The sequence below is a fragment of the Lithobates pipiens genome, unplaced genomic scaffold (assembly GCF_037356315.1).
Source record: "Lithobates pipiens isolate NorthernLeopardFrog02 unplaced genomic scaffold, aLitPip1_a1.2 Scaffold_117, whole genome shotgun sequence".
Classification (NCBI taxonomy): domain Eukaryota; kingdom Metazoa; phylum Chordata; class Amphibia; order Anura; family Ranidae; genus Lithobates; species Lithobates pipiens.
The window spans coordinates 368,377-440,465 of NW_027507704.1; the positions used below are offsets into that span (position 1 = coordinate 368,377).

The 72,089-nt window shown below is 51.0% G+C and overlaps 1 protein-coding gene across 1 annotated transcript; it reads right to left on the minus strand.

Moving 5' to 3' along the window:
• Positions 1–14,526: 14,526 nt before the first annotated feature.
• LOC143973800 (rho-related GTP-binding protein RhoG-like) lies at positions 14,527–57,519 on the minus strand. The gene is made up of 2 exons (XM_077474657.1): positions 57,082–57,519; positions 14,527–19,692 (listed from the first exon to the last, which is right to left on the minus strand). Exon 2 carries the CDS (start codon positions 19,662–19,664, stop codon positions 19,089–19,091), a length of 576 nt encoding a protein of 191 aa, XP_077330783.1. The 5' UTR covers positions 19,665–19,692; positions 57,082–57,519; the 3' UTR covers positions 14,527–19,088.
• Positions 57,520–72,089: the final 14,570 nt, after the last annotated feature.

The window sequence follows — 72,089 nt, forward strand, 5'->3', positions numbered from 1 at the left end:
GTTATGCTCAGAGACTCCGCGCCCTCTTGTACCACAAATTTATCACACCACAGTTTGTATTTCTCTCCACAAGAGGGCAGTGGCGCACAAGGTTTGCTGGGGCCTCGCCCTTGCACACCATCACACATTTGGAGTTCCGGCCAAATTTCTTTTTTTATTAAAGTCAGCAACTACAAATACTGCAGCTGCTGACTTATAAAATAAGGACACCTACCTGTCCAGGGTGCCCGCGATGTCACCCGAAGCTGATCAGTCCCTCGGCTCCCGGGTGGAGGCACTGCCATCTTCGGTAAGGGAATCAGGAAGTGAAGCCTTGCACCTTCACAGCCTGGTTCCCTACTGCGCATGCGCGAGTCGCGCTGCGCGATCCCACTGGTCCCTGCTGTTTTCTAGGATGACCTGTGTGTCTCCCAGAAGACATCGGGGGGGGGGGGAACGGTGGAGGCGCCGGACATGGCATAGATCACAGTGGTTACTGTGGCTATCTATGCCTAGAAGTGGGAGCAAATACCTGGATTAGACAGGTATCCCCTCCCCCCTGAAAGGTGCCAAATGTGACACCGGAGGATTCCGAAAAGTGGAAGTTCCATTTTTTGGGTGGAACTCCGCTTTAAGCACTTGTTCACCTACCTAAGATTTCATGGCAGACCGTCTCGGGTCGGGTCGTTGTGCTTCGTGCCTCGCACTGACTCCAACCCCCCTCCCCCCTGCTGAAAAAAGCGGGGGGGGGGGGGGGGCAGGAGCCTTGGAAGTTTCATGCATATTTATGTTTCTCACTATTGATCTATCACTCTGGTCCCCTTTCCAGGCCTCTACCCTCACCAGGGTGTTTAACTCTCTTCTTCTTTGCCTTTTTTTCCTCTACCTTCTGTGCTCCAACCGGGAATTGTAAAAGTTCGGCCTCCAGAGGAACGATCGATCAGCAAAGTCCAGTCTGGCAAGGTAAGCGATCCCAACTCCACCAAGCGCCATGGCTGTTCGGCCCATCTCTAGTTATGAGTCGAACTTGATACTTGACAAGGATGCCCATTATCTCCCATTCTATTTGTGATACCCATTAAAACCCTGGCGATAGCGATCCGCCACCACCCCAACGTCTTGGGAATAGAAAGCGGGGGGAAAAGCCATAAGTGTGCTCTATTTGCGCATGATCTCCTGCTGTTTATCACGTCCCCCCCATACCTCAATACCAAATCTTCTGTCCCTATTAAACCGATTTGGTAAAATTTCTGGCCAGTTAGTCAATCGGGATAAATCAGAGGCGCTGAATGTCAACCTACCAACCTCAACGCTCCAGAGTATCAAATCCCAATTCCCCTTCTCTTGCCGACAGTCATCCCTTTCTTATTTGGGTATTAAACTGACTCTGATATAACCTCGCTATACAAAACTAATACAAAACTAACTACCCGCCCTCGTTCGCCCGCTTATTAGAAGACGTGAAGACGTGGTCCTGTCATGGATGGGTAGAATCGCATCGGTCAAAATGACAGTCCTCCCACGGCTACTGTATTACTTTCGAACTCTGCCAATCCAAGTCCCCGTCGCTGCCATACGCCGCTTCCAATCCAAAATCCATCATTACATCTGGGGTTTTAAAGGTCCTAGAATAGCCCGGGCAAGGATGCATGCCCCCAAAGACGAGGGGGTGTGGGGGTGCCCGAGTTTCGAAAGTATTATATAGCCACACAGCCCAATTACTCCAGCTGCACAGCCGTCATTATTGCCCTGAGTGGGTTCCGCTGGAGGCTCAGGCATGTGCTCCACTAGCGATGGACCTTATCCTTTTGGACTTCCCCCCAAAGCACCGCAAAGGTATTTTGAGCCCAACACTCTCTCGTTCCTTAACCACTACAATACAAGGGGGGCATTTTCGCTCCCCTTCCTTCCCAGCCCAATTTTTCAGCTTTCATCGCTCTCGCAATTTCAATGACAATTGCGCGGTCCTGCAGCGCTGTACCCAAATTAAATTTTGATCATTTTGTTCACACAAATAGAGCTTTATTTTGGTGGTATTTATTCACGACTCCGTTTTTAATTTTTTGCGATATAAGCGAAATTTGGAAAAAAAAACAATATTTTCTTTTTTCTATTTTAAAAGAAATCCAATAAAATCAAATTTTGTCATAAATTTAAGCCAAAATGTATTCTGCTACATGTTGTTGGTAAAAAAAAAATCCGTTAAAGCGGGAGTCCACCGGGACTCCGTGTTTTTTTTTTTTTTTTTTTTAAAAAGCCAGCAGCTACAAATACTGCAGCTGCTGACTTTTAAAATCGTGACACTTACCTGTCCAGCGCGCCCGCGATGTCGGCACCCGAAGCCGATCTCTAGGTCGTCTGTCGGGTCCTGCCGCCGCCATCTTGGGTATGGGAATCAGGAAATGGAGCCTTTCGGCTTCATTTCCCGGGTTCCCTACTGCGCATGCGCGAATCGCGCTGCGCAATAAGGACGCTCCCCGCTGCCTCTGGGATCTGTGTGTTTCCCAGCAGGCAGCGGGGCACTTGCGGAAAGGGGCGGGCACTTGCGGAAAGGGGCGTAAGTTACGCCCCTTTCCGCAGAGAGCTATCCCGGAAGTGGGTGCAGTTACCTGGATTATCCAGGTAACTGCACCCCCCTCCCCCCTGAAAGGTGCCAATTGTGGCACCGGAGGGGGGAGGGTTCCGATGAGCGGAAGGTCCACTTTAGGGTGGACCTCCGCTTTAAGTGTATAATAATTGGTTTGTGTGATCACGGAGATATGTACGCAAATGATCATGTACATATGTGTGCAGATAATCATTGGGACATGTGATTTTAGTGGGACATATGTGGGGGACATGTGTTTTTATTATTTGGGGACATGTGTGTTTTGGGGACATGTGTGTTTTGGGGACATATGTGGGGACTGTGTTTATACTGTGTGGTGTGTTGTGTGTATAACACTAGACTGGTGATCAGTGAGTAAAAAGCTGTAAAAAGCAGCCCATACTCACTGATCATCAGCCGGGTGCAGCGATCCGCTCTCCTCTCCTCAGCGACGACTTCCATGTGAGGAGAGGAGAGCCGGACAGCTGTGATTGGACACAGCCGTCATGTGATCAGGAGGGCCAATCACAGAGCCCTCCTGCCGATCCGAGATGCGCCCTGTTCCGGGTGACACGAGCGCATCGGGATCGCGCCGCTGCGCGGGCACGCACGCGCGCGATCCCCCTCCTTCTGAAGGACGTTCCTGAACGTCCAGTCAGAAGGAGGCGGCTCCCACCCGGCCGTATATATATGTACATTGGCCGGGTGGGAAGTAGTTAAACATTTGGGAAATTTGGGCTGTAAAACATGGCCTCTAAGGTCCGCACACACTCCAGTGGCCCCGCTCTTCGGCAATCCCCGGTTCCCCCCCCAGGCAGACAACCAATCAGGTTTAGCTGGTGGGTAAACAAGAGATTATTCTGGATAGGCAACTATGTCTAGATCAGAAAAAAAGAAAATAAGCTGCGCTGAGTGCCCTGTATAATGTGTAACTATAGATAATGTGACAATAAACACAATTCTATTCTACCCCCAACCAATGGGGAAAATATAAACCAAAATGCATAAACAAATGGTGTAATATTCTTTCTGTCCTACCCTTAGGTGGGCAGAACACAACCTCGGTGATGAATAATGCAAATAACGTGATTTAGTTAATTCGATTGATAAAACACCCCGCGAAACACAAAAAAGTCTCTATAAAAAAATAGAAATTGATGAACAGAGAAACAGTCGTGCTGTAATAGATTAACCGAAATCCTCCATAGATGAACCGCGTTCAATCCACCACCATATATCTGAATTCACTTCTTACCAGAAAATCATGACCCCCCCACTACAGAGGGTCACAATCAGCATATAGGTGTGTAATCGTCCCCCACTCCAAAGGAATCCTTATCGATCGCCTCGCACCACCGCTTCCATGTACAAAAGGCTGGATACGTTTTCACAGAATACCTCTCATACGTTTGGAAGGCTCAAGATATGCCCCATGAAAGAGAGATAAACCTCCAGTAGTGAAAAACCTTTTATTGTTAAAATCCAAAAATATAAAATAACACTGTACAATGTGAATGGAATTTCTGAGCCTTACGTCCTTTGCACCGGCCGGACGCACACACGGACAAACCCGTCCTTCCTGGACACCGAACGCGAGGTAACGTTGGCGTGTGGCTCAGCCCTACGCGTTTCGCAAACAAAATTGCGTCATCCAGGGGCACGAGCGGCACACTACATCACCTCCTTTTATAATGCCACTACCCCTCCAAGCCTCGCTCTGGGCGCTCGGCTGTTCCCGCCAAAACCAGGCCTCATTTTCATTAGTAAACAAATACACAGGTCCTCCTTTTCACTAGAAAAAGGGGGGGGGGGTATTGCGGTGTTGGATCGCGATTGTGGATGATAGTAACACCTATACCATTTTGAATAGGGATCCTATCTTGAATTATAAAAAAAACTCTTGAAAAGATTGTGGATCGGGGTTTCCGGAGGGGAATTTTGAATGAAAAAGAGAAACTCTTTCTGGTACCACGTGCCCCGCGCACGCCGGTGATGTACTACCTTCCTAAATTACATAAAAGTGTGATTTGCCCCCCCCCCCCCCCCCGGGGCGTCCGATTGTAAGTGGTATAGATTCGGTTACGTCCCGGGTGGGGAAATATATAGATCACTTTCTGCAGCCGTTGGTCCGGACTATGCCGTCCTATATTAAGGACACGAAACAGGTTATTAACATGTTGTCTAACATGGCCCCCAAGAGAGGCCTATGGATGGTCACTGCTGATGCCACCGCTCTATACACCATCATCCCACATCATTTGGGTTTAGGGGCAGTCAGGCTTTACCTTGAAAGAGGATCAGGCCTGGAGCCCTTACAGATTGATTTTTATTATGGAGCTTTTTAGAATACGCAGCCAATCACAACTATTTCTGGTTTGATCACCAATTCTATCGCCAGGACAGGGGGGTGGCTATGGGGGGGCTAAGTATGCCCCCAGCCTTGCCAACCTGTTCATGGCCAAGTGGGAGGAGGATATCATTGATGCTCCCAGGAGGCCTGAGGTGGCCTTGTGGGCACGCTATATCGATGACGTCCTCCTCCTGTGGGATGGGGTAGAATCAGAATTACACACATTTATGGCCACCCTCAACATGAACAATAGAGGCATCAAATTCAATTTTGAGGCTAGCCAAAAAGAGATTTGTTTTTTAGATTTGAATATTAAGGTAGAAAACGAACGTTTTGTGACCTCTACTTTTTTTTTTAAAACAACTGATCATAACTCGTACATCCCCCCCTAGACAGCTGCCACTATGAACCTTGGTGAGGGCGGTACCCCAGGGACAGTTTACACGTCTAAGAAGGAACTGTACTGAATTAGAGACTTTTGAGGAACAGGCAGCTGTCCTCTCAAATAGATTTTTGGAGAAGGGGTACAGTAGGGATTTTTTGTCCAAGGCTCTTCAAAGTGCCCGTGAAAAGGATAGGGTGGAGTTGCTGGGTGACAAAAAATTGGAGGATAGAGAGGCACAAAATAAGATTCCATTTATCACGACTTTTTTTCGGTGCAGCATCGTAGCATTAAGCACCTAATACAAAAGCACTGGCATTTACTAACGAGTGACCCAATTCTCGGTGCCATCCTACCGGAGAAACCACAGGCAGTGTTCAAGGGAGCATCCTCTTTGGGTAATCGTGTTGCACCAAGTGTACACGATCCCCCGAGTACTAATAGGTGTTTTTTTTTCCGAATCTTAAAGGATACTATAAATGTAAAAACTGCCAAGTTTGTACCCTAAATAGGTGTAAGGACAGGAAGATTACCAATTTCGTTTCGACTAGTACATCAAGGTCTTACGAGGTCGAACCCTTCATCACCTGTTCATCTGAGGGAGTGGTATATTTGATACAGTGCCCTTGTGGCCTCCAATATGTCGGGAGGACCAAAAGGGCGCTGAAGGTGAGACTTAAAGAACACATAGGGAACATAAGGAGAGGCTTTGATAAGCATCCAGTGAGGGAGTGGTATATTTGATACAGTGCCCTTGTGGCCTCCAATATGTCGGGAGGACCAAAGGGGCGCTGAAGGTGAGACTTAAAGAACACATAGGGAACATAAGGAGAGGCTTTGATAAGCATCCAGTGAGGGAGTGGTATATTTGATACAGTGCCCTTGTGGCCTCCAATATGTCGGGAGGACCAAAGGGGCGCTGAAGGTGAGACTTAAAGAACACATAGGGAACATATGGAGAGGCTTTGATAAGCATCCAGTGTCGCGTCACTTTGACCAAATGCACAATAGGGACCCCTCCAATACTTTATATATGGGCATTGACAAGTATAGGCCCCATTGGAGGGGTGGGTCATTGGTCAGGGAGATTTCGAGACAGGAGATGGCGTGGATATACAAACTTAGAACTTATGTCCTGTATGGCCTCAATGTGGATACGGATGTTAACGCATTCATTAACAATGCTTGAGTGCATTTATATGCCGTATAGGATTTATTTTTTATTTTTTTCGTAATCTTCCTTCCTTTGGGATAATTGATATAGCTATCTGAGGTATATTTGTATTGTACATTGAAGGCTCTAGAAGGGTCTTGGTCTATGCTAAATGTATTTATTATATGCTTTTGTGAGCCCTCCCTGACGACCTGTGCTCTGGGCCAATGTTTTTTTCTTTTTTGGGACACTATGGGGACAAAGAGGGATGGTGTCAGAGAGTTGCCAGTAGCGGACGTGTCACTGGGCGCGCTGTGGGGCGTCGGTGTGTGCTGGTGCGTGCTGGTGCGCGTCGGTGCACATTGGCACCAATCGGCCTACTTAAGTGTTCCCCCGCGGTGTGCTCGGTGCTGTCCGATCTGCAGCTTCCTGTGCCCTGTTACCTATGACTTTGCTTGTGTTCCTGACCTCCTGTTTACCCGGCTCGTCCCTTGGATTATCCTGTCTGCTGCCTGCCTTTGACCTCGGCCTGTCTCTGACCTCGCATCTGCCCGCTCCTTTGTACCATGCTGCCCGCCTGTTGCCAACCCTGCTTGTGATCCGGACTTCAACTTGCTCATCCCTATTCTGCACCGTCTGCCTGCTGTCATCTGTGCCTGTGGCTGGACCTGCTCACCATCTCCTGTTTGCATCTGCTCCTGCATCCAACTGTGAGAGTCTGTCTACCTGTCCGAACCCAGCCGTTGGATCTCTTCTCCAGCATCTAACCCGCCAGGCTCTCATACCCGTCTGCGCTCCCGTGCCACCTGTCCATCCTACCAGGGGCCGTGAACCAGACCCGTAAGGGAGACCTTCCCCTGCTATCTCGGGCTCACCTGTCAGGTACGTGGGTCTGACAGTTAGTGGGGGTTATACCCCTATGGTTGTTTTTGAGAGGGGGTTCACGCCTCCATATCAATTTAAGGCTATGGGTGATTGAAGGCGACTATTTAAAATTTCTCAATTTTTTTCTTTATCTGAGTTAATATATAATCAAGGATTAGTGAATAGAAAGAAGTATATGCCTTTGGACATGATCGAACTAATTCAATTGCGGAAGGTAGAAAGGTTGCTTTGATCCCATTTTTTGGAGTGGGTATATTACGGAGTTATGTATATGAATTTCCAGCTTAGCTTTGGTCCTGTCTTCACCCTTTAAGGGGATTTATTTTATGTATACGTTAATTATGTATACAATGTGGCCCATTTGTTGTTTGATTTTAGAGGGGTGGGATACTGACACTTACTCCTTTTGCATTTTATTTATCCGTATTTTAATTTATTTTTGTCTGTTTATCATGGGCTGCCCCATATGGGACGTGGACAAGGGAATCTTTGTGTTGATTGGGTGCATTGAGAAGGTGCGTCTATGGATGGGAGTGAGGCCCGGCTAGAATGCTAGTTCATGTGGGTCGGGTGCGGGGGACCGGAAATTAGCGGAGTGCGCCGCATGTTATTGGTCCTTTTGTTGTGTTGTTAGTAAAGCGGAAGTTGTTACGGACCGGATGGAACGGACCGGAAGTTTAGATAATGCGGTGGGCCGGAAGTCGAGCGCAGTACGCTGCGCGTTGTTGGCTCTCTGAGGCACCGTTGTCAACAGTGGAAGTGACGTGGGCCGGATGTGACGAACAGGAAGTGGGGCAAAGCGTGCTGCGTTCCATTGAATGTTATCAAGAGATGGGGGTAATCCCTGTATTGGATGAAAATGAGGCTTGGCCACTACGAAGCTTTATATTGGCCCACTATTTGGATTGGATGGAGGAGTGAACTTGGGAGGTTTCTAGTGATAAGGAGGACCTGTGTATTTGTTTACTAATGAAAACGAGGCCTGGTTTTGGCGGGAACAGCCGAGCGCCCAGAGCGAGGCTTGGAGGGGTAGTGGCATTATAAAAGGAGGTGATGTAGCGTGCCGCTCGTGCCCCTGGATGAAGCAATTTTGTTGCGAAACGCGTAGGGCTGAGCGACACGCCAACGTTACCTCGTGTACGGTGTTTAGGAAGGACGGGTTTGTCCGTGTGCGTCCGGCCGGCGCAACGTACGTAAGGCTCAGAAATTCCATTCACATTGTACAGTGTTATTTTATATTTTTGGATTTTAACAATAAAAGGTTTTACACTACTGGAGGTTTATCTCTCTTTCATGGGGCATATCTTGAGCCTTCCAAACGTATGAGAGGTATTCTGTGAAAACGTATCCAGCCTTTTGTACATGGAAGCGGTGGTGCGAGGCGATCAATAAAGATTCCTTTGGAGTGGGGGGACGATTACACACCTATATGCTGATTGTGACCCTCTGTAGTGGGGGGGTCATGAATTTCTGGTAAGAAGTGAATTCAGATATATGGTGGTGGATTGAACGCGGTTCATCTATGGAGGAATTTCGTTTAACCACTTACAGACCGGACCATTTTGCTGGTCAAAGACCAGACCACTTTTTGCGATTCGGCACTGCGTCGCTTTAACTTGACAATTGCGCGGTCGTGCGACGTGGCTCCCAAACAAAATTGACGTCCTTTTTTTCCCCACAAATAGAGCTTTCTTTTGGTGGTATTTGATCACCTCTGTGGTTTTTATTTTTTGCGCTATAAACAAAAATAGAACTTTTTGTTATAATAAATATCCCCCAAAAATATATAAAAAAATCTCAATAAGCGATTATTGATTGGTTTGCGCAAAAGTAATAGCGTTTACAAAATAGGGGATAGTTTTATGGCATTTTTATTAATAATTTTTTATTATTTTTTTTTTTACTAGTAATGGCGGCGATCAGCGATTTTTTTATTGTGACTGCGACATTATGGCGGACACATTGGACATTTTTGACACATTTTTGCGACCATTGTCATTTATACAGCAATCAGTGCTATATAAATGCAGTGATTCCTGTGTAAATGACACTGGCGGTGAAAGGGTTAACCAGTGGGTGGCAGTGTAGGGGTTAAGTGTTCCTAGGGGCGTGTTACTAACTGTGGGGGGGGGGCTGGGCTTTCATTTAGTCAACACTGATCTCTGCTCCAATCACATGGAGCAGAGATCAGCGTCACTAGTTGCTAGGCAGAATGGAGAAATGCTGTTTACAACGGCATTTCTTCATTCGGCTGCTCCGTGAGACGATTGCGGGGATGCCCACAGCGATCGAGACTCACGGGGGTCCTGAGCAGTGCAGGAGCGCGCTGCCGGCGGCGCGCTCCCGATGGCAGGGCGGCAAATTTAAAGGGACGTACAGGTACGCCCATTTGCCTGCCTGTGCCATTCTGCCGACGTACATCGGCGTGCGCTGGTCGGCAAGTGGTTAATCTATTACACCCCTTTCACACCAGGGCGTTTTGCAGGCGCTATAGCGTTAGAAATAGCGCCTGCAATCCGCCCTAAAGAAGCTGCACCATTGTGTGTAGTGTGATCCCCCGAGGGCTTTCACACTACAGCGGTGCGCTGGCAGGACGTCAGAATAAAGTCCTGCCAGCAGCTTCTTTGGAGCTGTGAAGGAGCGGTGTGTTTACCCCTCCTCCACCGCTGCTGCCCATTGAAATCAATGGGGCAGCGTTGTAATACCACCGGCAAAACGCCACTATTGCGGCATATTCCCGGCGGTTTTAACCCTTTCGCGGCCGCTAGCGGGGGGTAAAAGCACCCTGCTGGCGGCCGAAATGCGCCACAAATCCGACGGTAAAGCGCAGCTAAAAATAGCGGCGTTTTACCGCCCACGCTATCGGCGGTGTGGTGTGAAAGGGGTCTTAAAGCACTTGGGCTTTCACATTGGGACTGCAGATGGGGCTTCTTTCAAGCGCTTTACAGGCGCTTTTTTTAACGCTAAAGCGCCTGAAAAACGCCCCAGTGTGAAAGGGGTCTTAAGCCGCAGCTGAACCCAGTTCCTTGGGACTAACTTTTTATATTTTTATAATTCACCTTAGCGCAGTTTTTTTTTTCTTTTCTTTTTTTCAAGTATCTAGATCTCAGAGGAATACGTCCTTCCTCACAATACACAGACAGCTTGGAGGCCACGAAGGCATCCGCAATGTAGCCCTGATTGAGGCGGGATATATATGGTGGTACCAGAACGCCTCTCCAAAATGTATCCGGGAGCCTCGGACTTTTGCTTCAGGGGTTGTGGACAAAGTGGGTTCACCGCTCCATGTATGGTGGACGTGCCCCAAGGTTCACCGCTCCATGTATGGTGGACGTGCCCCAAGGTTTGTTGCTTCTGGATCAGGGACCACTCACTCGTATTATGGATCACAATGGTTAATATTGTTAAAGACGCCCTTCTAAACAAACCAGTGGACAATATCTCTAGACCCACTCCGACTGTAATATACTACGTCTTTTCTTGGTGGCAAAAATCGCCTGGAGAAGCCCCATTGTAGAGATGGCATTGATGAAACGCAAACTAAATTGGATCATGTTAAACGAGAAAATAGTGAGCATTCTAGGTGGCAAACAACCCCCCTTGTGAGAAAATGTGATCACCCTGGCTCACTTACCTACAGACCCCCGAGACCTAAGGCTATCCACTCAGACAGCCGACCACGGATTCCCGGATAGACCCACCTTTCCCTCTTCTCTCTCCTCTTCTCTTCTACCATAGCTTTATCTCATGCTTACCTCCGACATTGATCTTCCATGATCTTCTCGCTTTCCCTCTTCTCTCTCCTCTTCTCTTCTACCATAGCTTTATCTCATGCTTACCTCCGACATTGATCTTCTCACTTTCCATCATCTTCTTGGATATCCCAGACTCGCCTGGGAATATTGCTGAGTATAGGGTCCCCTATAGGGGGCAGTTGTGTTAAACAATTGCCGAAGGAATCTTACCCGCTACGGTAGCAAGCCACCCAGACTATTTGGCTGTGATTTTACTCTGGTTAGGATGTTTCACGGAGACCAAGTTGTCCTTCATACATACAATGTATTGGCTGATAGAATGACCGTGGGGTACAGGTAGGTTCCGTGTTCTGCCCGTATTTCAACACTAGACACCGTCCTGCCTCCCATCTTAGGGGGCCGCAATAAAGGACCCAACCTGAGAGTCGGGTCTACATTGGTCTGTATTAAGCCAAGCACTCAATTGTGGAATTTGTATACTGGGTCCGTGCTTGGATGTTTGCTTTCATGTCCAACTGGTTTTTTTATACATGTGGAGCAAGTGAGGACTGTTCTATTGACGGTTCTTTAACAATCTACGTAAACGATCAATAAAAACCATTGAAACTGAAAAAGGGGAAAAGGAGATAAGAAACAAAGGGAGAGAAGGAGGAGAAACGAGTAAAGGAGAGGGGAAGGAAAGGGAGAGAAGAAGGAAAGGGAAAGGAGAAATGAGTAAAGGAGAGAGGAACAAAAGGGAGAGAAGAAGGAAAAGGAGAGAAGAAACAAAGGGAGAGAAGAAGGAGAAACGAGTAAAGGAGAGGAGAAGGAAAGGGAGAGGAGAAACAAAGGGAGAGAAGAAGGAGAAAGGAGTAAAGGAGAGAGGAAGGAAAGAGAGAGGAGAAGCAAAAGGAGAGGAGAAACAAAGGGAGAGAAGGAGAAACGAGTAAAGGAGAGGGGAAGGAAAGGGAGAGAAGAAGGAAACGGAGAGAAGAAGGAGAAAGGAGTAAAGGAGAGAGGAAGGAAAGGGAGAGGAGAAGCAAAAGGAGAGAAGGAGAAACGAGTAAAGGAAAGGGGAAGGAAAGGGAGAGAAGGGAAAGGAGAGGAGAAACAAAGATAGAGAAGAAGGAGAAACGAGTAAAGGAGAGGGGAAGGAAAGGGAGAGAAGGAGTAAAGGAGAGAGGAAGGAAAGGGAGAGGAGAAGGAAAAGGAGAGAAGGAGGAGAAACGAGTAAAGGAGTGGGGAAGGAAAAAGAAATAAAGGAGAGAAGAAACAAAGGGGGAGAAAGAACGGGACAGAAGCAGGACAGGAAAAGAAGAGAAAGGGAGAGAAGGGAATGAATAGGAGTAAGGAGAGAAGGAAGAGAAGAAAAAAGGAGACAAGGGAAAGAAAGAAGGGAGAAAGGAACCAGAAAGGGGAGATAAAGGAAAGAGAGAGAAGGAGTAAAGGAGAGAAGAAGGAAAGAGCGAGAAGGGAAAGAAAGAAAGGAACAGGAAAGGAGAGAAGAAGGAAAGAGAGGAAAAGGAGTAAGGGAGGAAAGAATAGGAGAAAGGAGAGAAGAAGGGAACGGAAGGAAGAAGGAATTGGAAAGGACATAAAAAAAGCAAGAGAAAGAAAAAGGAGCAAGGGAGGAAAGAAGGAAAAGGAGAGGAGAAAGAAAGAAAGGGAGAGAAGGGATGGGGCAGAGGCAAGAGAAGGATAAAAGGAAAGGAAATGACAGGGAGACAAGAGAAGGGAGAGAAGAAGGAAAATGATATAAGAATGAAAGAGATAAAAGAATGGAAGAATAGAGGAAGGGAAGGAAGAAGGACAGGTAGGGAAGCAGGAGAATGATGGAAAAGTGGAAAGGAGGACAGGGAGAGAATAAAAGAGATAAAAGGGAAGGGACACAAGCAAGACAATAATGCAAAAAAGTATAGGAACAATGGAGGGATCCTCTATAAACTTCAGACGCCAGGAAACTAATTCTGAGATCATCGCAAGACGGTACAGAACTTTTTCTGTTGTACATTAATTCAACCCCCGATACCCGCTGACGTTGCCCCTCGGAGATGGGCTCACTCCTCTGCATATTTTAGTCTTGCCAAAGCTGACCCCTTTCTGGAGATCTCATGGATTTCACTCTTTCAGATGATCCGTCCTTCTTTCTGTTTCATCATTCCTCAATTCCCGCCAAAACATACCCCAAATCTATCCCCTGTCATCTCTTGAATGCTGCTAAATCACGCATCCCCCTAAAATGGAAGGTCACCAACCCTTCTATGGTCTTTCTTTGGTTACGCAGAGTTGATGACATTTGTAATATGGAGGACCTATTACTCTCCTCCCAGAATAAGCAGGAAGCCTTCAAGAAGACTTGGTTTTACTGGCTAGACTTCCCATTTTCAGAGGAAGGTAAAGCTCTCATGTTTGAAGACACTTCAATTTGCTCCTTATGTGCCCCAACACCTGGGGAGGTTTTATTTTTCTCCTCTTCCTGACCCCTGTAATACCCTATACTATCCCCCCCCTTATTGACACTTACGTAGATGGTCCTCTTTCCCCCCCTATCCATTGTACCCCATGTCCTTTTCCATTTCTCTCCCCATCCTGGTTACTTTGTCATCATTTTGATCACTTACTGGTCATTCATGACATTTCTGATTGATCCCGTCATCTATACAAAACTTGATTGTTCTGGACTTGCTTGCTTGGTATACCCTTCGAAAAAGGGATGTTACCTTCCTGGTGTAGTGCATAGTAAACCTTATTGTTTTTTTTTAATTAAAGAAATAAAGAATTAAAACAAAAATGGAAAAGAAAGGGGGACAAGTGGAGAAGGTAGAGAAGAAGAGAGAGGTCAAGAGAAGGGTGGAAGGAAGGGAAGGATGAGGAAATGGTGGACTGGATGTAGGAGGAGGAAAGCCCCACAAACAGGATCTATGAAGTCCACATTCCATTTTATTCAAACTCTTAAATCATAAAACACCAACATGTTTTGGGTGTTCAGAGCGCCCCCTCCATCTGGGGATGGTACTACCGAACAAAGCGTGTACTGGATTGATATAATTAGAGTGATCCTGAGGGGTAATTAGTCTGATGATGGCTCCAGATACCGGCACAGTCATCAGACTGATCACCGAATATGGCTCCAGATACCGGCACAGTCATCAGACTGATCACCGAATATGGCTCCAGATACTGGCACAGTCATCAGACTGATCACCGAATATGGCTCCAGATACCGGCACAGTCATCAGACCGATCACCGAATATGGCTCCAGATACCGGCACAGTGGCTCACCGAATATGGCTCCAGATACCGGCACAGTCTTCAGACTGATCACCAATTAATAAATACTTCATCAATAGAATTGGATTTGTTTGCCTGGGGTTCAGGGTTCATACTTATAATCCAACCTCCCTTCTATAAAATGAACATTCTTTATTTGGTGAGACTTGATCAGACACACAACGATATATTAATATTCTTTATTCAGAAATAGTGATAGAGAAAACAGCGGCTACGAGGCGTATAACAGGAACATCGCAATCTGAATACGGACAATACACAAACCATGGAACCCTGAGTTAGATGCTGATGGCTGAGTAGATAAAATATCAGACTTTTCATCTTCTGCTATAACACCTTCCTTCCATACTTCTTTTATTCTAATCGTCTCCTCAACACTTTTAATGTGCCCATAGATATAAGACAATTGTGGACCAGTCTTGTCATCGGTCATATCAGGTAAGGACTGTATGTCTATGGACTTCCCCAATCTGTCCAGACACCCCTGAGGCTAAGCCGGAATGTTTCCTTCGTTCTCCAGAACTAAGCCGGTCATGGGGATGTCTGTGATAGGTAAACCAGTATGCTTGACCAATGTAGATTGTGTATGTTTATGTCAGTCCATAGAACATCTTACATCTATGGGCACCTTCATGTATCTATCCATGAATACTATTAATGCCTCACTTACACAGATCTATAAAAATATACATAGTGGCCTGTAAGCCAGAAAGAGATGTTTATGTTCAAAAAGGTTTAACAAACAGACATACTGTATTCCTGTGGTCTGATATATCAAATAAAACATAAAGGTTTGGCAAACTAAGCCAAGAAACATGAACAATCCATGAGGGTTTTATGAGGGTTCTTTGAGACTTCCACAAAGTTTCCTTGAGGGTACGATGAAGGTTTTATGAGGGTTCCACAAGGATTTCATTAGGGCTATTTGAGGGCTCCATAATGATTCCATGAGGGTTTAATAAAGGATCCATGAGAGTTTTATGAAAGTTCCTCAAAGATTTCATGAGGGTTTTATGAATGTTCCACAAATACTTCATGATGGTTTCATGAAAGTTCCATGAGGATTCATTGAGGGTTTAATCAAAGTTGCATGAGGATTCATTGAGGGATTTATGAAAGTTCCATGAGGATTCATTGAGGGATTTATGGAAGTTCCATGAGGATTCATTGAGGGATTTATGAAAATTCCATGAGGATTCATTGAGGGTTTAATCAAAGTTACATAAGGATTTCTTGAGGGTTTATGAAAATTTTATGAGGATTCATTGAGGGTTTTAAGAAAGTTCTGTGAGGATTCATTGAGGGATTTATGAAAATTCCATGAGGATTCATTAAAGGTTCACTGAGTATTCCATGAGAGTTTTATGAAAGTTCCACAAATATTTCATGAGGGTTTTATGAAAGTTCCACAAATATTTCATGAGAATTTTTATGAAAGTTCCTTAAAGTTGCCTTGAGGGTTTTATGAAAATTCTATGTGGATTCCTTAAGAGTTTCATGAAAGTTCCAAGAAGATTCCTTGAGGATTTTATGAAAATTTCAAGAGGATTTATTAAGAGTTTAATGAATATTCCACAAGGATTCAATGAAGGTCTATGAAGGTTCATAAAAAATGCACAAGGATTCCAAGAAGGTTTTATGAGGGTTCCACAATGATTCCATAAGGGTTCAATGAAGATGCCATGAGGGTTTTATGAAAGTTCCACAATTATTTAATGAAGGTGTTATGAAAGTTCCACAAATATTTCATGAGAGTTTTATGAAAGTTCCTTAAGGTATCCTTGAGGGTTTTTTGAATGTTCCATCATGTTTCCTTGAGGGTTTTATGAAAATTACATGAGGATTTCTTGAGGGTTTTATGAAAATTTAATGAGGATTCATTGAGGGTTTTAAGAAAGTTCTGTGAGGATTCATTGAGGGATTTATGAAAATTCCATGAGGATTCATTAAAGGTTCACTGAGTATTCCATGAGGGTTTTATGAAAGTTCCACAAATATTTCATGAGGGTTTTATGAAAGTTCCACAAATATTTCATGAGGGTTTTATGAAAGTTCCACAAATATTTCATGAGAATTTTTATGAAAGTTCCTTAAAGATGCCTTGAGGGTTTTATGAAAATTCCATGAGGTTGCCTTGAGGGTTTTATGAAAATTCTATGTGGATTCCTTAAGAGTTTTATGAAAGTTCCAAGAAGATTCCTTGAGGATTTTATGAAAATTTCAAGAGGATTTATTAAGAGTTTAATGAATATTCCACAAGGATTCATTAAAGGTCTATGAAGGTTCATAAAAAATGCACAAGGATTTCAAGAAGGTTTTATGAGGGTTCCCCAATGATTCCATAAGGGTTCAATAAAGATGTCATGAGGGTTTTATGAAAGTTCCACAATTATTTAATGAAGGTTTTATGGAAGTTCCACAAATATTTCATGAGAGTTTTATGAAAGTTCCTTAAGGTATCCTTGAGGGTTTTTTGAATGTTCCATGATGTTTCCTTGAGGGTTTTATGAACATTCCATGGTGATTGCTTGAGGGTTTTATGAAAATTGCATGAGGATTCCGTGTAGGTTTTCTGAAAGTTCTATGAGGATTCCTTGAGCGTTTTATTAAGTTTCAAGAAGATTCATTGAGGGTTTTAGGAATATTCCATGAGTATTCATTTGGGAGTTTATGAGGGTTCATAAAAATGTCTAGAAAGAAACTAGAAGATTTTGTCATATGGTGGTTATTGTAGCTTATCAGTGACATCCCCCATTAAATATCCATTATCTGTTGACACTTGTTAAGCAGTGAAGAAGTCACTTCTCATCTCTTTCTCCTAAGTCCAGAATCCACTTGTCTTCAATTGTGCCCAAAGAATTGGCATTCATTTTTATACTCCATCTTTATGACATCGACCATTATTCCCTTGGAGATTCGCTGTCCAAGGGCCTCGGCTATGGAATGCTCCACCAATCAACATCCGCCTGGAAGAAAATCACCTGGCTTTTTAGGAAAAAACTCAAGACCTTCCTCTTTTAGCAGATGATCAAAGCTCGTCACAGCGTCTAGAGGCGATTCAGTGCGCATTGTGCGCTATACAAGTATTTCATTCATTCATTATTCTGTTGTATCATCCTAAATGCATAAAGAGAGCTGTGTTGGTAGCCTGTGATGGAAGAAGCCATCCATCGCTCTACTTTTGTTCTTCAAAGTTGGGCCAAGACCAAATACAAAAATTGGGATTACTGCCAATGATTTAGTATTTGGCACCAGTTGAGAAATGCCCGCTCTCGTTAGTGCACACGTGTTGTAACAGAGTACCTGTATCTGTGGTTAGTACCTGGTGCTTCTTCAGTGTGACCCCCTAAATGTCCTGAAATTAGGCACAGTATGTACATTTCTATATCGGAGCTGTGACACCCCTCAATCCCCTCCTGTGTCCTTCAAAACTAACACCTCTCTGTGGTGCAGTATAAAAATTGTGGGCACGTGGGCTATTGAACATTTATCATTGCCGATTAGCTCTCTACCAATGGCAGATTCACTTTGGAGAAGGACTTCCATGTAAACAAAGTTTGTCCTATTCATCCCGGGTATTTTATTCATTGAAATGTTAAAATAATTACTATATTTATGCCAGTTACTAGTTTGGTTTTGTTTTCTTTAGATGAGGAAGCCACTAACATTCCAGACTCATATAGAGATTATTGCTGCCTTGTCTCTGGGGGTAAGGACACTCCATCTGTGCATCCTTACCTCGCCTCCATAGACAGCTGAGCTCCAGGCCCGTGGCACTGGGAAGTGTACATGCAGGGAGTTGCTGTTCCATGAAATTCTCTATCTTCAGCATCCATCAGACGTAGATTTCTGAAGTCCACATCATCCCAATGTTTGTGGAGCGTAATATAACATAAAAGCAGAAGAAAGTCCCTTTTGTGCCTTCTAAACTTAGACTGGGGAGGAAATTTGAGGAGCCATGATTGGGAGATACCAAGGGTGCACAATTCTGTGTTTGTTAAACCAGGAGCTTCGGAATCAGAAGAGAAGCTCATAAATGTCCTCCTTCAGACCGGACCACTTTTGGCATCATGCTCTACACGGGTCGTGGCCATTATGATGTTAAAATTCTTCATAAGTCTTGCCAGTTAAAGCCATAGGGACCCCTAAACTGCAAGCAGTTTTTCACAGGTTGTTTTCGCATTGAACTTTCAATATATGACCAGTTTAGATTGCAAATAGCATCAAGCAGAGTTCTTCCAAGTCTTCAAGCTTCACATATAGTAATATGGCTGCTGGTTTCTTCAAGAAGCAAAAAATGATAATTAAAAAGAAAACACGATTATGTTGCAAAACAAAATTGTAAAAATGCAGTATTGCGATAAAAATTTCTCATAATGTAAGAAGAATTTGCATAGTTCTGTACTTTCTATAACCTCAGCAGTCTCAGGTGGTGCCACACAAAACACGAGACATCTTCTTATATTCCATGAATGTTATGAGGTGCGAAATTTCATGCCCAACAACGGAACAGATAAAACCATTCTGTTTGGTGCTGTCTGAAATATTAAGCTCCATCTGGGGTTTCTTTGGTCTAATGAACATTTTACATAAGGAACAGTAAGGAAGAGTCTGTAATTTCGGTCCTTGAGGTCTACATAGGTTGTGGTTCTTCATGACAAAGTCACATAATCTGAGATCAACACAGGGAGATCACAGTGACCAGATCATCTTGGAGGCATTTTTTTCACAGTAAGAAGCATGGACTCTTCTTTTTTACTGGATTTGGGTTGAGAACGGCTCTCACTGATTCTGAGAAAACCTCTTTGATGCCATCTTGGTTCAGCGCTGAGCACTCCATGTACTTCACTGCGTGAATTTGCTTGGACAAGCTGACCCCTTGTTGGTGGGTGATCGGTAGCTGGTTCTGCTCTTTTAGCTTTTTGATGACATCTGGGTTGGTTCTTAGATCCTTCTTGGTGCCCACCAGGAGGATGGGAACGCTAGGGCAATGGTGGCCCACTTCAGGGTACCACTTGTGCTTGACGTTCTCGTAAGATGGAGGACTGGCAATGGAGAAGCAGATGATGAAGACATTAGTCTGGGGGTAAGACAATGTCCTTAGTCGGTCATACTCTTCTTGGCCAGCTGTATCCCACAAGTTCAGGCTCACGGTTTTTCCATCCACTGTACATTGGGCACTGTAGTTGTCAAACACTGTGGGGATGTACTCCTTGGGGAAAGCATTGGTTGTGTAACAGATGAGAAGACAAGTTTTCCCCACAGCTCCGTCCCCGACTACCACACACTTAATGCTCTGCATGGTCTCTGTTGTGTCCAGTTTCAGCAACCTGGAAAAGAGACATAAGAATGAAGTCAGGTGTACGAAACATCAACTTCGAACAAAACGGTCAACGATAAGAATACCTAAAACCAATATTTCATTTAAGCGGAGGATGGACAACCAACTGACTTCCTTATAATCATCAAGGACACCAGCTGCAAGATCTCCCCAAATTACTACAGAGACTTACACCTCTTGTAGAAGTCTGAGTAATCTAAATAAAGGAGAACCCCAACTCTTCAAAGACAGGAGAAGACCCCATCACAATAGGTTCAGTTTGTAGCTGGAAAATCAGAGTTTTGTAGAAGATTTTACCAACCTTCACCCATCAGCTTTGGTCTACAGACTCTTTGAACATGTGTTTTGTTTAAGCTGACATTCATATCATACATTTATACAATACAATAGCAAAAACGACTTCCATGGATACAATTTCCACGTCATTGACTTGGATTTATGCTGGATTTATGGATCCATCAAGGACATGGGGGTGGAAGTGCTGGTGTTTGTCATTTACAGGCTGCTACTACAGAGAAGTGGAGGGATGGCCCAGAAGGAAGCCTCTTCTAAAGATGATGCACAAGAAAGACCACAAACAGTTTGCTGAAGACAAGCAGACTAAGGAGATGGATTACTGGAACCATGTCCTGTGGTCTGATGAGACCAAGATAAAGGTATTTGGTGTCAGATGGTGACAAGCGTGTGTGGGGGCAACCAGGTGAGGAGGACAAAGACAAGTGTGTCTTGTCTACAGTCAGGCATGGTGGTGGGAGTGTCATGGTCTGGGGCTGCATGAGTGCTGCCGGCACTGGGGGGCTACAGATCATTGAGGGGACCATGAATGCCAACATGTACTGTGACATACTGAAGCAGAGCATGATCCCCTCCCTTCAGAGACTGGGCCGCAGGTCAGTATTCCAACATGATAACCCCCCCAAACACACCTCCAACACCACCACTGCCTTGCTAAAGAAGCTGAGGGTAAAGGTGATGGACTGGCCAAGCATGTCTCCAGACCTAAACCCTATTGATCATCTGTAGGACATCCTCAAACGGAAGGTGGAGGAGCGCAAGGTCTCCAACATCCACCAGCTCTGTGATGTTGTCATGGAGGAGGGGAAGAGGACTCCAGTGCCAGCCTGTAAAGCTCTGGTGAACTCCCTGCCCAATAGTTAAGGCAGTTATTTCAAGTACATCCTGCCTGAGGACTGGTGCCCAGAACTGGACAGTATACTCCAGGGGCGGCCGGACCAGAGTCTTGTAGAGGGGAGAATTATCGTTTTATATATATTCTTTTGGCTTTGTTAGGCTCAGCAAGGGCATGCAATGCAAAGCTGCTGCTATCATCTACTAAGACCCCCAGGTCCTTCTCCATCCTAGACCCCCCCAGAGGTTCTCCCCCCCAGTCTATAGATTGCATTCAGATTTTTGCCACCAAAATGCATTATTTTAAATTTTTCTACATTGAACCTCATTTGCCATGTAGTTGCCCCTCCCCCATTCATTTGTTCAGATCTTCTTGCAAGGTTTCCACATCCTGCAGAGAAGTTATTGCCCTGCTTAGCTTAGTATTGTCCCCAAATACAGAGATTGAGTTGTTTCCCCCATCCCCATCCTCCAGGTCATTTATGAACAAATTAAACAGGATTGGTCCCAGCACAGAACACTGGGGGACCCCACTACCCACCCCCAACCATTCTGAGTACTCCCTATCTATCACCACCCTCTGAACTCGCCCTTGTAGCCAGTTTTCAATCCATGTACTCACCCTATGGTCCATGCCAACGGATGACCATTCTGATCATTTGTTGGTTGGAAGTGAAGAATCGCTTTATTTCATGATAATAGAATATTCATACAGTAAAACATCTCCTTGTACTGAGCCAAATGCTTGTCCATCAGTAACTCCGCTGATGAGAAAGACGCACAGTCATTCATGGTTGGGAGATCTTGTGGTGTCCTTGGATGGGGTATCAATGAACTGTGTCCTTCATGGTTGGGAGATCTTGTGGTGTCCTGGGATGGGGTATCAATGAACTGTGTCATTCATGGTTGGGAGATCTTGTGGTGTCCTGGGATGGGGTATCAATGAACTGTGTCCTTCATGGTTGGGAGATCTTGTGGTGTCCTGGGATGGGGGATCAGTGAATTGTGTCATTCATGGTTTGGAGGTCTTCTGGTGTTCTGGGATGGGAGTCAGGGAAATGTGTCATTCATGGTTGGGAGATCTTCTGGTGTCCTGGGATGGGGGTCGGTGATCTGTGTCATTCATGGTTGGGAGATCTTGTGGTGTCCTGGGATGGGGGTCGGTGATCTGTGTCATTCATGGTTGGGAGATCTTGTGGTGTCCTGGGATGGGGGTCGGTGATCTGTGTCATTCATGGTTGGGAGATCTTGTGGTGTCCTGGGATGGGGGTCAGTGATCTGTCATTCATGGTTGGGAGATCTTGTGTCCTGGGATGGGGGTCGGTGATCTGTATCATTAATGGTTGGGAGATCTTGTGGTATCATGGGATGGGGGGTCGGTGATCTGTGTCATTCATGGTTGGGAGATCTTGTGGTGTCCTGGGATGGGGGTCGGTGATCTGTATCATTAATGGTTGGGAGATCTTGTGGTATCATGGGATGGGGGTCGGTGATCTGTGTCATTCATGGTTGGGAGATCTTGTGGTGTCCTGGGATGGGGGTCGGTGATCTGTATCATTAATGGTTGGGAGATCTTGTGGTATCATGGGATGGGGGTCGGTGATCTGTGTCATTCATGGTTGGGAGATCTTGTGGTGTCCTGGGATGGGGGTCGGTGATCTGTGTCATTCATGGTTGGGAGATCTTGTGGTGTCCTGGGATGGGGGTTGGTGATCTGTGTCATTCATGGTTGGGAGATCTTGTGGTGTCCTGGGATGGGGGTCGGTGATCTGTGTCATTCATGGTTGGGAGATCTTGTGGTGTCCTGGGATGGGGGTCAGTGATCTGTCATTCATGGTTGGGAGATCTTGTGTCCTGGGATGGGGGTCGGTGATCTGTATCATTAATGGTTGGGAGATCTTGTGGTATCATGGGATGGGGGGTCGGTGATCTGTGTCATTCATGGTTGGGAGATCTTGTGGTGTCCTGGGATGGGGGTCGGTGATCTGTGTCATTCATGGTTGGGAGATCTTGTGGTGTCCTGGGATGGGGGTCGGTGATCTGTGTCATTCATGGTTGGGAGATCTTGTGGTGTCCTGGGATGGGGATCAGTGATCTGTGTCATTCATGGTTGGGAGATCTTGTGGTGTCCTGGGATGGGGGTCGGTGATCTGTGTCATTCATGGTTGGGAGATCTTGTGGTGTCCTGGGATGGGGGTCGGTGATCTGTGTCATTCATGGTTGGGAGATCTTGTGGTGTCCTGGGATGGGGGATCAGTTATCTGTGTCATTCATGGTTGGGAGATCTTGTGGTGTCCTGGGATGGGGGTCGGTGATCTGTATCATTAATGGTTGGGAGATCTTGTGGTATCATGGGATGGGGATCAGTGATCTGTGTCATTCATGGTTGGGAGATCTTGTGGTGTCCTGGGATGGGGGTCGGTGATCTGTGTCATTCATGGTTGGGAGATCTTGTGGTGTCCTGGGATGGGGGTCGGTGATCTGTATCATTAATGGTTGGGAGATCTTGTGGTGTCATGGGATGGGGATCAGTGATCTGTGTCATTCATGGTTGGGAGATCTTGTGGTGTCCTGGGATGGGGGTCGGTGATCTGTATCATTAATGGTTGGGAGATCTTGTGGTATCATGGGATGGGGGTCGGTGATCTGTGTCATTCATGGTTGGGAGATCTTGTGGTGTCCTGGGATGGGGGTCGGTGATCTGTATCATTAATGGTTGGGAGATCTTGTGGTATCATGGGATGGGGGTCGGTGATCTGTGTCATTCATGGTTGGGAGATCTTGTGGTGTCCTGGGATGGGGGTCGGTGATCTGTGTCATTCATGGTTGGGAGATCTTGTGGTGTCCTGGGATGGGGGTTGGTGATCTGTGTCATTCATGGTTGGGAGATCTTGTGGTGTCCTGGGATGGGGGTCGGTGATCTGTGTCATTCATGGTTGGGAGATCTTGTGGTGTCCTGGGATGGGGGATCAGTTATCTGTGTCATTCATGGTTGGGAGATCTTGTGGTGTCCTGGGATGGGGGTCGGTGATCTGTATCATTAATGGTTGGGAGATCTTGTGGTATCATGGGATGGGGATCAGTGATCTGTGTCATTCATGGTTGGGAGATCTTGTGGTGTCCTGGGATGGGGGTCGGTGATCTGTGTCATTCATGGTTGGGAGATCTTGTGGTGTCCTGGGATGGGGGTCGGTGATCTGTGTCATTCATGGTTGGGAGATCTTGTGGTGTCCTGGGATGGGGGATCAGTTATCTGTGTCATTCATGGTTGGGAGATCTTGTGGTGTCCTGGGATGGGGGTCGGTGATCTGTATCATTAATGGTTGGGAGATCTTGTGGTATCATGGGATGGGGATCAGTGATCTGTATCATTAATGGTTGGGAGATCTTGTGGTGTCCTGGGATGGGGGTCGGTGATCTGTGTCATTCATGGTTGGGAGATCTTGTGGTGTCCTGGGATGGGGGATCAGTTATCTGTGTCATTCATGGTTGGGAGATCTTGTGGTGTCCTGGGATGGGGGTCGGTGATCTGTATCATTAATGGTTGGGAGATCTTGTGGTATCATGGGATGGGGATCAGTGATCTGTGTCATTCATGGTTGGGAGATCTTGTGGTGTCCTGGGATGGGGGTCGGTGATCTGTGTCATTCATGTTTGGGAGATCTTGTGGTGTCCTGGGATGGGGGTCGGTGATTTGTATCATTAATGGTTGGGAGATCTTGTGGTGTCATGGGATGGGGATCAGTGATCTGTGTCATTCATGGTTGGGAGATCTTGTGGTGTCCTGGGATGGGGGTCGGTGATCTGTATCATTAATGGTTGGGAGATCTTGTGGTATCATGGGATGGGGGTCGGTGATCTGTGTCATTCATGGTTGGGAGATCTTGTGGTGTCCTGGGATGGGGGTCGGTGATCTGTGTCATTCATGGTTGGGAGATCTTGTGGTGTCCTGGGATGGGGGTTGGTGATCTGTGTCATTCATGGTTGGGAGATCTTGTGGTGTCCTGGGATGGGGGTCGGTGATCTGTGTCATTCATGGTTGGGAGATCTTGTGGTGTCCTGGGATGGGGGATCAGTTATCTGTGTCATTCATGGTTGGGAGATCTTGTGGTGTCCTGGGATGGGGGTCGGTGATCTGTATCATTAATGGTTGGGAGATCTTGTGGTATCATGGGATGGGGATCAGTGATCTGTGTCATTCATGGTTGGGAGATCTTGTGGTGTCCTGGGATGGGGGTCGGTGATCTGTGTCATTCATGGTTGGGAGATCTTGTGGTGTCCTGGGATGGGGGTCGGTGATCTGTATCATTAATGGTTGGGAGATCTTGTGGTGTCATGGGATGGGGATCAGTGATCTGTGTCATTCATGGTTGGGAGATCTTGTGGTGTCCTGGGATGGGGGTCGGTGATCTGTATCATTAATGGTTGGGAGATCTTGTGGTATCATGGGATGGGGGTCGGTGATCTGTGTCATTCATGGTTGGGAGATCTTGTGGTGTCCTGGGATGGGGGTCGGTGATCTGTATCATTAATGGTTGGGAGATCTTGTGGTATCATGGGATGGGGGTCGGTGATCTGTGTCATTCATGGTTGGGAGATCTTGTGGTGTCCTGGGATGGGGGTCGGTGATCTGTGTCATTCATGGTTGGGAGATCTTGTGGTGTCCTGGGATGGGGGATCAGTTATCTGTGTCATTCATGGTTGGGAGATCTTGTGGTGTCCTGGGATGGGGGTCAGTGAACTGTGTCATTCATGGTTGGGAGATCTTGTGGTGTCCTGGGATGGGGGTCGGTGATCTGTATCATTAATGGTTGGGAGATCTTGTGGTGTCCTGGGATGGGGGTCGGTGATCTGTGTCATTCATGGTTGGGAGATCTTGTGGTGTCCTGGGATGGGGGTCGGTGATCTGTGTCATTCATGGTTGGGAGATCTTGTGGTGTCCTGGGATGGGGGTCGGTGATCTGTATCATTAATGGTTGGGAGATCTTGTGGTGTCCTGGGATGGGGGTCGGTGATCTGTGTCATTCATGGTTGGGAGATCTTGTGGTGTCCTGGGATGGGGGTCGGTGATCTGTGTCATTCATGGTTGGGAGATCTTGTGGTGTCCTGGGATGGGGGTCGGTGATCTGTGTCATTCATGGTTGGGAGATCTTGTGGTGTCCTGGGATGGGGGTCGGTGATCTGTATCATTAATGGTTGGGAGATCTTGTGGTGTCCTGGGATGGGGGTCGGTGATCTGTGTCATTCATGGTTGGGAGATCTTGTGGTGTCCTGGGATGGGGGATCAGTGAACTGTATCATTAATGGTTGGGAGATCTTGTGGTGTCCTGGGATGGGGGTCAGTGAACTGTCATTCATGGTTGGGAGATCTTGTGGTGTCCTGGGATGGGGGTCGGTGATCTGTGTCATTCATGGTTGGGAGATCTTGTGGTGTCCTGGGATGGGGGATCAGTGAACTGTATCATTAATGGTTGGGAGATCTTGTGGTGTCCTGGGATGGGGGTCAGTGAACTGTCATTCATGGTTGGGAGATCTTGTGGTGTCCTGGGATGGGGGATCAGTGATCTGTCATTCATGGTTGGGAGATCCTGTGGTATCATGGGATGGGGGTCGGTGAACTGTGTCATTCATTGTTATAAGTACCTTTGGTGTCCTGTAACTCAGTTTCATCACTTCAGCTTTCCAGAAATATTTTACCAGTAAAGAATGTGAAGAAATCCCCTTCACTATTTCCTGACAACCACAAAGAGGAAGTTCCATGTGACACTCTGTGGCCACTTCCTCATTTCACACAACTTCCTCCTGACTATATCTGCTTAACCCCGTCACACCAGATCTTCCTGACTCTTCAAAAATAGAATCTCCAGCTCTATATATAAAACCTCGGAGGAAAGCGCCTTCCTTCCATGTCTCCCTGTGATGGTGACTTTGGTGGATCTGGCTTGGTGGTTAGCAGGCTGGCCTTGCTGCCCTGGGTCCCTGAGCTTAATTCCCAGCAGGAATCACAAAACAGATGATGTGGCATTGACCACAGTGGTCACTTTGCAGGTTAACATTATTTATATTGTTCCTTTTATTTAGGTGTCGGGGGTCAGAGGTCAGAGGTCATCTGGTGCCCCATCTCTTGCCTGAATTGGAAGGCTGTGTGTAAGTTCGACCAGCTGATAGGCTTGTTAATGTGACCACTGACCCTCTGATTGGCTACAACAGTATTTCTGATAAGTACAGTATATTCTTTATAAGTGAACCTGTCAGAAAAATCCCTGAGCACCCTTCCATACTACCTACCCTCCGATGCCTATACCTTCACTGCCTCTTCTCCGCCGCCATCACATTCCTTGCAAAGTCATTGACAATTGTCATCAATAGCTAACTTCCATTGGGCCACTGAATGGGATGCCTGCACTCCCCTGTGTGACAGCACTTGGCCTGGGAGGTGGCTCTTGGGCCCCAACTGGTGAATTTGTGGTGGAGATGAGTCACATGGTCACAAATGGAGATGGATCACATGGTCACAGATTGAGATGGGTCATGTGTTGACAAATGGAGATGGGTCATGTGGGGATTTTTGGAGACAGGTCACATGATCACAGATGGAGATAGATCACCTGGTGACAGATGGAGAGGGGGCACGTGGTTACAGATGGAGACAAGTCACATGGTGCCATTTGGAGACGGGTCACGTGGTGGCAGGTGGAGACGGGTCACGTGGTGACAGATGGAGGTGGGTCACTTGGTCACAGATGGCAACAAGTCACATGTGACAGATGGAGACAGGTCATGTGGTGACAGATGGAGACGGGTCATATGTTGGCAGGTGGAGACGAGTCACGTGATGACAGGTGGAGATGGGTCACGTAGTGACGGATGGAGATGGGTCATGTGGGGATATGTGGAGATGGGTCACATAATCAGGTGGAGATGGGTCACGTGGTGACAGATGGAGATGGGTCACGTGGTGACAGATGGAGACGGGTCACATGATGACAGGTGTAGACGGGTCACGTGGTGCTAGGTGGAGGCGGGTCACGTTGTGGCAGATGGAGACGGGTCACGTGGTGAAAGGTGGAAATGGGTTACGTGGAGACGGGTCACGTGGAGACAGGTGGAGATGGGTCACGTGGAGACAGGTGGAGACGGGTCACGTGGAGACAGGTGGAGACGGGTCACGTGGAGACAGGTGGAGACGGGTCACGTGGTGACAGGTGGAGACGGGTCACGTGGAGACAGGTGGAGACGGGTCACGTGGAGACAGGTGGAGCCGGGTCACGTGGAGACAGGTGGAGACGGGTCACGTGGTGACAGATGGAGACGAGTCACGTGGTGACAGATGGAGACGGGTCACGTGCAGTCAGATGGAGACGGGTCATGTGGAGACGGGTCACGTGGAGACAGATGGAGACGGGTCACGTGGAGACGGGTCACGTGGAGACAGATGGAGACGGGTCACGTGGAGACGGGTCGCATGGAGACAGCTGGAGATGGGTCACGTGGTGACATGGAGACGGGTCACGTTGTGACAGATGGAGACGGGTCACATGGTGCTAGGTGGAGACGGGTCACGTGGTGACAGATGGAGACGGCTCACGTGGTGACAGATGGAGACGGGTCACGTGGAGACAGGTGGAGACGGGTCACGTGGAGACAGGTGGAGACGGGTCACGTGGTGACAGGTGGAGACGGGTCACGTGGTGACAGGTGGAGACGGGTCACGTGGTGACAGGTGGAGACGGGTCACTTGGAGACAGGTGTAGAAGGGTCACGTGGAGACAGGTGGAGCCGGGTCACGTGGAGACAGGTGGAGACGGGTCACGTGGAGACGGGTCACGTGGAGACAGGTGGAGCCGGGTCACGTGGAGACAGGTGGAGACGGGTCACGTGGAGACAGGTGGAGACGGGTCACGTGGAGACAGGTGGAGCCGGGTCACGTGGAGACAGGTGGAGCCGGGTCACGTGGTGACAGATGGAGACGGGTCACGTGGTGACAGATGAAGACGGGTCACGTGGTGACAGATGGAGACGGGTCACGTGGAGTCAGATGGAGACGGATCACGTGGAGACGGGTCACGTGGAGACAGGTGGAGACGGGTCACATGGAGACAGGTGGAGCCGGGTCACGTGGAGACAGGTGGAGCCGGGTCACGTGGTGACAGATGGAGACGGGTCACGTGGTGACAGATGGAGACGGGTCACGTGGTGACAGATGGAGACGGGTCACGTGGAGTCAGATGGAGACGGATCACGTGGAGACGGGTCACGTGGAGACAGGTGGAGACGGGTCACATGGAGACAGGTGGAGCCGGGTCACGTGGAGACAGGTGGAGCCGGGTCACGTGGTGACAGGTGCAGACGGGTTTGTGGTGACAGATGGAGACGGGTCACGTGGTGACAGATGGAGACGGGTCACGTGGTGACAGATGGAGACGGGTCACGTGGAGACAGATGGAGACGGTTCACATGGAGACAGCTGGAGATGGGTCACGTGGTGACATGGAGACGAGTCACGTGGTGACATGGAGACGGGTCACGTGGTGACATGGAGACGGGTCATGTTGTGACAGATGGAGACGGGTCACGTTGTGACAGATGGAGACGGGTCACGTTGTGACAGATGGAGACGGGTCACGTGGAGACAGATGGAGACGGGTCACATGGAGACGGGTCACGTGGAGACAGATGGAGATGGGTCACGTGGAGACAGATGGAGACGGGTCATGTGGAGACAGATGGAGACGGGTTACATGGAGACGGGTCACGTGGAGACAGATGGAGACGGGTCACTTGGAGACAGGTGTAGAAGGGTCACGTGGAGACAGGTGGAGCCGGGTCACGTGGAGACAGGTGGAGACGGGTCACGTGGAGACAGGTGGAGACGGGTCACGTGGAGACAGGTGGAGACGGGTCACGTGGAGACAGATGGAGACAGGTCACGTGGAGACAGGTGGAGACAGGTCACATGGTGACTGATGGAGAGGGGTCACGTGGTGACTGATGGAGAGGGGTCACGTGGTGCCAGGTGGAGACGGGTCACGTGGTGCCAGGTGGAGACGGGTCACGTGTTGACAGGTGGAGACGGGTCACGTGAGGACAGGTGGAGACGGGTCACGTGGTGCCTGGTGGAGACGAATCACGTAATGAACGGTGGGGACGGGTCACATGATGACAGGTGGAGACGGGTCACGTGGTGACAGGTGGAGACGGGTCACGTGGAGACAGATGGAGACGGGTCACATGGAGACAGGTAGAGATGGGTCACGTGGTGACAGGTTGAGACAGGTCACGTTTTGACAGGTGGAGACGGGTCACGTGGTGCCTGGTGGAGATGAATCACGTTGTGACAGGTGGAGACGAGTCACGTGGTGACAGGTGGAGACGGGTCACGTGGTGACAGGTGGAGACGGGTCACGTGGTGACAGGTGGAGACGGGTCACGTGGTGACAGGTGGAGACGGGTTACGTGGTGACGGATGGAGATGGGTCACGTGGGGATATGTGGAGATGGGTCACGTGGAGACAGGTGGAGATGGGTCACGTGGTGACAGGTGGAGATGGGTCACGTGGTGACAGGTGGAGATGGGTCACGTGGTGACAGGTGGAGATGGGTCACGTGATGAAAGGTGGAGACGGTTCACATTGTGACAGGTGGAGAAGGGTCACGTGGAGACGGGTCATGTGGAGACAGGTGTAGACAGGTCATGTGGAGACAGGTGTAGACAGGTCACGTGGTGAAAGGTGGAGATGAGCCACGTGATGACAGGTGGAGACGGGTCACTTGATGACAGGTGGAGACGGGTCACGTGATGACAGGTGGAGACGGGTCACGTGGTGACAGGTGGAGACGGGACATGTGGTGACAGGTGGAGACGGGACACGTGGAGGCGGGTGTAGACAGGTCACGTGGTGACAGATGGAGACAGGTCACGTGGTGACAGGTGGAGATGGGCCACGTGGATACAGGTGTAGACGGGTCACGTGATGACAGGTGGAGACGAGTCACGTGGTGACGGATGGAGATGGGTCATGTGGGGATATGTGCAGATGGGTCACATGATCACAGGTGGAGATGGGTCACATGGAGACGGGTCACGTGGTGACAGGTGGAGACGGGTCACATGGTGACAGGTGGAGACGAGTCACGTGGTGACATGGAGACAGGTCACGTGGTGACATGGAGACAGGTCACGTGGTGACAGGTGGAGATGGGTCACGTGGTGACAGGTGGAGATGGGTCACGTGGTGACAGGTGGAGATGGGTCACGTGATGACAGGTGGAGACGGGTCACATGGTGACAGGTGGAGAAGGGTCACGTGGTGACGGATGGAGATGGGTCATGTGGGGATATGTGGAGATGGGTCACATGATCACAGGTGGAGACGATCACATGGAGACGGGTCACGTGGTGACAGGTGGAGACGGGTCACATGGTGACAGGTGGAGACGAGTCACGTGGTGACAGGTGGAGACGGGTCACGTGGAGACAGGTGTAGACGGGTCACGTGGAGACAGGTGGAGACGGGTCACGTGGAGACAGGTGTAGACGGGTCACGTGGAGACAGATGGAGACGGGTCACGTGGTGACAGATGGAGACGGGTCACGTGGTGATAGATGGAGACGGGTCACGTGGTGACAGATGGAGACGGGTCACGTGGAGTCAGATGGAGACGGATCACGTGGAGACGGGTCACGTGGAGACAGGTGGAGACGGGTCACATGGTGACAGGTGGAGCCGGGTCACGTGGAGACAGGTGGAGCCGGGTCACGTGGTGACAGGTGGAGACGAGTCACGTGGTGACATGGAGACAGGTCACGTGGTGACAGGTGGAGATGGGTCACGTGGTGACAGGTGGAGATGGGTCACGTGGTGACAGGTGGAGATGGGTCACGTGATGACAGGTGGAGACGGGTCACATGGTGACAGGTGGAGAAGGGTCACGTGGAGACGGGTCACGTGGAGACAGGTGTAGACAGGTCACGTGGTGAAAGGTGGAGATGAGCCACGTGATGACAGGTGGAGACGGGTCACTTGATGACAGGTGGAGACGAGTCACGTGGTGACGGATGGAGATGGGTCATGTGGGGATATGTGGAGATGGGTCACATGATCACAGGTGGAGATGATCACATGGAGACGGGTCACGTGGTGACAGGTGGAGACGGGTCACATGGTGACAGGTGGAGACGGGTCACGTGGAGACAGGTGTAGACGGGTCACGTGGAGACAGGTCACGTGGAGACAGGTGTAGACGGGTCACGTGGAGACAGGTGGAGACGGGCCACGTGGAGAAAGGTGTAGACGGGTCACGTGGAGACAGGTGGAGACGGGTCACGTGGTGACAGGTGGAGACGGGTCACGTGGTGACAGGTGGAGACGGGTCACGTGGTGACAGGTGGAGACGGGTCACGTGATGACAGGTGGAGACGTGTCACGTGGTGACAGGTGGAGACGGGTCACGTGGTGACAGGTGGAGACGGGTCACTTGGAGACAGGTGTAGAAGGGTCACGTGATGACGGATGGAGATGGGTCACGTGGGGATATGTGGAGATGCGTCACATGATCACAGGTGGAGATGGGTCACATGGAGATGGGTCACGTGGTGACAGGTGGAGACGAGTCACGTGGTGACAGGTGGAGACGAGTCACGTGGTGACAGGTGGAGACGAGTCACGTGATGACAGGTGGAGACGGGTCACGTGGTGACAGGTGGAGACGGGTCACTTGGAGACAGGTGTAGAAGGGTCACGTGATGACGGATGGAGATGGGTCACGTGGGGATATGTGGAGATGGGTCACATGATCACAGGTGGAGATGGGTCACATGGAGATGGGTCACGTGGTGACAGGTGAAGACGAGTCACGTGATGACAGGTGGAGACGGGTCACGTGGTGACAGGTGGAGACGGGGTCACGTGGTGACAGGTGGAGACGGGTCACGTGGTGACAGGTGGAGACGGGTCACGTGGTGACAGGTGGAGACGGGTCACGTGGTGACAGGTGGATACTGGTCACGTGGTGACAGGTGGAGACGGGTCACGTGGTGACAGGTGGAGACGGGTCACGTGGTGACAGGTGGAGGTGGGTCCCGTGGTGATAGATGGAGACGGGTCACGTGGAGGCGGGTGTAGATGAGTCACGTGATGACAGATGGAGACGGGTCACGTGATGACAGATGGAGACGGGTCACGTGGTGACAGGTGGAGACGGGTCACGTGGTGACAGGTGGAGACGGGTCACGTGGAGACAGGTGTAGAAGGGTCACGTGATGACGGATGGAGATGGGTCACGTGGGGATATGTGGAGATGGGTCACATGATCACAGGTGGAGATGGGTCACATGGAGATGGGTCACGTGGTGACAGGTGGAGACGGGTCACGTGGTGACAGGTGGAGATGGGTCACATGGAGATGGGTCACGTGGTGACAGGTGGAGATGGGTCACGTGGTGACAGGTGGAGATGGGTCACGTGGGGATATGTGGAGATGGGTCACATGATCACAGGTGGAGATGGGTCACATGGAGATGGGTCACGTGGTGACAGGTGGAGACGGGTCACGTGGTGACAGGTGGAGATGGGTCACATGGAGATGGGTCACGTGGTGACAGGTGGAGACGGGTCACGTGGTGACAGGTGGAGATGAGTCACGTGGTGACAGATGGAGATGAGTCACGTGGTGACGGATGGAGACGGGATTAAATGGTCACAAACTCAAGGATGAAGTAGGAGAATTTATGGTTGTTGTAGGTCTCGTCTCCGGGGATTTGTTGGGTTGGAGATTTTTGGGGGTTTTACTTTAAAGGGAAGCTTTTAGAAGGGTACATTGAAGATTTCATTGTTTTATTTTTTAGGAAGGGTGAAAATTGGGGGCTGAATCTTTCCTCGTCCTCCTGCAGGAGGTATGAAGTATGAAGTTTGATTGGCCGCAATCACTGTCACTGCAAACCCGCCATCTCCTCCAGGGAAATCCATGGCCATTGCGAGGTCATGTGACTTTCCGGGAGACTTTGATCCTGATGGTGGCCTCCCTGTGAGCAGAATTTGGTGGTCAGGAAGTTTGCAGAGATTTCTGTCCCTCTGAAGTGTGTGGAATGAGCAGGAAGCTCCGGATCCTGCCGGTCTGGGAAAATTCCAGAGTTCACAGTTGCTGGTGGGAGGTTTATAATCGGGACTTCTAGTGGTTGGGAATCATGGACCTGGAACGGACTTGTCTACACACAGTCACACCAAAGTCCGAGGGATTGGACCGTGATGACGTATGACCGGACTAGAATAAGGAAGTTCATAGCCAATAGCTGCCCTCGCATCGGGTTTCGACCGTTGGACCAGCACACAGACGATGGATTTTTCCAGCGGTCTCCAGTCCGTCAGAAAGATTTGAAAGATGTTCTAAATCTAAAGTCCGTCCGATGGAGCCCACACACCATCGAATTGTCCGGATTCGCTCCGTCGGACCTTTGCTGTAGAAAAGTCTGGCGGTGTGTACGCGGCATAAGAGTCAGGGAAGATATTAAAAAACATTTTCCCGCTGGAATTATGTTAAGGGGAAGACGCCTGAAGTCCAAAACGGCCAATACTGGGGGCAAAACATCACATATATTAGCGCTGGGCTTTACCCCCATTGGAGGGCTGGAGGTCGTTACTGTTTTAATGAATCGGTCATCATTGTGTGCTGTTGATAAATGTATACCCTGTTAGGGTTCTTGTCAGTGTCGGGGATACACTCGGGGTCAGTGTCGGGGATACACTCGGGGTCGATGTCGGGGATACACTCGGGGTCGATGTCGAGGATACACTCGGGGTCGGTGTCGGGGTTACACTCGGGGTCGGTGTCGGGGTTACACTCGGGGTCGGTGTCGAGGTTACACTCGGGGTCGGTGTCGAGGTTACACTCGGGGTCGGTGTCGGGGATACACTCGGGGTCGGTGTCGGGGATACACTCGGGGTCGGTGTCGGGGATACACTCGGGGTCGGTTTCAGGGATACACTCGGGGTCGGTTTCGGGGATACACTCGGGGGTCGGTGTCGGGGATACACTCGGGGGTCGGTGTCGGGGATACACTCGGGGTCGGTGTCGGGGATACACTCGGGGTCGGTGTCGGGGATACACTCGGGGTCGGTTTCGGGGATACACTCGGGGGTCGGTGTCGGGGATACACTCGGGGGTCGGTGTCGGGGATACACTCGGGGGTCGGTGTCGGGGATACACTCGGGGGTCGGTGTCGGGGATACACTCGGGGTCGGTGTCGGGGATACACTCGGGGTCGGTGTTGTGGATTCACTCGAGGTCGGTGTCGGGGTTACACTCGGGGTCGGGGTTACACTCGGGGTCGGTGTCGGGGTAACACTCGGGGTCGGTGTCGGGGTAACACTCGGGGTCGGATGTCGGGGTTACATTTGGGGTCGGATGTCGGGGTTACACTCGGGGTTGGGGATACACTCGGGGTCGGTGTCAGGGATACACTCGGGTCGGTGTCGGGGATACACTCGGGGTCGGTGTCGGGGTAACACTCGGGGTCGGATGTCGGGGTTACACTCGGAGTCGGTTTCGGGGATACACTCGGGGTCGGTGTCGGGGATACACTCGGTGTTGGGGATACACTCAAGGTCAGTGTCGGGGTAACACTCGGTGTCGGGGTTACACTCAGGGTCGGTGTCGGGGATACACTCGGGGTCAGTGTCGGGGATACACTTGGGGTCGGTGTTGGGGTAACACTCGGGGTCGGTGTTGGGGTTACACTCGAGGTCGGTGTCAGGGTTACACTCGGGGTCGGTGTCGGGGATACACTCGGGGTCGGTGTCGGGGATACACTCGGGGTCGGTGTCGGGGATACACTTGGGGTCGGTGTCGGGGTAACACTCGGGTCGGTGTCGGGGATACACTCGGGGTCGGTGTCGGGGATACACTCGGGGTCGGTGTCGGGGATACACTCGGTGTCGGGGTTACACTCGGGGTCGGTGTCGGGGTAACACTTGGGGTCGGTATCGGGGATGCACTCGGGGTTGGTGTCGGGGTAACACTCGGGGTCGGTGTCGAGGTTACACTCGGGGTCGGTGTCGAGGTTACACTCGGGGTCGGTGTGGAGGTAACACTCGGGGTCGGTGTCGGGGATACACTTGGGGTCGGTGTCGGGGATACACTTGGGGTCGGTGTCGGGGATACACTTGGGGTCGGTGTCGGGGATACACCCGGGGTCGGTGTCGGGAATACACTCGGGGTCGGTGTCGGGGTTACACATTCGGGGTCAGTGTCGGGGTAACACTCGGGGTCGGTATCGGGGATACACTCGGGGTCGGGGTAACACTCGGGGTCGGTGTCGGGGTAACACTCGGGGTCGGTGTCGGGGTAACACTCGGTCGGTGTCGGGGATACACTCGGGGGCGGGGTCGGGGATACACTCGGGGTCGGTGTCGAGGATACACTCGGGGTCGGTGTCAGGGTAACGCCCGGGGTCGGTGTCGGGGTAACACTCGGGGTCGGTGTCGGGGTAACACTCGGGGTTGGATGTCGGGGTTACACTCGGGGTCGGGGATACACTCGGGGTCGGTGTCAGGGATACACTCGGGGTCGGTGTCGGGGATACACTCGGGGTCGGTGTCGGGGTAACACTCGGGGTCGGATGTCGGGGTTACACTCGGGGTCGGATGTCGGGGTTACACTCGGGGTCGGTGTCGAGGTTACACTCGGGGTCGGTTTCGGGGATACACTCGGGGTCGGTTTCGGGGATACACTCGGGTCGGTGTCGGGGATACACTCGGGGTCGGTGTCGGGGATACACTCGGGGTCGGTGTCGGGGATACACTCGGGGTCGGTGTCGGGAATACACTCGGGGTCGGTGTCGGGGTTACACATTCGGGGTCAGTGTCGGGGTAACACTCGGGGTCGGTATCGGGGATACACTCGGGGTCGGGGTAACACTCGGGGTCGGTGTCGGGGTAACACTCGGGGTCGGTGTTGGGGTAACACTCGGGGTCGGTGTCGGGGATACACTCGGGATCGGTGTCGGGGATACACTCGGGGGTCGGTGTCAGGGATACACTCGAGATCGGTGTCGGGGATACACTCGGGGTCGGTGTCGGGGATACACTCGGGGTCAGTGTCGGGGATACACTCGGGGGTCGGTGTCGGGGTAACACTCAGGGTCGGTGTCGGGGTAACACTCGGGGTCGGTGTCGGGGTAACACTCGGGGTCGGTGTCGGGGATACACTCGGGGTCGGTGTCGGGGTAACACTCGGGGTCGGTGTCGGGGATACACTCGGGATCGGTGTCGGGGATACACTCGGGGGTCGGTGTCGGGGTAACACTCGGGGTCGGTGTCGGGGATACACTCGGGGTCGGTGTCGGGGTAACACTCGGGGTCGGTGTCGGGGATACACTCGGGGTCGGTGTCGGGGATACACTCGGGGTCGGTGTCGGGGATACACTCGGGGTCGGTGTCGGGGATACACTCGGGGTCGGTGTCGGGGATACACTCGGGGTCGGTGTCGGGGATACACTCGGTGTCGGGGTTACACTCGGGGTCGGTGTCGGGGTAACACTTGGGGTCGGTATCGGGGATGCACTCGGGGTTGGTGTCGGGGTAACACTCGGGGTCGGTGTCGAGGTTACACTCGGGGTCGGTGTGGAGGTAACACTCGGGGTCGGTGTCGGGGATACACTTGGGGTCGGTGTCGGGGATACACTTGGGGTCGGTGTCGGGGATACACTTGGGGTCGGTGTCGGGGATACACCCGGGGTCGGTGTCGGGAATACACTCGGGGTCGGTGTCGGGGTAACACTCGGGGTCGGTATCGGGGATACACTCGGGGTCGGGGTAACACTCGGGGTCGGTGTCGGGGTAACACTCGGGGTCGGTGTCGGGGTAACACTCGGGGTCGGTGTCGGGGTAACACTCGGTCGGTGTCGGGGATACACTCGGGGGCGGGGTCGGGGATACACTCGGGGTCGGTGTCGAGGATACACTCGGGGTCGGTGTCAGGGTAACGCCCGGGGTCGGTGTCGGGGTAACACTCGGGGTCGGTGTCGGGGTAACACTCGGGGTTGGATGTCGGGGTTACACTCGGGGTCGGGGATACACTCGGGGTCGGTGTCAGGGATACACTCGGGGTCGGTGTCGGGGATACACTCGGGGGTCGGTGTCGGGGATACACTCGGGGGTCGGTGTCGGGGTAACACTCGGGGTCGGATGTCGGGGTTACACTCGGGGTCGGATGTCGGGGTTACACTCGGGGTCGGTGTCGAGGTTACACTCGGGGTCGGTTTCGGGGATACACTCGGGGTCGGTTTCGGGGATACACTCGGGTCGGTGTCGGGGATACACTCGGGGTCGGTGTCGGGGTAACACTCGGGGTCGGATGTCGGGGTTACACTCGGGGTCGGATGTCGGGGTTACACTCGGGGTCGGTGTCGAGGTTACACTCGGGGTCGGTTTCGGGGATACACTCGGGGTCGGTTTCGGGGATACACTCGGGGTCGGTTTCGGGGATACACTCGGGTCGGTGTCGGGGATACACTCGGGGTCGGTGTCGGGGATACACTCGGGGTCAGTGTCGGGGATACACTCGGGGTCGGTGTCGGGAATACACTCGGGGTCGGTGTCGGGGTTACACATTCGGGGTCAGTGTCGGGGTAACACTCGGGGTCGGTATCGGGGATACACTCGGGGTCAGGGTAACACTCGGGGTCGGTGTCGGGGTAACACTCGGGGTCGGTGTTGGGGTAACACTCGGGGTCGGTGTCGGGGATACACTCGGGATCGGTGTCGGGGATACACTCGGGGGTCGGTGTCAGGGATACACTCGAGATCGGTGTCGGGGATACACTCGGGGTCGGTGTCGGGGATACACTCGGGGGTCGGGGTAACACTCAGGGTCGGTGTCGGGGTAACACTCGGGGTCGGTGTCGGGGTAACACTCGGGGTCGGTGTCGGGGATACACTCGGGGTCGGTGTCGGGGTAACACTCGGGGTCGGTGTCGGGGATACACTCGGGATCGGTGTCGAGGATACACTCGGGGGTCGGTGTCGGGGTAACACTCGGGGTCGGTGTCGGGGATACACTCGGGGTCGGTGTCGGGGTAACACTCGGGGTCGGTGTCGGGGATACACTCGGGGTCGGTGTCGGGGATACACTCGGGGGTCGGTGTCGGGGTAACACTCGGGATCGGTGTCGGGGATACACTCGGGGTCGGTGTCGGGGATACACTCGGGATCGGTGTCGGGGTAACACTCGGTGTCGGGGATACACTCGGGGTCGGTGTCGGGGATACACTCGGGATCGGTGTCGGGGATACACTCGGGGGTCGATGTCAGGGATACACTCGAGATCGGTGTCGGGGATACACTCGGGGTCGGTGTCGGGGTAACACTCGGGGTCGGTGTCGGGGATACACTCGGGATCGGTGTCGGGGATACACTCGGGGGTCGGTGTCGGGGATACACTCGGGGTCGGTGTCGGGGATACACTCGGGATCGGTGTCGGGGATACACTCGAGATCGGTGTCGGGGATACACTCGGGGTCGGTGTCGGGGTAACACTCGGGGTCGGTGTCGGGGTAACACTCGGGGTCGGTGTCGGGGATACACTCGGGGTCGGTGTCGGGGTAACACTCGGGGTCGGTGTCGGGGTAACACTCGGGGTCGGTGTCGGGGATACACTCGGGGTCGGTGTCGGGGTAACACTCAGGATCGGTGTCGGGGATACACTCGGGGTCGGTGTCGGGATACACTCGGGGGTCGGTGTCGGGGTAACACTCGGGATCGGTGTCGGGGATACACTCGGGGTCGGTGTCGGGATACACTCGGGGGTCGGTGTCGGGGATACACTCGGGGTCGGTGTCGGGGTAACACTCAGGATCGGTGTCGGGGATACACTCGGGGTCGGTGTCGGGATACACTCGGGGGTCGGTGTCGGGGATACACTCGGGGTCGGTGTCGGGGTAACACTCGGGATCGGTGTCGGGGATACACTCGGGGTCGGTGTCGGGATACACTCGGGGGTCGGTGTCGGGGTAACACTCGGGGTCGGTGTCGGGGATATACTCGGGGTCGGTGTCGGGGTAACACTCGGGGTCGGTGTCGGGGTAACACTCGGGGTCGGTGTCGGGGATACACTCGGGGTCGGTGTCGGGGTAACACTCGGGATCGGTTTCGGGGATACACTCGGGTCGGTGTCGGGGATACACTCGGGGTCGGTGTCGGGGATACACTCGGGGTCGGTGTCGGGGATACACTCGGGGTCGGTGTCGGGAATACACTCGGGGTCGGTGTCGGGGTTACACATTCGGGGTCAGTGTCGGGGTAACACTCGGGGTCGGTATCGGGGATACACTCGGGGTCAGGGTAACACTCGGGGTCGGTGTCGGGGTAACACTCGGGGTCGGTGTTGGGGTAACACTCGGGGTCGGTGTCGGGGATACACTCGGGATCGGTGTCAGGGATACACTCGAGATCGGTGTCGGGGATACACTCGGGGTCGGTGTCGGGGATACACTCGGGGGTCGGTGTCAGGGATACACTCGAGATCGGTGTCGGGGATACACTCGGGGTCGGTGTCGGGGATACACTCGGGGTCAGTGTCGGGGATACACTCGGGGGTCGGTGTCGGGGTAACACTCAGGGTCGGTGTCGGGGTAACACTCGGGGTCGGTGTCGGGGTAACACTCGGGGTCGGTGTCGGGGATACACTCGGGGTCGGTGTCGGGGTAACACTCGGGGTCGGTGTCGGGGATACACTCGGGATCGGTGTCGGGGATACACTCGGGGGTCGGTGTCGGGGTAACACTCGGGGTCGGTGTCGGGGATACACTCGGGGTCGGTGTCGGGGATACACTCGGGGGTCGGTGTCGGGGATACACTCGGGGTCGGTGTCGGGGATACACTCGGGGGTCGGTGTCGGGGATACACTCGGGGTCGGTGTCGGGGATACACTCGGGATCGGTGTCGGGGATACACTCGAGATCGGTGTCGGGGATACACTCGGGGTCGGTGTCGGGGTAACACTCGGGGTCGGTGTCGGGGTAACACTCGGGGTCGGTGTCGGGGATACACTCGGGGTCGGTGTCGGGGTAACACTCGGGGTCGGTGTCGGGGATACACTCGGGGTCGGTGTCGGGGTAACACTCGGGGTCGGTGTCGGGGATACACTCGGGGTCGGTGTCGGGGATACACTCGGGGTCGGTGTCGGGGTAACACTCTGGGTCGGTGTCGGGGTAACACTCGGGGTCGGTGTAACACTCGGGGTCGGTGTCGGGGATACACTCGGGGTCAGTGTCGGGGTAACACTCGGGATCGGTGTCGGGGATACACTCGGGGTCGGTGTCGGGATACACTCGGGGGTCGGTGTCGGGGTAACACTCGGTGTCTGGGTTACATTCGGGGACGGTGTCGAGGATACACTCGGGATCGGTGTCGGGGATACACTCGGGATCGGTGTCGGGGATACACTCGGGGGTCGGTGTCGGGGTAACACTCGGGATCGGTGTCGGGGATACACTCGGGGTCGGTGTCGGGGTAACACTCGGGATCGGTGTCGGGGATACACTCGGGGTCGGTGTCGGGATACACTCGGGGGTCGGTGTCGGGGTAACACTCGGGGTCGGTGTCGGGGTAACACTCGGGATCGGTGTCGGGGATACACTCGGGGTCGGTGTCGGGATACACTCGGGGGTCGGTGTCGGGGTAACACTCGGGGGTCGGTGTCGGGGTAACACTCGGGGTCGGTGTCGGGGATACACTCGGGGTCGGTGTCGGGGTAACACTCGGGGTCGGTGTCGGGGATACACTCGGGGTCGGTGTCGGGGATACACTCGGGGTCGGTGTCGGGGATACACTCGGGGTCGGTGTCGGGGATACACTCGGGGTCGGTGTCGGGGTAACACTCGGGGTCGGTGTCGGGGATACACTCGGGGTCGGTGTCGGGGATACACTCGGGGTCGGTGTCGGGGATACACTCGGGGTCGGTGTCGGGGTAACACTCGGGGTCGGTGTCGGGGATACACTCGGGATCGGTGTCGGGGATACACTCGGGGTCGGTGTCGGGGATACACTCGGGGTCGGTGTCGGGGATACACTCGGGGTCGGTGTCGGGGATACACTCGGGGTCGGTGTCGGGGTAACACTCGGGGTCGGTGTCGGGGATACACTCGGGGTCGGTGTCGGGGTAACACTCGGGGTCGGTGTCGGGGATACACTCGGGGTCGGTGTCGGGGATACACTCGGGGTCGGTGTCGGGGTAACACTCTGGGTCGGTGTCGGGGTAACACTCGGGGTCGGTGTAACACTCGGGGTCGGTGTCGGGGATACACTCGGGGTCAGTGTCGGGGTAACACTCGGGATCGGTGTCGGGGATACACTCGGGGTCGGTGTCGGGATACACTCGGGGGTCGGTGTCGGGGTAACACTCGGTGTCTGGGTTACATTCGGGGACGGTGTCGAGGATACACTCGGGATCGGTGTCGGGGATACACTCGGGATCGGTGTCGGGGATACACTCGGGGGTCGGTGTCGGGGTAACACTCGGGATCGGTGTCGGGGATACACTCGGGGTCGGTGTCGGGGTAACACTCGGGATCGGTGTCGGGGATACACTCGGGGTCGGTGTCGGGATACACTCGGGGGTCGGTGTCGGGGTAACACTCGGGGTCGGTGTCGGGGTAACACTCGGGATCGGTGTCGGGGATACACTCGGGGTCGGTGTCGGGATACACTCGGGGGTCGGTGTCGGGGTAACACTCGGGGGTCGGTGTCGGGGTAACACTCGGGGTCGGTGTCGGGGATACACTCGGGGTCGGTGTCGGGGTAACACTCGGGGTCGGTGTCGGGGTAACACTCGGGGTCGGTGTCGGGGATACACTCGGGATCGGTGTCGGGGATACACTCGGGGTCGGTGTCGGGATACACTCGGGGGTCGGTGTCGGGGTAACACTCGGGGTCGGTGTCGGGGATACACTCGGGGTCGGTGTCGGGGTAACACTCGGGGTCGGTGTCGGGGTAACACTCGGGGTCGGTGTCGGGGATACACTCGGGGTCGGTGTCGGGGATACACTCGGGGTCGGTGTCGGGGTAACACTCGGGGGTCGGTGTCGGGGTAACACTCGGGGTCGGTGTCGGGGTAACACTCGGGATCGGTGTCGGGGATACACTCGGGGTCGGTGTCGGGATACACTCGGGGTCGGTGTCGGGATACACTCGGGGTCGGTGTCGAGGTAACATTTGGGGTCAGTGTTCACCCCCCAGAAGTGCGGTCAGGGGCCCCATAATTCCACCCCCTCAGAAGAGCGGTCAGGGGCCCCATAATTCCACCCACCCAGAAGAGCTGTCAGGGGCCCCATAATTCCACCCCCTCAGAAGAGCGGTCAGGGGCCCCATAATTCCGCCCCCAGAAGAGCTGTCAGGGGCCCCATAATTCCACCCCCCAGAAGAGCTGTCAGGGGCCCCATAATTCCGCCCCCAGAAGAGCTGTCAGGGGCCCCATAATTCCACCCCCCAGAAGAGCTGTCAGGGGCCCCATAATTCCACCCCCCAGAAGAGCTGTCAGGGGCCCCATAATTCCACCCCCCAGAAGAGCTGTCAGGGGCCCCATAATTCAGGGCCCCGATGCTACAAAGGGCGTTACACCCAACTATTACGGAAAAGGCCATTTCACAAGCCGCCCCTCCCCCACTTCCTCCAAGCAGGGCCCCGGTGTTAACCCCTTCACCTCCAGCACTTGTACATTGGCTCCCCCTCCCCCGCAATGTCACTTCCTCTATATATATATAGATCAGGATTGGCTGTCTTTATTGATCAATAATCTCTATAGAAACCCCCCGATACGGGAATGTGGGGGAGAATACCGATTTCCTGGCTGTGACCCCCAACTACGGCCAGGCAGACGGCATTTCACACCGAGAGGACAATCCACCGATATTGATCATTATTAGATGATGGAATCCACAACAATGTAACAATAAGAGGATCAGATTGCAGCTCCGCCCCCTCACACCTCAGCCAATCCCTGTGTCCGAAGAAGGAAAACATTCATTTCGCTCTTTTATTTGAAATGATCGACATTCTAAATGAAATCCGGATTTCCATGTTTTCCATCCTTTCTTCTGTCTGCTGATCTCCTGCAGACTTTTTTCAGCCACTTCCTGCCCACAAGAGTGTTGTCACCCCATAACAGGAAGTGCCTGAACAAGGACCTTCATGGCGGGATCACCGAGGAATAACTCCACGTCCTGCCCCCAGAGACACAACAGGAAGTGAATGGGGAATCCCCCTCTTAGCTGTCAGCAGAAAGATTGTAAGGTGTGTGGTCAGCCTGGTGGAGATTGTACAATCAGATTGTAAGGTGTGCGGTCAGTATGATGGAGATTGTACAATCAGATTGTAAGGTGTGTGGTCAGCCTGGTGGAGATTGTACAATCAGATTGTAAGGTGTGTGGTCAGCCTGGTGGAGATTGTACAATCAGATTGTAAGGTGTGCGGTCAGTATGATGGAAATTGTACAATCAGATTGTAAGGTGTGCGGTCAGCCTGATGGAGATTGTACAATTAGATTGTAAGGTGTGTGGTCAGTATGATGAAGATTGTACAATTAGATTGTAAGGTGTGCGGTCAGTATGATGGAAATTGTACAATCAGATTGTAAGGTGTGTGGTCAGCCTGGTGGAGATTGTACAATTAGATTGTAAGGTGTGTGGTCAGTATGATGAAGATTGTACAATTAGATTGTAAGGTGTGCGGTCAGTATGATGGAGATTGTACAATTAGATTGTAAGGTGTGTGGTCAGTATGATGAAGATTGTACAATTAGATTGTAAGGTGTGCGGTCAGTATGATGGAAATTGTACAATCAGATTGTAAGGTGTGTGGTCAGCCTGGTGGGGATTGTACAATCAGATTGTAAGGTGTGCGGTCAGTATGATGAAGATTGTACAATCAGATTGTAAGGTGTGCGGTCAGTATGATGGAAATTGTACAATCAGATTGTAAGGTGTGTGGTCAGCCTGATGGAGATTGTACAATTAGATTGTAAGGTGTGTGGTCAGCCTGGTGGGGATTGTACAATCAGATTGTAAGGTGTGCGGTCAGTATGATGAAGATTGTACAATCAGATTGTAAGGTGTGCGGTCAGTATGATGGAAATTGTACAATCAGATTGTAAGGTGTGTGGTCAGCCTGATGGAGATTGTACAATTAGATTGTAAGGTGTGTGGTCAGCCTGGTGGGGATTGTACAATCAGATTGTAAGGTGTGCGGTCAGTCTGGAATATATCGGTGACAATCTCAGATCGGGAGAACTCGCCCCTCCCCCTCCTCGCAGACACATAGCGGAGGAAGGGCAGTGCGTCGTGCAGGAAGTCACACGTATTGTTTCTCGTTTCTTTCTTCCATCTTTGCGGTTTTCTTCTACTGAGAGTTTCATGTCAGTCACTTCCTGAGCTAAAGAGGAACTCCGACCAACAGGACGCCGCCGACTATATATAACGAGACTCCCCAGAACTATGAGATTGGACCCGCCAGAGAGGTGTGATAATAAAGAGTTCCAGAGGGAGGCGCCCTGTACACACGGTCGGAGATTTTGCCAACCAAATCCGTCGGATTTTGTCCGTCAGATTTAGTCTGACGGATTGTGTCCGAAACTGTTGCATACACACGGTTGGGCCAAGTTGGCGAAAAATCCGATCTTTCAGAACGTGATGACGTTATTTGGTTACGATGGGACTACATTCAGGCTAGTAGCCAATAGCTTTGGTGTAGGAATTTGATCTGAGCATGCGTGGCACTTGGTCCGATCGGAATTCTCTACACATGATCGGATTACGTCCGACCGGCCCAGTTGGTCGGGAAATATTTCCAACATGTTGAAAAATTGGGTCCGATGGAATCAGTCCGATGCAGACCACACACAGTCGGATTATCTGACGACACGGTCCAATAGGACACATTCCGACGGATTCGGCTAAGAGGTCATCTGGGCTTCTTACTCATACGGGTTGAGGGGCTCCAGGATGTCTGTTCTGAGTTTTCCTGAATCAGGTTCTGGAACCCGGAGTCTCTGTAGAGCCTGTGGAGGGATGAAGCCTCTAATCTCGAGATTCAGGTTCTGGAACCCGGAGTCTCTGTAGAGCCTGTGGAGGGATGAAGCCTCTAATCTCGAGATTCAGGTTCTGGAACCCGGAGTCTCTGTAGAGCCTGTGGAGGGATGAAGCCTCTAATCTCGAGATTCAGGTTCTGGAACCCGGAGTCTCTGTAGAGCCTGTGGAGGGATGAAGCCTCTAATCTCGAGATTCAGGTTCTGGAACCCGGAGTCTTTGTAGTGACTGGGGCGGGATGAAGCCTCTAATCTCGAGATTCAGGTTCTGGAACCCGGAGTCTCTGTAGAGCCTGTGGAGGGATGAAGCCTCTAATCTCGAGATTCAGGTTCTGGAACCCGGAGTCTCTGTAGAGCCTGTGGAGGGATGAAGCCTCTAATCTCGAGATTCAGGTTCTGGAACCCGGAGTCTCTGTAGAGCCTGTGGAGGGATGAAGCCTCTAATCTCGAGATTCAGGTTCTGGAACCCGGAGTCTCTGTAGAGCCTGTGGAGGGATGAAGCCTCTAATCTCGAGATTCAGGTTCTGGAACCCGGAGTCTCTGTAGAGCCTGTGGAGGGATGAAGCCTCTAATCTCGAGATTCAGGTTCTGGAACCCGGAGTCTCTGTAGAGCCTGTGGAGGGATGAAGCCTCTAATCTCGAGATTCAGGTTCTGGAACCCGGAGTCTTTGTAGTGACTGGGGCGGGATGAAGCCTCTAATCTCGAGAATCAGGTTCTGGAACCCGGAGTCTTTGTAGTGACTGGGGCGGGATGAAGCCTCTAATCTCGAGATTCAGGTTCTGGAACCCGGAGTCTCTGTAGAGCCTGGGGAGGGATGAACCCTCTAATCCCGAGAATCAGGTTCTGGAACCCGGAGTCTTTGTAGTGACTGGGGCGGGATGAAGCCTCTAATCTCGAGATTCAGGTTCTGGAACCCGGAGTCTCTGTAGAGCCTGGGGAGGGATGAAGCCTCTAATCTCGAGATTCAGGTTCTGGAACCCGGAGTCTTTGTAGTGACTGGGGCGGGATGAAGCCTCTAATCTCGAGATTCAGGTTCTGGAACCCGGAGTCTTTGTAGTGACTGGGGCGGGATGAAGCCTCTAATCTCGAGATTCAGGTTCTGGAACCCGGAGTCTCTGTAGAGCCTGGGGAGGGATGAAGCCTCCAATCCTGGGAATCAGGTCATGGAACCCGGAGTCTTTGTAGTGACTGGGGCGGGATGAAGGCTCTTATCCCAAGATTCAGGTCATGGAACCTGGAGTCTCTGTAGATTCTGGGGAGGGATAAACCTTTGAAACCCGGGTCCACATTTTACGGAAAACCGGTATCCTGACTGTACAGGTGTGCACAGATCATCGGGTCAAGGGGCTGTCTAGGGTTCAGTTTATCTTCATGGAGACACAAAGCTGTCTATGGTTCAGGGCTCCTTCCTGGAGACAAAGGGCTGACTATGGTTCAGGGCCCCTTCCCCTGGAGACAAAGGGCTGACTATGGTTAACGGCCCCTTCCCCTGGAGACAAGGGGCTGACTATGGTTAAGGGCCCCTTCCCCTGGAGCCAAAGGGCTGACTATGGTTCAGGGCCCCTTCCCTGGAGACAAGGGGCTGTCTATAGTTCAGGGCTCCTTCCTGGGGACAAATGGCTGGCTATGGTTATGGGCTCCTTCCCCTGGAAACAAGAGGCTTTCTATGGTTCAGGGCTCCTTCCCTGGAAACAAGGGTATGTCTATGGTTCAGGGCTCCTTCCCTGGAAACAAAGGGCTGTCTATGGTTCAGGGCTCCTTCCCTGGAAACAAAGGGCTGTCTATGGTTCAGGGCTCCTCCCCTTGGAGACAAAGGGCTGTCTATGGTTCAGGGTTCCTTCCCCTGGAAACAAGAGGCTTTCTATGGTTCAGGGCTCCTTCCCTGGAAACAAGGGGCTGTCTATGGTTCAGGGCTCCTTCCCTGGAAACAAAGGGCTGTCTATGGTTCAGGGCTCCTTCCCCTGAAGACAAAGGGCTGTCTATTGTTCAGGGCTCCTCCCCATGGAGACAAAGGGCTGTCTATGGTTCAGGGCTCCTTCCCCTGTAAACGAGTCTTTCTATGGTTCAGGGCTCCTTCCCTGGAAACAAGGGGCTGTCTATGGTTCAGGGCTCCTTCCCTGGAAACAAGGGGCTGTCTATGGTTCAGGGCTCCTTCCCTGGAAACAAGCAAGGAGCTGTCTATGGTTCAGGGCTCCTTCCCCTGGAGCCAAAGGGCTGTCTATGGTTCAGGGCTCCTCCCCCTGGAGACAAAGTGCTGTCTATGGTTCAGGGCTCCTTCCCCTGGAAACTAGAGGACTTCTATGGTTCAGGGCTCCTTTCCCTGGAAACAAGGGGCTGTCTATAGCTTAGTGCTCCTTCCTGGAGTCAAAGGGCTGTCTATGGTTCAGGGCTCCTTCTCCGGAAACAAGAGGCTGTCTATGGTTCAGGGCTCCTTTTTGGGTACAAGGGTCTGTCTATGGTTCAGGGCTCCTTCCCCTGGAGACAAGGGCTGTGTGTGGCTCTGGGATCCTTACCTAGAGCCAAGGGGCTGTTTATGGTTCAGGGCTCCTTCCCCTGGAGACAGAGGGCTGTTTATGGTTCAAGGCTCCTTCCCCTGGAAACAAGAGCTGTGTGTGGCTCTGGGCTCCTTACATGGAGACAAGGGGATGTCTATAGTTCAGGGCTCCTTCCCTGGAAACAAGGGGCTGTCTATGGTTCAGGGCTCCTTCCCTGGAAACAAGGGGCTGTCTATGGTTCAGGGCTCCTTCCCTGGAAACAAGGGGTTGTCTATGGTTCAGGGCTCCTTCCCTGGAAACAAGGGGCTGTCTATGGTTCAGGGCTCCTTCCCTGGAAACAAGGGTCTGTCTATGGTCCAGGGCTCCTTCCTGGAGACAAAGTGCTGTCTATGGTTCAGGGCTCCTTCCCCTGGAGACAAGGGCTGTGTGTGGCTCTGGGGTCCTTACCTAGAGACAAGGGGCTGTCTATAGTTCAGGGCCCCTTCCCCTGGAGACAAGGGCTATGTGTGGCTCTGGGGTCCTTACCTAGAGACAAAGGGCTGTCTATGGTTCAGGGCTCCTTCCCCTGGAGAGAAGGGCTGTGTGTGGCTCTGGGGTCCTTCCCTGGAAACAAGGGGCTGTCTATGGTTCAGGGCTCCTTCCCTGGAAACAAGGGGCTGTCTATAGCTCAGTGCTCCTTCCTGGAGTCAAAGGGCTGTCTATGGTTCAGGGCTCCTTCTCCGGAAACAAGGGGCTGTCTATGGTTCAGGGCTCCTTTTTGGGTACAAGGGTCTGTCTATGGTTCAGGGCTCCTTTTTGGGTACAAAGGGCTGTCTATGGTTCAGGGCTCCTTCCCCTGGAGACAAGGGCTGTGTGTGGCTCTGGGATCCTTACCTAGAGCCAAGGGGCTGTCTATGGTTCAGGGCTCCTTCCCCTGGAGACAAGGGCTGTGTGTGGCTCTGGGATCCTTACCTAGAGACAAGGGGCTGTCTATGGTTCAGGGCTCCTCCCCCTGGAGACAAAGGGCTGTCTATGGTTCAAGGCTCCTTCCCCTGGAGACAAAGGGCTGTCTATGGTTCAGGGCTCCTTCCCTGGAAACAAGGGGCTGTCTATGGTCCAGGGCTCCTTCCTGGAGACAAAGTGCTGTCTATGGTTCAGGGCTCCTTCCCCTGGAGACAAGGGCTGTGTGTGGCTCTGGGGTCCTTACCTAGAGACAAGGGGCTGTCTATGGTTCAGGGCTCCTTCCCTGGAAACAAGGGGCTGTCTATGGTTCAGGGCTCCTTTCAGGAGACAAAGTGCTGTCTATGGTTCAGGGCTCCTTCCCCTGGAGACGAGGGCTGTGTGTGGCTCTGGGGTCCTTACCTAGAGACAAGGGGCTGTCTATAGTTCAGGGCCCCTTCCCCTGGAGACAAGGGCTATGTGTGGCTCTGGGGTCCTTACCTAGAGACAAAGGGCTGTCTATGGTTCAGGGCTCCTTCCCCTGGAGACAAGGGCTGTGTGTGGCTCTGGGGTCCTTCCCTGGAAACAAGGGGCTGTCTATGGTTCAGGGCTCCTTCCCTGGAAACAAGGGGCTGTCTATGGTTCAGGGCTCCTTCCCTGGAAACAAGGGGCTGTCCATAGCTCAGTGCTCCTTCCTGGAGTCAAAGGGCTGTCTATGGTTCAGGGCTCCTTCTCCGGAAACAAGGGGCTGTCTATGGTTCAGGGCTCCTTTTTGGGTACAAGGGTCTGTCTATGGTTCAGGGCTCCTTTTTGGGTACAAAGGGCTGTCTATGGTTCAGGGCTCCTTCCCCTGGAGACAAGGGCTGTGTGTGGCTCTGGGATCCTTACCTAGAGACAAGGGGCTGTCTATGGTTCAGGGCTCCTCCCCCTGGAGACAAAGGGCTGTCTATGGTTCAAGGCTCCTTCCCCTGGAGACAAAGGGCTGTCTATGGTTCAGGGCTCCTTCCCTGGAAACAAGGGGCTGTCTATGGTCCAGGGCTCCTTCCTGGAGACAAAGTGCTGTCTATGGTTCAGGGCTCCTTCCCCTGGAGACAAGGGCTGTGTGTGGCTCTGGGGTCCTTACCTAGAGACAAGGGGCTGTCTATGGTTCAGGGCTCCTTCCCTGGAAACAAGGGGCTGTCTATGGTTCAGGGCTCCTTTCAGGAGACAAAGTGCTGTCTATGGTTCAGGGCTCCTTCCCCTGGAGACGAGGGCTGTGTGTGGCTCTGGGGTCCTTACCTAGAGACAAGGGGCTGTCTATAGTTCAGGGCCCCTTCCCCTGGAGACAAGGGCTATGTGTGGCTCTGGGGTCCTTACCTAGAGACAAAGGGCTGTCTATGGTTCAGGGCTCCTTCCCCTGGAGACAAGGGCTGTGTGTGGCTCTGGGGTCCTTCCCTGGAAACAAGGGGCTGTCTATGGTTCAGGGCTCCTTCCCTGGAAACAAGGGGCTGTCTATGGTTCAGGGCTCCTTCTCCGGAAACAAGGGGCTGTCTATGGTTCAGGGCTCCTTTTTGGGTACAAAGGGCTGTCTATGGTTCAGGGCTCCTTCCCCTGGAGACAAGGGCTGTGCGTGGCTCTGGGATCCTTACCTAGAGACAAGGGGCTGTCTATGGTTCAGGGCTCCTCCCCCTGGAGACAAAGAGCTGTCTATGGTTCAGGGCTCCTTCCCTGGAGACAAAGAGCTGTCTATGGTTCAGGGCTCCTTCCCTGGAAACAAGGGGCTGTCTATGGTTCAGGGCTCCTCCCCCTGGAGACAAAGAGCTGTCTATGGTTCAGGGCTCCTTCCCTGGAAACAAGGGGCTGTCTATGGTTCAGGGCTCCTTCACTGGAAACAAGGGGCTGTCGGTGGAGGGGGCTGGTGGCGCAGAGGGAGATTGGTGCGGTGGAGGGGGATTGGTGGCACAGTGGGGGGTTGGTGCGGGGGGGGGGGGGGGGGGCTGGTGGTGGCACAGAGGGTGGTTGCTGTGGTGGAGAAAAAGTAGTGTAAATTCCTCCAGTAGGTATGAGCAGAACGTTGTCACTATGAGCAGCATGAGGGAGTGATCACTGGAATCCTCCAATAAAAGAGTGAGCTTATCTGGCATATATAATGACATCACACAGCCGACCCCCTGTGATTGGCTCCATCCACAGACCAGGATCAGATGGAGCATTCAACCTGTAACATAATTTCATCAAACCATCTCCTGGTGACACCGAGACCAACAGAGAGCATGAATCCTCCTGGGGGACACAGATGATAATCCCACCATCCCTGTGCTGAGTTCCTGGGTCTGTACACCCGCTGTGCCCATTATGAGGGGTTCCCACCATCCCTGTGCTGAGTTCCCGGGTCTGTACACCCGCTGTGCCCATTATGAGGGGTTCCCACCATCCCTGTGCTGAGTTCCCGGGTCTGTACACCCGCTGTGCCCATTATGAGGGGTTCCCACCATCCCTGTGCTGAGTTCCCGGGTCTGTACACCCGCTGTGCCCATTATGAGGGGTTCCCACCATCCCTGTGCTGAGTTCCCGGGTCTGTACACCCGCTGTGCCCATTATGAGGGGTTCCCACCATCCCTGTGCTGAGTTCCCGGGTCTGTACACCCGCTGTGCCCATTATGAGGGGTTCCCACCATCCCTGTGCTGAGTTCGCTGGGTCTGTACACCCGCTGTGCCCATTATGAGGGGTTCCCACCATCCCTGTGCTGAGTTCGCTGGGTCTGTACACCCGCTGTGCCCATTATGAGAGGTTCCCACCATCCCTGTGCTGAGTTCCCGGGTCTTTACACCCGCTGTGCCCATTATGAGGGGTTCCCACCATCCCTGTGCTGAGTTCCCGGGTCTGTACACCCGCTGTGCCCATTATGAGGGGTTCCCACCATCCCTGTGCTGAGTTCCCGGGTCTTTACACCCGCTGTGCCCATTATGAGGGGTTCCCACCATCCCTGTGCTGAGTTCCCGGGTCTGTACACCCACTGTACCCATTATGAGGGGTTCCCACCATCCCTGTGCCGAGTTCCCGAGTCTGTACACCCGCTGTGCCCATTATGAGGGGTTCCCACCATCCCTGTGCCGAGTTCCCGAGTCTGTACACCCGCTGTGCCCATTATGAGGGGTTCCCACCATCCCTGTGCCGAGTTCCTGGGTCTGTACACCCGCTGTGCCCATTATGAGGGGTTCCCACCATCCCTGTGCTGTGTTCCCGGGTCTGTACACCCGCTGTGCCCATTATGAGGGGTTCCCACCATCCCTGTGCCGAGTTCCTGGGTCTTTACACCCGCTGTGCCCATTATGAGGGGTTCCCACCATCCCTGTGCTGAGTTCCCGGGTCTGTACACCCACTGTACCCATTATGAGGGGTTCCCACCATCCCTGTGCCGAGTTCCCGAGTCTGTACACCCGCTGTGCCCATTATGAGGGGTTCCCACCATCCCTGTGCCGAGTTCCCGAGTCTGTACACCCGCTGTGCCCATTATGAGGGGTTCCCACCATCCCTGTGCCGAGTTCCTGGGTCTGTACACCCGCTGTGCCCATTATGAGGGGTTCCCACCATCCCTGTGCTGAGTTCCCGGGTCTGTACACCCGCTGTGCCCATTATGAGGGGTGCCCACCATCCCTGTGCTGAGTTCCCCGGTCTGTACACCCGCTGTGCCCATTATGAGGGGTTCCCACCATCCCTGTGCTGAGTTCCCGGGTCTGTACACCCGCTGTGCCCATTATGAGGGGTTCCCACCATCCCTGTGATGAGTTCCCGGGTCTGTACACCCGCTGTGCCCATTATGAGGGGTTCCCACCATCCCTGTGCCGAGTTCCCGAGTCTGTACACCCGCTGTGCCCATTATGAGGGGTTCCCACCATCCCTGTGCTGAGTTCCCGGGTCTGTACACCCGCTGTGCCCATTATGAGGGGTTCCCACCATCCCTGTGCTGAGTTCCCGGGTCTGTATACCCGCTGTGCCCATTATGAGGGGTTCCCACCATCCCTGTGCTGAGTTCGCTGGGTCTGTACACCCGCTGTGCCCATTATGAGGAGTTCCCACCATCCCTGTGCTGAGTTCCCGGGTCTGTACACCCGCTGTACCCATTATGAGGGGTTCACACCATCCCTGTGCCGAGTTCCTGGGTCTGTACACCCGCTGTGCCCATTATGAGGGGTTCCCACCATCCCTGTGCTGAGTTCCCGGGTCTGTACACCCGCTGTACCCATTATGAGGGGTTCACACCATCCCTGTGCCGAGTTCCTGGGTCTGTACACCCACTGTGCCCATTATGAGAGGTTCCCACCATCCCTGTGCTGAGTTCCTGGGTCTTTACACCCGCTGTGCCCATTATGAGGGGTTCCCACCATCCCTGTGCCGAGTTCCCGAGTCTGTACACCCGCTGTGCCCATTATGAGGGGTTCCCACCATCCCTGTGCCGAGTTCCCGAGTCTTTACACCCACTGTGCCCATTATGAGGGGTTCCCACCATCCCTGTGCCGAGTTCCTGAGTCTGTACACCCGCTGTGCCCATTATGAGGGGTTCCCACCATCCCTGTGCCGAGTTCCCGAGTCTGTACACCCGCTGTGCCCATTATGAGGGGTTCCCACCATCCCTGTGCCGAGTTCCCGAGTCTGTACACCCGCTGTGCCCATTATGAGGGGTTCCCACCATCCCTGTGCCGAGTTCCCGAGTCTGTACACCCGCTGTGCCCATTATGAGGGGTTCCCACCATCCCTGTGCTGAGCTCCTGGGTCTGTACACCCGCTGTGCCCATTATGAGGGGTTCCCACCATCCCTGTGCCGAGTTCCTGGGTCTGTACACCCGCTGTGCCCATTATGAGGGGTTCCCACCATCCCTGTGCTGAGTTCGCTGGGTCTGTACACCCGCTGTGCCCATTATGAGGAGTTCCCACCATCCCTGTGCTGAGTTCCCGGGTCTGTACACCCGCTGTGCCCATTATGAGGGGTTCCCACCATCCCTGTGCTGAGTTCCCGGGTCTGTACACCCGCTGTGCCCATTATGAGGGGTTCTCACCATCCCTGTGCTGAGTTCCCGGGTCTGTACACCCGCTGTGCCCATTATGAGGGGTTCTCACCATCCCTGTGCTGATTTCCCGGGTCTGTACACCCGCTGTGCCCATTATGAGGGGTTCTCACCATCCCTGTGCCGAGTTCCCGGGTCTGTACACCCGCTGTGCCCATTATGAGGGGTTCTCACCATCCTTGTGCTGAGTTCCCGGGTCTGTACACCCGCTGTGCCCATTATGAGGGGTTCTCACCATCCCTGTGCTGAGTTCCTGGGTCTGTACACCCGCTGTACCCATTATGAGGGGTTCTCACCATCCCTGTGCTGAGTTCCCGGGTCTGTACACCCGCTGTGCCCATTATGAGGGGTTCCCACCATCCCTGTGCTGAGTTCCCGGGTCTGTACACCCGCTGTGCCCATTATGAGGGTTCCCACCATCCCTGTGCTGAGTTCCCGGGTCTGTACACCCGCTGTGCCCATTATGAGGGGTTCTCACCATCCCTGTGCTGAGTTCCCGGGTCTGTACACCCGCTGTGCCCATTATGAGGGGTTCCCACCATCCCTGTGCTGAGTTCCCGGGTCTGTACACCCGCTGTACCCATTATGAGGGGTTCTCACCATCCCTATGCTGAGTTCCCGGGTCTGTACACCCGCTGTGCCCATTATGAGGGGTTCCCACCATCCCTGTGCTGAGTTCCCGGGTCTGTACACCCGCTGTACCCATTATGAGGGGTTCTCACCATCCCTGTGCTGAGTTCCCGGGTCTGTACACCCGCTGTGCCCATTATGAGGGGTTCTCACCATCCCTGTGCCGAGTTCCCGGGTCTGTACACCCGCTGTGCCCATTATGAGGGGTTCTCACCATCCCTGTGCTGAGTTCCCGGGTCTGTACACCCGCTGTGCCCATTATGAGGGGTTCTCACCATCCCTGTGCTGAGTTCCCGGGTCTGTACACCCGCTGTGCCCATTATGAGGGGTTCCCACCATCCCTGTGCCGAGTTCCCGGGTCTGTACACCTGCTGTGCCCATTATGAGGGGTTCCCACCATCCCTGTGCCGAGTTCCCGGGTCTGTACACCCGCTGTGCCCATTATGAGGGGTTCCCACCATCCCTGTGCCGAGTTCCCGGGTCTGTACACCCGCTGTGCCCATTATGAGGGGTTCTCAACCTTCCCTGTGTTGAGATCCCGGGTCTGTACACCCGCTGTGCCCATTATGAGGGGTTCTCACCATCCCTGTGCTGAGTTCCCGGGTCTGTACACCCGCTGTACCCATTATGAGGGGTTCTCACCATCCCTGTGCTGAGTTCCCGGGTCTGTACACCCGCTGTACCCATTATGAGGGGTTCTCACCATCCCTGTGCTGAGTTCCCGGGTCTGTACACCCGCTGTACCCATTATGAGGGGTTCTCACCATCCCTGTGCTGAGTTCCCGGGTCTGTACACCCGCTGTACCCATTATGAGGGGTTCTCACCATCCCTGTGCTGAGTTCCCGGGTCTGTACACCCGCTGTACCCATTATGAGGGGTTCTCACCATCCCTGTGCTGAGTTCCCGGGTCTGTACACCCGCTGTGCCCATTATGAGGGGTTCCCACCATCCCTGTGCTGAGTTCCGGGGTCTGTACACCCGCTGTGCCCATTTTGAGGGGTTCCCACCATCCCTGTGCTGAGTTCCTGGGTCTGTACACCCACTGTGCCCATTATGAGGGGTTCCCGCCATCCCTGTGCTAAGTTCCCGGGTCTGTACACCCGCTGTGCCCATAATGGGGGGTTCCCACCATCCCTGTGCTGAGTTCCCGGGTCTGTACACCCGCTGTGCCCATTAGTAGGGGTTCTCACCATCCCTGTGCTGAGTTCCCGGGTCTGTACACCCGCTGTGCCCATTATGAGGGGTTCCCACCATCCCTGTGCTGAGTTCCCAGGTCTGTACACCCGCTGTGCCCATTATGAGGGGTTCTCACCATCCCTGTGCTGAGTTCCCGGGTCTGTACACCCGCTGTGCCCATTATGAGGGGTCCCACCATCCCTGTGCTGAGTTCCCGGGTCTGTACACCCGCTGTGCCCATTATGAGGGGTTCCCAGCATCCCTGTGCTGAGTTCCCGGGTCTGTACACCCGCCGTGCCCATTATGAGGGGTTCTCACCATCCCTGTGCTGAGTTCCCGGGTCTGTACACCCGCTGTGCCCATTATGAGGGGTTCCCACCATCCCTGTGCTGAGTTCCCGGGTCTGTACACCCACTGTGCCCATTATGAGGGGTTCCCACCATCCCTGTGCTGAGTTCCCGGGTCTGTACACCCGCTGTGCCCATTATGAGGGGTTCCCACCATCCCTGTGCTGAGTTCCCGGGTCTGTACACCCGCTGTGCCCATTATGAGGGGCTCCCACCATGAGGTTTTGATGGGAACATTAGAGTGTAAGCTCCTCTGGTACAGAGACTGATGTGACAGCACTGCGGTATATGTCAGAGCTATTTCTATAGGATGAGGCGTTTTTGGAGGGGGAGGGTGCAGTAGAATGGATATTTGCTCTAATCTGAGGGAGGATTTTCGGGTCCCCACCCTCCGCTTTCATTATTAGTCAGGGTGGAAGAGCTCATCTAGAGGACCTCCACCCAGATTCCTACCAGAGGGAGAGTCTTGATGGTAACTACATCTCTCAGCAGGTTCTTCTCCTTCTGTTGGAGAGTGCCGGAAAAGATAAAAACCAAACCATAAAAAATAGAAGACACTCACCGCTCATATCTCTGGGGGCAGAAAGGGGCTCCTCCGGGTGCTGTGACTTGGCTAGTAAAGTGAGGAGTTTCCTGGGTGTCCAAAGAGGTCCCCAAGCAAGTTCTGGTCTCTTGGAGGTTTTGGGGATCGGTGGTCAGTAGAGGTCCTCTGGAGATTGGGAGGTCCTGCAATAGCCAGAAGGGGTCCTTTGGACTTGTGAGTTCCCGCAGTGGACAGGAGATGCCCCCTGGGTATTGGGAGTTCAGATTCAGATGCGCAATACTTTACTAATCCCAAAGAGAGATCCTCTGGGTATTGGAAGGTCCCGGATAGATCAGAAGTCCAATGAGAATTGTTAGATCCTGCAGTGGTCAGGAGAAGTCTTCTGGGTATTGCGGGTCCTGAAGTGGTCAGGAGAGGTCCTTTGGGGTTTGGGAGGTTCAGCAGTGGTCAGGAGAGGTCTTCTGGGTATTGCGGGTCCTGAAGTGGTCAGGAGAGGTCCTTTGGGGTTTGGGAGGTTCAGCAGTGGTCAGGAGAGGTCTTCTGGGTATTGCGGGGTCCTGAAGTGCTCAGGAGAGGTCCTTTGGGGTTTGGGAGGTTCAGCAGTGGTCAGGAGAAGTCTTCTGGGTATTGCGGGTCCTGAAGTGGTCAGGAGAGGTCCTTTGGGGTTTGGGAGGTTCAGCAGTGGTCAGGAGAAGTCTTCTGGGTATTGCGGGGTCCTGAAGGTCCTTTGGGGTTTGGGAGGTTCAGCAGTGGTCAGGAGAGGTCTTCTGGGTATTTAGAGGTCCTTCAGTGGTCAGTGGAGATCATTTGAGTATTGGAAAGTCTTGCAGTGGCAAGGAGAAGTTATCTGCATATTATGAGATCCTGAAAGGGTCAGAAGAGGTCCTTTACGAATTGCGAGGTTCTGCAGTGGCCAGGAGTGGTCCTCTCGATATTAGGAGGTCCCGCAGTAGCCAGGGAAGGTCCTCTGGGTACTAGGAGATCCGACAGTGGTCAGGAGAGGTTCTATGGCTATTGAGAGGTCCTGCAGTGGCCAGTAGATGTTGTCTGGGTCCTGGCTGGCCAGGAAAGGTCTTCTGGGAACTAGAAGGTCCAGCAGTGGCCAGGAGAGGTCCTCTGAGTATTGGGAGGTCCTGCAGTGGCCAGGAGAGGTCCTCTGGGTATTGGGAGGTCCTGCAGTGGCCAGGAGAGGTCCTCTGGGTATAGGCAGGTCCTGCAGTTGCCAGGAGAGGTCCTCTGGGTATAGGCAGGTCCTGCAGTTGCCAGGAAAGGTCTTCTGGGAACTAGAAGGTCCAGCAGTGGCCAGGAGAGGTCCTCTGTGTATTGGGAGGTCCTGCAGTTGCCAGGAGAGGTCCTCTGAGTATTGGGAGGTCCTGCAGTTGCCAGGAGAGGTCCTCTGAGTATTGGGAGGTCCTGCAGTTGCCAGGAGAGGTCCTCTGAGTATTGGGAGGTCCTGCAGTTGCCAGGAGAGGTCCTCTGAGTATTGGGAGGTCCTGCAGTTGCCAGGAGAGGTCCTCTGGGTATTGGGAGGTCCTGCAGTGGCCAGGAGAGGTCCTCTGGGTATAGGCAGGTCCTGCAGTTGCCAGGAGAGGTCCTCTGGGTATTTGGAGGTCCTGCAGTGGCCAGGAGAGGTCCTCTGGGTATAGGCAGGTCCTGCAGTTGCCAGGAGAGGTCCTCTGGGTATTTGGAGGTCCTGCAGTGGCCAGGAGAGGTCCTCTGGGTATTGGGAGGTCCTGCAGTGGCCAGGAGAGGTCCTCTGGGTATAGGCAGGTCCGGCAGTGGCCAGGAGAGGTCCTCTGAGTATTGGGAGGTCCTTCAGTTGCCAGGAGAGGTCCTCTGGGTATTTGGAGGTCCTGCAGTGGCCAGGAGAGGTCCTCTGAGTATTGGGAGGTCCTGCAGTTGCCAGGAGAGGTCCTCTGAGTATTGGGAGGTCCTGCAGTTGCCAGGAGAGGTCCTCTGGGTATTTGGAGGTCCTGCAGTGGCCAGGAGAGGTCCTCTGGGTATAGGCAGGTCCGGCAGTGGCCAGGAGAGGTCCTCTGGGTATTAGGAGGGCACTGTAACCTCTGTGGGTCCTCAGAGACGTTGGCGAGAACGCGGGTGAAGTATTTTAGGGCGTATGGAGGCGAGAGAGCAATGCAGAAGTGAGTTTAGCAGAAGGAAGTGACTGGGAGGAAGTTAAGACACAGCACAGGCAGTTCTCATGCTGCTCCCCCTCTCTCTCCACACATTGGAGGGATTCCAGAAACAGGGCCGGGGTCTGTGCGGAGGGATGATGGGGGCCACAGGTCACATCTGGAGAAGATCAGGAGGAGGAAGAGGGGACATTGCAGGGACTTCCAGGAGCCCCACCACAGTCCTCCCACACCAAGCCCAATGTTTGATAATAAACCTTTACTAGTTCCTGTTCTGAGCTGACGGTCCCTCCTGGGTCCCTATTACTCCCCTCAGTCCCTACTCTAGGTCTGAGTCCCTACTCTAGGTCTGAGTCCCTACTCTAGGTCTGAGTCCCTACTCTAGGTCTGAGTCCCTACTCTAGGTCTGAGTCCCTACTCTAGGTCTGATGTATTAATAAATAGACCGAAATAATACAATGTAGGGACCGGAGGGATCAGCAGCTCAGAGACTCCCCCCCCCCTTTCCATAATTCAGCGAGAGATCGAAATAATCATAAAGGAGAAAATCCGACTTCAGGAGGGGGGCATAGATAGGAAGATTCGGGGTCCTCTGAAAATAACCCCAAGGGGCAAAAAGCGGGGGGGAGGGGGGATACAACTTCATAATCAAGAAACATAAAGAAAGGAAAAAAAAACAAACTCCGAAATCCACAGAGAGAAAAAATGGCGGGAAAAGAATTTGTGTTTTTATTTGTCTTCTATTTTACCAATAAATGTAAATATCAGCAAAATAATAATAATAATAATAATAAAAATAACAATGTGAATTATTTGTCTTTATTATCAGCTGGTGATCCCGCCAGTTGGCGGTTATTGATAGTCGGCGGATGTAACATGAGCCTCCAGCAGGGGCCTCGTAGGAGCCGTAGAGTCCGGGGGGGGGAGGGGGGTGATACTCACTGACCTCTGTAGCTGAAGGCACTGTGGAGACACGGCAGCCAAATCACTGCTGGGAGAGGGAGCAGAGCAAACTGACCAACCTTCCAGAGCCAAACAGTACTCCACCCTACCTACAGGGGGACTTGTTCTGTGTCCTGTATGTTGGGTGTAATTCTCGGTATCTCTTCTTATTCTGTATGTATGGACTCTGCACAGTACCACTTCTCTTGTCCTGTATGTCGGGTGTAATTCTCGGTATCTCTTCTTATTCTGTATGTATGGACTCTGCACAGTACTACTTCTCTTGTCCTGTATGTCGGGTGTAATTCTCGGTATCTCTTCTTATTCTGTATGTATGGACTCTGCACAGTACTACTTCTCTTGTCCTGTATGTCGGGTGTAATTCTCGGTATCTGTTCTTATTCTGTATGTATGGACTCTGCACAGTACTACTTCTCTTGTCCTGTATGTCGGGTGTAATTCTCGGTATCTGTTCTTATTCTGTATGTATGGACTCTGCACAGTACTACTTCTCTTGTCCTGTATGTCGGGTGTAATTCTCGGTATCTGTTCTTATTCTGTATGTATGGACTCTGCACAGTACTACTTCTCTTGTCCTGTATGTCGGGTGTAATTCTCGGTATCTGTTCTTATTCTGTATGTATGGACTCTGCACAGTACCACTTCTCTTGTCCTGTATGTCGGGTGTAATTCTCGGTATCTGTTCTTATTCTGTATGTGTGGACTCTGCACAGTACTACTTCTCTTGTCCTGTATGTCGGGTGTAATTCTCGGTATCTGTTCTTATTCTGTATGTATGGACTCTGCACAGTACCACTTCTCTTGTCCTGTATGTCGGGTGTAATTCTCGGTATCTCTTCTTATTCTGTATGTATGGACTCTGCACAGTACTACTTCTCTTGTCCTGTATGTCGGGTGTAATTCTCGGTATCTCTTCTTATTCTGCATGTATGGACTCTGCACAGTACTACTTCTCTTGTCCTGTATGTCGGGTGTAATTCTCGGTATCTGTTCTTATTCTGTATGTATGGACTCTGCACAGTACTACTTCTCTTGTCCTGTATGTCGGGTGTAATTCTCGGTATCTGTTCTTATTCTGTATGTATGGACTCTGCACAGTACCACTTCTCTTGTCCTGTATGTCGGGTGTAATTCTCGGTATCTGTTCTTATTCTGTATGTATGGACTCTGCACAGTACCACTTCTCTTGTCCTGTATGTCGGGTGTAATTCTCGGTATCTGTTCTTATTCTGTATGTATGGACTCTGCACAGTACCACTTCTCTTGTCCTGTATGTCGGGTGTAATTCTCGGTATCTCTTCTTATTCTGTATGTATGGACTCTGCACAGTACTACTTCTCTTGTCCTGTATGTCGGGTGTAATTCTCGGTATCTCTTCTTATTCTGTATGTATGGACTCTGCACAGTACCACTTCTCTTGTCCTGTATGTCGGGTGTAATTCTCGGTATCTCTTCTTATTCTGTATGTATGGACTCTGCACAGTACTACTTCTCTTGTCCTGTATGTCGGGTGTAATTCTCGGTATCTCTTCTTATTCTGCATGTATGGACTCTGCACAGTACCACTTCTCTTGTCCTGTATGTCGGGTGTAATTCTCGGTATCTCTTCTTATTCTGTATGTATGGACTCTGCACAGTACTACTTCTCTTGTCCTGTATGTCGGGTGTAATTCTCGGTATCTGTTCTTATTCTGTATGTATGGACTCTGCACAGTACTACTTCTCTTGTCCTGTATGTCGGGTGTAATTCTCGGTATCTGTTCTTATTCTGTATGTATGGGCTCTGCACAGTACCACTTCTCTTGTCCTGTATGTCGGGTGTAATTCTCGGTATCTCTTCTTATTCTGTATGTATGGACTCTGCACAGTACTACTTCTCTTGTCCTGTATGTCGGGTGTAATTCTCGGTATCTCTTCTTATTCTGTATGTATGGACTCTGCACAGTACTACTTCTCTTGTCCTGTATGTCGGGTGTAATTCTCGGTATCTCTTCTTATTCTGTATTTATGGACTCTGCACAGTACCACTTCTCTTGTCCTGTATGTCGGGTGTAATTCTCGGTATCTGTTCTTATTCTGTATGTATGGACTCTGCACAGTACCACTTCTCTTGTCCTGTATGTCGGGTGTAATTCTCGGTATCTGTTCTTATTCTGTATGTATGGACTCTGCACAGTACCACTTCTCTTGTCCTGTATGTCGGGTGTAATTCTCGGTATCTGTTCTTATTCTGTATGTATGGACTCTGCACAGTACCACTTCTCTTGTCCTGTATGTCGGGTGTAATTCTCGGTATCTCTTCTTATTCTGTATGTATGGACTCTGCACAGTACTACTTCTCTTGTCCTGTATGTCGGGTGTAATTCTCGGTATCTCTTCTTATTCTGTATGTATGGACTCTGCACAGTACCACTTCTCTTGTCCTGTATGTCGGGTGTAATTCTCGGTATCTCTTCTTATTCTGTATGTATGGACTCTGCACAGTACTACTTCTCTTGTCCTGTATGTCGGGTGTAATTCTCGGTATCTCTTCTTATTCTGCATGTATGGACTCTGCACAGTACCACTTCTCTTGTCCTGTATGTCGGGTGTAATTCTCGGTATCTCTTCTTATTCTGTATGTATGGACTCTGCACAGTACTACTTCTCTTGTCCTGTATGTCGGGTGTAATTCTCGGTATCTCTTCTTATTCTGCATGTATGGACTCTGCACAGTACCACTTCTCTTGTCCTGTATGTCGGGTGTAATTCTCGGTATCTGTTCTTATTCTGTATGTATGGACTCTGCACAGTACTACTTCTCTTGTCCTGTATGTCGGGTGTAATTCTCGGTATCTGTTCTTATTCTGTATGTATGGGCTCTGCACAGTACCACTTCTCTTGTCCTGTATGTCGGGTGTAATTCTCGGTATCTCTTCTTATTCTGTATGTATGGACTCTGCACAGTACTACTTCTCTTGTCCTGTATGTCGGGTGTAATTCTCGGTATCTGTTCTTATTCTGTATTTATGGACTCTGCACAGTACCACTTCTCTTGTCCTGTATGTCGGGTGTAATTCTCGGTATCTGTTCTTATTCTGTATGTATGGACTCTGCACAGTACCACTTCTCTTGTCCTGTATGTCGGGTGTAATTCTCGGTATCTGTTCTTATTCTGTATGTATGGACTCTGCACAGTACCACTTCTCTTGTCCTGTATGTCGGGTGTAATTCTCGGTATCTGTTCTTATTCTGTATGTATGGACTCTGCACAGTACCACTTCTCTTGTCCTGTATGTCGGGTGTAATTCTCGGTATCTGTTCTTATTCTGTATGTATGGACTCTGCACAGTACTACTTCTCTTGTCCTGTATGTCGGGTGTAATTCTCGGTATCTGTTCTTATTCTGTATGTATGGACTCTGCACAGTACCACTTCTCTTGTCCTGTATGTCGGGTGTAATTCTCGGTATCTGTTCTTATTCTGTATGTATGGACTCTGCACAGTACTACTTCTCTTGTCCTGTATGTCGGGTGTAATTCTCGGTATCTCTTCTTATTCTGTATGTATGGACTCTGCACAGTACCACTTCTCTTGTCCTGTATGTCGGGTGTAATTCTCGGTATCTGTTCTTATTCTGTATGTATGGACTCTGCACAGTACTACTTCTCTTGTCCTGTATGTCGGGTGTAATTCTCGGTATCTGTTCTTATTCTGTATGTATGGACTCTGCACAGTACTACTTCTCTTGTCCTGTATGTCGGGTGTAATTCTCGGTATCTCTTCTTATTCTGTATGTATGGACTCTGCACAGTACTACTTCTCTTGTCCTGTATGTCGGGTGTAATTCTCGGTATCTGTTCTTATTCTGTATGTATGGACTCTGCACAGTACTACTTCCCTTGTCCTGTATGTCGGGTGTAATTCTCGGTATCTGTTCTTATTCTGTATGTATGGACTCTGCACAGTACTACTTCTCTTGTCCTGTATGTCGGGTGTAATTCTCGGTATCTGTTCTTATTCTGTATGTATGGACTCTGCACAGTACTACTTCTCTTGTCCTGTATGTCGGGTGTAATTCTCGGTATCTCTTCTTATTCTGTATGTATGGACTCTGCACAGTACCACTTCTCTTGTCCTGTATGTCGGGTGTAATTCTCGGTATCTCTTCTTATTCTGTATGTATGGACTCTGCACAGTACCACTTCTCTTGTCCTGTATGTCGGGTGTAATTCTCAGTATCTGTTCTTATTCTGTATGTATGGACTCTGCACAGTACTACTTCCCTTGTCCTGTATGTCGGGTGTAATTCTCGGTATCTGTTCTTATTCTGTATGTATGGACTCTGCACAGTACTACTTCTCTTGTCCTGTATGTCGGGTGTAATTCTCGGTATCTGTTCTTATTCTGTATGTATGGACTCTGCACAGTACTACTTCTCTTGTCCTGTATGTCGGGTGTAATTCTCGGTATCTCTTCTTATTCTGTATGTATGGACTCTGCACAGTACCACTTCTCTTGTCCTGTATGTCGGGTGTAATTCTCGGTATCTGTTCTTATTCTGTATGTATGGACTCTGCACAGTACCACTTCTCTTGTCCTGTATGTCGGGTGTAATTCTCGGTATCTGTTCTTATTCTGTATGTGTGGACTCTGCACAGTACTACTTCTCTTGTCCTGTATGTCGGGTGTAATTCTCGGTATCTGTTCTTATTCTGTATGTATGGACTCTGCACAGTACCACTTCTCTTGTCCTGTATGTCGGGTGTAATTCTCGGTATCTCTTCTTATTCTGTATGTATGGACTCTGCACAGTACTACTTCTCTTGTCCTGTATGTCGGGTGTAATTCTCGGTATCTCTTCTTATTCTGTATGTATGGACTCTGCACAGTACCACTTCTCTTGTCCTGTATGTCGGGTGTAATTCTCGGTATCTCTTCTTATTCTGTATGTATGGACTCTGCACAGTACTACTTCTCTTGTCCTGTATGTCGGGTGTAATTCTCGGTATCTCTTCTTATTCTGCATGTATGGACTCTGCACAGTACCACTTCTCTTGTCCTGTATGTCGGGTGTAATTCTCGGTATCTCTTCTTATTCTGTATGTATGGACTCTGCACAGTACTACTTCTCTTGTCCTGTATGTCGGGTGTAATTCTCGGTATCTGTTCTTATTCTGTATGTATGGACTCTGCACAGTACTACTTCTCTTGTCCTGTATGTCGGGTGTAATTCTCGGTATCTGTTCTTATTCTGTATGTATGGGCTCTGCACAGTACCACTTCTCTTGTCCTGTATGTCGGGTGTAATTCTCGGTATCTCTTCTTATTCTGTATGTATGGACTCTGCACAGTACTACTTCTCTTGTCCTGTATGTCGGGTGTAATTCTCGGTATCTCTTCTTATTCTGTATGTATGGACTCTGCACAGTACTACTTCTCTTGTCCTGTATGTCGGGTGTAATTCTCGGTATCTCTTCTTATTCTGTATTTATGGACTCTGCACAGTACCACTTCTCTTGTCCTGTATGTCGGGTGTAATTCTCGGTATCTGTTCTTATTCTGTATGTATGGACTCTGCACAGTACCACTTCTCTTGTCCTGTATGTCGGGTGTAATTCTCGGTATCTGTTCTTATTCTGTATGTATGGACTCTGCACAGTACCACTTCTCTTGTCCTGTATGTCGGGTGTAATTCTCGGTATCTGTTCTTATTCTGTATGTATGGACTCTGCACAGTACCACTTCTCTTGTCCTGTATGTCGGGTGTAATTCTCGGTATCTCTTCTTATTCTGTATGTATGGACTCTGCACAGTACTACTTCTCTTGTCCTGTATGTCGGGTGTAATTCTCGGTATCTCTTCTTATTCTGTATGTATGGACTCTGCACAGTACCACTTCTCTTGTCCTGTATGTCGGGTGTAATTCTCGGTATCTCTTCTTATTCTGTATGTATGGACTCTGCACAGTACTACTTCTCTTGTCCTGTATGTCGGGTGTAATTCTCGGTATCTCTTCTTATTCTGCATGTATGGACTCTGCACAGTACCACTTCTCTTGTCCTGTATGTCGGGTGTAATTCTCGGTATCTCTTCTTATTCTGTATGTATGGACTCTGCACAGTACTACTTCTCTTGTCCTGTATGTCGGGTGTAATTCTCGGTATCTCTTCTTATTCTGCATGTATGGACTCTGCACAGTACCACTTCTCTTGTCCTGTATGTCGGGTGTAATTCTCGGTATCTGTTCTTATTCTGTATGTATGGACTCTGCACAGTACTACTTCTCTTGTCCTGTATGTCGGGTGTAATTCTCGGTATCTGTTCTTATTCTGTATGTATGGGCTCTGCACAGTACCACTTCTCTTGTCCTGTATGTCGGGTGTAATTCTCGGTATCTCTTCTTATTCTGTATGTATGGACTCTGCACAGTACTACTTCTCTTGTCCTGTATGTCGGGTGTAATTCTCGGTATCTGTTCTTATTCTGTATTTATGGACTCTGCACAGTACCACTTCTCTTGTCCAGTATGTCGGGTGTAATTCTCGGTATCTGTTCTTATTCTGTATGTATGGACTCTGCACAGTACCACTTCTCTTGTCCTGTATGTCGGGTGTAATTCTCGGTATCTGTTCTTATTCTGTATGTATGGACTCTGCACAGTACCACTTCTCTTGTCCTGTATGTCGGGTGTAATTCTCGGTATCTGTTCTTATTCTGTATGTATGGACTCTGCACAGTACCACTTCTCTTGTCCTGTATGTCGGGTGTAATTCTCGGTATCTGTTCTTATTCTGTATGTATGGACTCTGCACAGTACCACTTCTCTTGTCCTGTATGTCGGGTGTAATTCTCGGTATCTGTTCTTATTCTGTATGTATGGACTCTGCACAGTACTACTTCTCTTGTCCTGTATGTCGGGTGTAATTCTCGGTATCTGTTCTTATTCTGTATGTATGGACTCTGCACAGTACCACTTCTCTTGTCCTGTATGTCGGGTGTAATTCTCGGTATCTGTTCTTATTCTGTATGTATGGACTCTGCACAGTACTACTTCTCTTGTCCTGTATGTCGGGTGTAATTCTCGGTATCTCTTCTTATTCTGTATGTATGGACTCTGCACAGTACCACTTCTCTTGTCCTGTATGTCGGGTGTGATTCTCGGTATCTGTCCTTATTCTGTATGTATGGACTCTGCACAGTACTACTTCTCTTGTCCTGTATGTCGGGTGTAATTCTCGGTATCTGTTCTTATTCTGTATGTATGGACTCTGCACAGTACCACTTCTCTTGTTGTGTATGTCGGGTGTAATTCTCAGTATCTGTTCTTATTCTGTATGTATGGACTCTGCACAGTACTACTTCTCTTGTCCTGTATGTCGGGTGTAATTCTCGGTATCTGTTCTTATTCTGTATGTATGGACTCTGCACAGTACTACTTCTCTTGTCCTGTATGTCGGGTGTAATTCTCGGTATCTGTTCTTATTCTGTATGTATGGACTCTGCACAGTACTACTTCTCTTGTCCTGTATGTCGGGTGTAATTCTCGGTATCTGTTCTTATTCTGTATGTATGGACTCTGCACAGTACCACTTCTCTTGTCCTGTATGTCGGGTGTAATTCTCGGTATCTGTTCTTATTCTGTATGTGTGGACTCTGCACAGTACTACTTCTCTTGTCCTGTATGTCGGGTGTAATTCTCGGTATCTGTTCTTATTCTGTATGTATGGACTCTGCACAGTACCACTTCTCTTGTCCTGTATGTCGGGTGTAATTCTCGGTATCTCTTCTTATTCTGTATGTATGGACTCTGCACAGTACTACTTCTCTTGTCCTGTATGTCGGGTGTAATTCTCGGTATCTGTTCTTATTCTGTATGTATGGACTCTGCACAGTACCACTTCTCTTGTCCTGTATGTCGGGTGTAATTCTCGGTATCTCTTCTTATTCTGTATGTATGGACTCTGCACAGTACTACTTCTCTTGTCCTGTATGTCGGGTGTAATTCTCGGTATCTCTTCTTATTCTGCATGTATGGACTCTGCACAGTACTACTTCTCTTGTCCTGTATGTCGGGTGTAATTCTCGGTATCTGTTCTTATTCTGTATGTATGGACTCTGCACAGTACTACTTCTCTTGTCCTGTATGTCGGGTGTAATTCTCGGTATCTGTTCTTATTCTGTATGTATGGACTCTGCACAGTACCACTTCTCTTGTCCTGTATGTCGGGTGTAATTCTCGGTATCTGTTCTTATTCTGTATGTATGGACTCTGCACAGTACCACTTCTCTTGTCCTGTATGTCGGGTGTAATTCTCGGTATCTGTTCTTATTCTGTATGTATGGACTCTGCACAGTACCACTTCTCTTGTCCTGTATGTCGGGTGTAATTCTCGGTATCTCTTCTTATTCTGTAGGTATGGACTCTGCACAGTACTACTTCTCTTGTCCTGTATGTCGGGTGTAATTCTCGGTATCTCTTCTTATTCTGTATGTATGGACTCTGCACAGTACCACTTCTCTTGTCCTGTATGTCGGGTGTAATTCTCGGTATCTCTTCTTATTCTGTATGTATGGACTCTGCACAGTACTACTTCTCTTGTCCTGTATGTCGGGTGTAATTCTCGGTATCTCTTCTTATTCTGCATGTATGGACTCTGCACAGTACCACTTCTCTTGTCCTGTATGTCGGGTGTAATTCTCGGTATCTCTTCTTATTCTGTATGTATGGACTCTGCACAGTACTACTTCTCTTGTCCTGTATGTCGGGTGTAATTCTCGGTATCTGTTCTTATTCTGTATGTATGGACTCTGCACAGTACTACTTCTCTTGTCCTGTATGTCGGGTGTAATTCTCGGTATCTGTTCTTATTCTGTATGTATGGGCTCTGCACAGTACCACTTCTCTTGTCCTGTATGTCGGGTGTAATTCTCGGTATCTCTTCTTATTCTGTATGTATGGACTCTGCACAGTACTACTTCTCTTGTCCTGTATGTCGGGTGTAATTCTCGGTATCTCTTCTTATTCTGTATGTATGGACTCTGCACAGTACTACTTCTCTTGTCCTGTATGTCGGGTGTAATTCTCGGTATCTCTTCTTATTCTGTATGTATGGACTCTGCACAGTACTACTTCTCTTGTCCTGTATGTCGGGTGTAATTCTCGGTATCTCTTCTTATTCTGTATTTATGGACTCTGCACAGTACCACTTCTCTTGTCCTGTATGTCGGGTGTAATTCTCGGTATCTGTTCTTATTCTGTATGTATGGACTCTGCACAGTACCACTTCTCTTGTCCTGTATGTCGGGTGTAATTCTCGGTATCTGTTCTTATTCTGTATGTATGGACTCTGCACAGTACCACTTCTCTTGTCCTGTATGTCGGGTGTAATTCTCGGTATCTGTTCTTATTCTGTATGTATGGACTCTGCACAGTACCACTTCTCTTGTCCTGTATGTCGGGTGTAATTCTCGGTATCTCTTCTTATTCTGTATGTATGGACTCTGCACAGTACTACTTCTCTTGTCCTGTATGTCGGGTGTAATTCTCGGTATCTGTTCTCATTCTGTATGTATGGACTCTGCACAGTACTACTTCTCTTGTCCTGTATGTCGGGTGTAATTCTCGGTATCTGTTCTTATTCTGTATGTATGGACTCTGCACAGTACTACTTCTCTTGTCCTGTATGTCGGGTGTAATTCTCGGTATCTCTTCTTATTCTGTATGTATGGACTCTGCACAGTACTACTTCTCTTGTCCTGTATGTCGGGTGTAATTCTCGGTATCTCTTCTTATTCTGCATGTATGGACTCTGCACAGTACCACTTCTCTTGTCCTGTATGTCGGGTGTAATTCTCGGTATCTCTTCTTATTCTGTATGTATGGACTCTGCACAGTACTACTTCTCTTGTCCTGTATGTCGGGTGTAATTCTCGGTATCTGTTCTCATTCTGTATGTATGGACTCTGCACAGTACTACTTCTCTTGTCCTGTATGTCGGGTGTAATTCTCGGTATCTCTTCTTATTCTGTATGTATGGACTCTGCACAGTACTACTTCTCTTGTCCTGTATGTCGGGTGTAATTCTCGGTATCTGTTCTTATTCTGTATGTATGGACTCTGCACAGTACTACTTCTCTTGTCCTGTATGTCGGGTGTAATTCTCGGTATCTCTTCTTATTCTGTATGTATGGACTCTGCACAGTACTACTTCTCTTGTCCTGTATGTCGGGTGTAATTCTCGGTATCTGTTCTTATTCTGTATGTATGGGCTCTGCACAGTACTACTTCTCTTGTCCTGTATGTCGGGTGTAATTCTCGGTATCTCTTCTTATTCTGTATGTATGGACTCTGCACAGTACTACTTCTCTTGTCCTGTATGTCGGGTGTAATTCTCGGTATCTGTTCTTATTCTGTATGTATGGACTCTGCACAGTACTACTTCTCTTGTCCTGTATGTCGGGTGTAATTCTCGGTATCTCTTCTTATTCTGTATGTATGGGCTCTGCACAGTACCACTTCTCTTGTCCTGTATGTCGGGTGTAATTCTCGGTATCTCTTCTTATTCTGTATGTATGGACTCTGCACAGTACTACTTCTCTTGTCCTGTATGTCGGGTGTAATTCTCGGTATCTGTTCTTATTCTGTATTTATGGACTCTGCACAGTACCACTTCTCTTGTCCTGTATGTCGGGTGTAATTCTCGGTATCTGTTCTTATTCTGTATGTATGGACTCTGCACAGTACCACTTCTCTTGTCCTGTATGTCGGGTGTAATTCTCGGTATCTGTTCTTATTCTGTATGTATGGACTCTGCACAGTACCACTTCTCTTGTCCTGTATGTCGGGTGTAATTCTCGGTATCTGTTCTTATTCTGTATGTATGGGCTCTGCACAGTACCACTTCTCTTGTCCTGTATGTCGGGTGTAATTCTCGGTATCTGTTCTTATTCTGTATGTATGGACTCTGCACAGTACTACTTCTCTTGTCCTGTATGTCGGGTGTAATTCTCGGTATCTGTTCTTATTCTGTATGTATGGACTCTGCACAGTACTACTTCTCTTGTCCTGTATGTCGGGTGTAATTCTCGGTATCTCTTCTTATTCTGTATGTATGGACTCTGCACAGTACTACTTCTCTTGTCCTGTATGTCGGGTGTAATTCTCGGTATCTCTTCTTATTCTGTATGTATGGACTCTGCACAGTACCACTTCTCTTGTCCTGTATGTCGGGTGTAATTCTCGGTATCTGTTCTTATTCTGTATGTATGGGCTCTGCACAGTACCACTTCTCTTGTCCTGTATGTCGGGTGTAATTCTCGGTATCTGTTCTTATTCTGTATGTATGGGCTCTGCACAGTACCACTTCTCTTGTCCTGTATGTCGGGTGTAATTCTCGGTATCTGTTCTTATTCTGTATGTATGGACTCTGCACAGTACCACTTCTCTTGTCCTGTATGTCGGGTGTAATTCTCGGTATCTGTTCTTATTCTGTATGTATGGACTCTGCACAGTACCACTTCTCTTGTCCTGTATGTCGGGTGTAATTCTCGGTATCTGTTCTTATTCTGTATGTATGGACTCTGCACAGTACTACTTCTCTTGTCCTGTATGTCGGGTGTAATTCTCGGTATCTGTTCTTATTCTGTATGTATGGACTCTGCACAGTACCACTTCTCTTGTCCTGTATGTCGGGTGTAATTCTCGGTATCTGTTCTTATTCTGTATGTATGGACTCTGCACAGTACTACTTCTCTTGTCCTGTATGTCGGGTGTAATTCTCGGTATCTCTTCTTATTCTGTATGTATGGACTCTGCACAGTACTACTTCTCTTGTCCTGTATGTCGGGTGTAATTCTCGGTATCTCTTCTTATTCTGTATGTATGGACTCTGCACAGTACCACTTCTCTTGTCCTGTATGTCGGGTGTAATTCTCGGTATCTGTTCTTAT

Coding starts and splice junctions, on each gene's coding strand:
- LOC143973800 (XM_077474657.1), bottom strand. CDS start 19,664: ATGCAGAGCATTAAGTGTGTGGTAGTCGGGGACGGAGCTGTGGGGAAA.